Consider the following 69,613-nt stretch of genomic DNA (forward strand, 5'->3'; position numbering starts at 1 on the left):
TACCGCAGCAACAAGAGCCTCATCTTGTAGGCTTTGGAAATCTTCAAGGGTGAGTTTTGTTCATCCCCTCGTTGCTTCCGTCTTCTAGATTGCATCTTGGCTTGGATTGCGTTCTCGCGGTAGGAAAATTTTTGTTTTCTATGCAACGAATCCCTACAGTACCTAAATCCAAGAATTGATCCTTGTAGGACTATGCTTCCGGAGGTTCTAAATGGGTACTCGATAGTGGTGCCACTAGTCATTTGACCGGAAGCAAGGATATTGTTGTCGACCTCGTGCCTTCAAATTCTACCGTCTCTTCTGGCGACAACACACGCGCAAAGGTATTGGATCTCGGTAAGGTGGTGGTAACACCCGACATCTCACTTGTGAATGTCCTCCTTGTTCAGACCCTTGGTTACAATTTACTTTCCGCTCATCAAATTGGTAGCATGGGTATTTGTACCTTTTTCGATGAACATATGGTGGTCCTCTTGTGGAGCAAGACTCTCCGTGTAGCTTTTATTGGATATGTAGAGATCAGTTTGTATGTAGTCGATTTCTCCGGAAAGACTACCTCTTCCGCTCTTTTCCTATTCGATAAAGGTGATGTGGGTTGGCTTTGGCATCATCGGCCCATGTCAACATGAGAACTTTGCAAAGTCTTCACAGGGGTGGCAACATTCTAGGACTAATAGACAATGTTTCTTTTTGTAAGGATCGTGTGTGTAGGGCATGTGTTGAAGGAAAAATTCATGGAGCTCCTCATAAGGTAAAGACTATTATCTCTACAACAAGGTGCTTGGAGATCCTACATGTTGATCTCTTCGGTCATATTATGAGTGTGTTTGAGGGAAGAAGTATTGCCTCGTGATAGTCGATGACTACTCAAGATATTGTTGGGTTTTCTTCTTCAGGCTCAAAAATGAGACTCGATGGACCATGTTGGAGTTCGCCAACCAAGTTCAACGCAAGTTCGACGCAAAGATCATTGCAATAAGGAGTGACAATGGTACGAAGTTCAAGAACTACAAGTTGGATGAGTTTTCTCGACGATGAAGGCATTCAACATCAATACTCCACACCCTGCACTCCTGATTAAAATGGAGTCGCCGAAAGGAAGAATCGAACCTTGATTGAAGCCGCAAGAACCATGATAATGGAATACAAGTCGCCCTATAATTTTTGGACCGAAGCTATCTCAACCGCTTGTCACGCCACCAACCGTTTGTACTTTCGCAAGGGTCGAGATCGAATTCGGAGCAAAAATTACCCTGATGCTTGCGGCCCAAACTGTATTTTGATGTCTCAGTGGTGGAACTGTGAAGGCCCGGAACAACAGCTCCATGGCATGGCCCATGCCCGTTAACCTGCACGGACACGAAGCAGGCCCACGGCCCGCCGTAAATTCCCCTCCAAATCCATCGATTGCGCCCCACCGCCGGTTTTTCCTTCTCTCTCTCCTCCGGCCGCGATGCCACCGCCGGCCTCGAACCCGCTGGAGCCCGTCTTCCAGACCGTCGCCGCTTTCTCCCGCCGCCTCCTCATCGCCCCCGACACCGCTCCCGACGACCACCGCCTCCGCCCCCTCCTCTCCCTCTCCCTCGCTCCTCCTCCGCCCCCGCCCCCGCCGTCGGAGGTTCTCAAGGCAAGTTCTCCTCTCCCCGTCTCTTCTACGTTTCCCCGAATGGAGAGGCCGGTCGTAAGGTGTTCGAGCGAATGCGCAGGAGAAGGATGCGAAGGTCGCGCCCCTGACGCACAAGGAGGAGGTCGGCCGCGCCACGTGGATGCTGCTCCACACCATCGCGGCGCAGGTGCTCCATCTTTACTGGCTCCGTGTCTTTTGTCTTGTTCACATAGCAACGGAGCATTATTTGTGAACTCGTGATTCTTGAATTTCCATGGATCCCTATGCATTTCCGTACATTAGTGGCTACGCTTGTGGATAAGGCAACGAGTTTTTCCAAGCACCGATGCTCTAAATCCATTTGCTGCCAGCTTATTGTGTTCTCTTTACTCGTGTTTTCAGTTTCCTGATGAACCAACCAGGCAACAGAAACGGGATGCGAAAGAGTTGGTAAGCAGGACACCACCTATTAGCTTTCTTTTGAGTTGGGGAACTTGTCCATGCTTATAGTATTTGATAAAATCTCCTGTAACGGATTTGTTCAAATCAATGCTTGTATTAGTCCCTCCGTCTCAGTTTACTAGTCTTCCCCGTATCCCTAGGTCGCCAATTTGATCTATATAATTTAAATTATATAATACAAAAATTATATCATTAGAAAATATAACATCTAAACTTTCTAATGATATACTAATTTTTATAACATATAACTAATACTAACGTGATCAAATTTGCGACGCGCACCTAATAAACTGTGAGAGAGGGAGTAGTCAGTATTCTTTAAGTGACTCAAATAAATACCTGTGCAATTAGTCTCGTTGTTATTATAGTCTATAGATGTCCTTTTTGTTAATTTCCCATAAGTTCCGAGCTTATAATTTTTTATTAAGTGTGCCTTGTGCTTGATTACCATGACTCTGTTAACTATCATGCTATATGAACATCGACTAAACAAAAATGAGCATCTACTAAACCTATCTATTGGGAATACTGGTACATGTTAGTTTGCCATACAAAAATGTATTCAACCGAATAAACATAAATATGCTTTTCTCTTCCTGCAGATCCCCTTTTGCTTGTTTTTTGTCCATGCAAAAATAACATTTCTGCCTGTTTGCATATTCAGATGGCTTTAATTTCCAGACTGTACCCTTGCAAAGAATGCGCTGATCACTTCAAGGAAGTTTTGAAGTAAGCAATGCCCTCTAGCGGTCTTGCATAAATTGTGTTGCCCATTTTAGCAATTTCATTCCTGAGATACGTTTGCATGTTGGAGGCTTAGTTCTTGTAAAAAAAAAATGGTATTTGATGAAGTATTGCTGAATCTATCTTTTGACCTTTTGCTGCTTTATGACTTGCTACGAGAATATAACTTAAGGACTAGGAATACCTTTGCAATATGAAACTGTGCATATGAATGCTAGATTACGAAGTTTTGCATCCATGCATTTGTCTGTCACAATTTGCAACACATTAACTTGTAGGGTATTTGAGGGGCATTTATGATAAAAAAATAATAATATGTGCTCTAGGGTCTTGTTCGCAGAAAAATATGACAATTGGTCAGGGGCGTAGATAAGACAATTCGCATGATGATCCAATGGCTGTTTATCTGTTTTAAGCTCATTTTATGAACAGCCAATGTGTGAAGCGTATGAATTGTTCGTCACTTGGTTTCTTAAAATTTTGCATTAGAGTATAACATTTTGTCATCGCTGTGTAACATTTGTTCCAACCGTGGTTGTCCCATTATTGTTAATTTTATTACTCTTTTGTGTCGGTCAACATAATAACAAGGGGCTGTTCTCTCTCACAACAATATGAAACTGACTTATGTTTTTTTTTTCAGAGCAAATCCTGTTCAAGCAGGATCTCAGGCTGAATTCTCTCAGTGGATGTGCTATGTGCACAATGTGGTTAATCGAAGGTGAGTCAATACGAGCAACTTCAAATTGTTGATTCAGTGGCCCCTTAGAAACTATCTTAAATTAAGTATATTATAGTGTTAATGTTTTTCTATTGCCACTGGAAAGACAAGGTCTCAGACCAAAAAGAGGGTCAGTAGAGCAGTATATCAGTGTATTTTTATAGGAATGCAGTAATATCGTGTGCTGCTCCTTTTTTTTTACCATAAACGTATATGTTCTCATTCATAACATCATGGTTTTACAGAACAGTATGCCTTCGGCTGATGAGACCATTCTTATGAGCATTCTCATGTGAGCCTTTTGTGGTTGTCTTTTGCAGCCTTGGAAAAACAATATTTCCTTGCCAGAGAGTAAATGCACGGTGGGGCAAGCTGGATTGCCCCGAACGCTCTTGTGACCTAGAAGGCGCCAACGACATCATGCCGAACCGATGACATTGCCCAGAATCCCTTATAAAATATCTGCACCAGTAACAATTTAAAACCACAATTGAATGGGCAATACTAGGAGGATAAGGAAAAGATAATTCAGGACAATACCGATGTATTATTGTTTTACCTTCTCCATCCTGCCCCTGGGAAATGTAATACTAATATATGTCATCTGAACTTGCCCTTGATTTGTATAGTTTCACCGACTTATACATTGACGGATTTCATATGATCTATCTTGGTGAAGTTCTGCCAGTTATATGTGGATTTACTACTCTGAAACTTGAAGCCTGGTGCATCCAGCTCCTCCTATCTGACAAACATTACATGTTTCTGTTCAAGTTCAACCTGTATAACTGAAAATCCTGGAAATAGGACACGCTATGTTCAAAAATTTGTGGAAAAAGAGGCGGCAAATGTATGGATCCGCACTAGTATATTCATTCAAGGCCAGCAACACCTGCTAGAGCGAGGCAATCAATGAGAAATGCAGGTCTGACGGAGGAATGCATGGAGGCCACCTTCCTTGTTTTGCCCGGCCATTTTCCTGCACCCTTCTCCTCGGTGTTGACGAGACATAAATTCTGCCGTGTTATCACACCATTTGTTTAATCCCATACTGACATACACATGAAAGTTACATCATGGATTGCATGGACCCGTCTTTATCTACAGTATCTTACAGGAATGAGGCTGCCTGAAGAACCAGAACCAGAACGAAGGAAAGAAAACCAGAACGAACGCTGGTGCTGAAAAATCTGAACTTCTGAAGGGAGAGACGAAGATGAAGGGCCGCACCGTGCTGGTTTTGCTCGTTGTCGTGTTCGTCGGGTGGAACCTGTTGCTCGGAGCCTCGGTGAAGTCCTCAGGTACGCACGCAGGAAAGGTTGCTCTGCTTGTGTTTCTATCTCTTACCCATCTTCGTCTTCTAGTAGTATTGCTTTGTACCTTTGTTCAGGTGATTCCTGTTCTTTTTCGTTCTCTTGCGTTTGGTTCAAAGACGAAAGTGTATTGCTTTAGCAGCAGCTATCTGATGTCGGTTCTCGGTCCAATGATGGATCTTTTTTTTTTTTTTTTTTTTGAACTGTGGGGCAAAAGCTTTGATCCAATGATGGATCTTTGGAAAGATCGTGGATGAGACGATGTGGTGATACTGACGTGATAATGTGAAACTGATGATTTTTCATCTATTTATCTTGGGTTCTCTTCTCTGGAAGACTGGAACTGCACCAATTGAAGTATATGCTTGGTCTAAAGTAAAGCAAGGTTTCCGTAGTTGTCTGCATAGATCCAATTATGTGTGTGACTTTGTGTTGGGTTGGTTCTGGTTTCTTCAGTTCTCAGTACTCCGTCTATTTACTTTGTGTAGTATTTACTTTCAATAGGGAATGATAAGGCTATACTTCCATTACGGCCTATGGCTTGACATCTTTACTGCAACAAATGCAGACGCGGCCTATGGAACCGTTGAGCTAAACGGCAGGAGGCTAAAGGTGTGCACTCTCAGACAGAACCTGAAAAATACACTGCATTTCACATATCAGAATAAACATACAAGCCCCATACTTATGATGTATACTGTATACTGTAGCTTAAATCATATGGAAGAACACCTAAAGTTGTGTTCTGGATTTTTTTTTTCTAGGAAACTAGACATACCATTACAAGCAGAAGCCTTCAAGACGTAAGGACTGATGACTACCGACCTGTTGACCCAACTCCAAGCTCCAAGGCAAGTATCAGGCCAGGTCCAATTGAACATGGCGCTCCTGCTTTTCCTTATGTGCCAGGGTACCCGCCTCCTGCCCAGGGTCCTGCTTCTCCTGGCGCTTAGCTGCAAACCCAAATGCTCCTAATGCGATACGTGGAATTAGAGAACACAAAGTCTTCTGTGATGTTCTATTATTCAGGTTCTGCAGTGTGTCAATCATATGTTTGATTACCCTCAGTGCTTGAATGGTGCTGTGTGTTCTTTGATGTGTGCTGTGTGTTCTTTGATGTGTGTCTGTGTGTGTGGAATCGTAGTGTTTGTTCTCTTTTTTTCGGTGGTCATTTAGGCAACTTCTTAAATAGTGAGTGCATGCTTCTAGTTTGGATTGGTAATAGAATTTCTCTGTGCCACCTAGGTAAGCTGCATAGTTGTTGTCATGTGTAAGCAATATTTCGATGTGTTTGGCTCTGTATATCTTTGATGTCTCGACTAGTTCTTGACATAACTTATTACAGAGGCAGATTGTAATTGGTACCATCTTAATATCAATCAATTACCCTTTATCGGAAGTGATATTGTTATGTTATTGCATAAATACTGCTGCAGTTACAACTAATTACAGAATTCTTGTGTGGCCTTAGTGCCTGATTGAAGCAGTTATCCAGTTTACAAGAATCCATTGGTATTGGAATGTCAGTTTCCAATTGCATGTGTAACTCACTAACGTAAGGCTTTTTAGAAAGCAATGTTTGGCACACGAGTTTTTTCCCGGATTCCAATTGAGCTATTTGCTGATTTCATCCACTTGTTCCATCACTCACCTGTAATAAAGATGGTGAAATTGACAACCTATACAAGTGATGGTATTCTAAATCTGGTCTTTAAGTAATAAAAATTGATGCTTAGAGTCTATATGGGTATTATTATGTAGAATCTTGGAATAAGGTTTTCTAGGTAAGGTTAGGAGCTCTTCAGTTGTGGTCGGTGTAATGAGAAGGACGTCTAGTTAGTCATACAAGTCATTTCTAGAGACACTTCTCAAATACCATTTTTGGTCGAGTCTACAAACATGCGCTGATTACATTTTGCACAATCACCTACCACTAATTGGCATGCCCTCGTATGTATTATATGACATCCTGTTGAGCACATGTTGATTATTTTATTCCTGATTTGCCTTAGAAACTACGAATGCCGAGTTAGTCAGCAAAAAAAAAAAAGCATACTACAACTTATCTCTATTGTCTTGGCAACTTCCTGGGCGCATGTGTTGAATGTATAGCGTATTTGACTAGGTGATAGTAAAGTACCATGAAGCTGCGGTATAGTTGACGTGGGTATGCAACTGCAAACAAATAAACTACAGAACTTAGTTTGTCAAATCAATTTCACATCTGGCTAAACAGTTTCAAAACCAAATATCACTTAGCCGAGAGCACAGCTAGCTTCTTTTTTAGTAAAATATAATTTATTGTATGATACTTGATATGTTGCTGATGCTGAAATGTAGTGTTAGCTTACCTATGTTTGATGTAATCCTCAACTTTGTAGAGCTGGTTGTTGGGATTTCCAGGATTGCTTCCAACTTAAGTTCAGACGAGCAGAACAAACTAATGGTAGACTGATGATTCCCTTCATACCAGTCTCTTCCTTTCAACCTTTAGTCACTTGTCCTACTGACACATAGAGACATCACAGAATATCATATGATCTCTTATATGATACATGTCACTGTTTTGTCTCTGGAAACTGATATTTGTGAAAAGTAAATTTGACGACATACTTCTTGAAACGAACTTGGTCGCCAAAGGCATGTTCTGTTAGACTAAGAACGCGGTACTCCGAATCGAAAGTATGTAGAACTAAACATGCACATTACCTACCAGGTCACATCCCGGTCTTCATTGTATAAAAAATACAGTGTTGATTCATACGCAGAGAAAAGAATCAAAATATCATCAGCAACTTGGATAAGCTAGAGTGACATGAGACCTAATTACCAAGCATCACTGACAACAACCTTGATTACCATCATGAGTCGTCATGACATGCATGTTCCTTCTGTTTCAAGGTAGAACCCCATCAACATTCTAGTGTCTGCATACCCAATGCATCCACCACTAAGGATCTTTTTACGAGAAATCAGTCTTGCATGCATGATGCATCCTGTTTTTTGTGTACTAGGCAGTGAGATTCAGTTACCTCTCCACTGACAGCCTTCATCTCATACTGCTCTGGGGCTGAGTGTCAAAATTATGATCATTAGGTGGCACTTACTTTCAGTGATGGACCTATTACTACTAACAGCCTAGCTAACAAGCATCGTTAGTGGACAATCATTGTGGTTGAGTACCGGTGTTAAGACTCAGCAATCACAGTATCGCTCCTGGCTGACACCTTAGCTGCTAATGGCGACGCATTGTTAAACTTGGAGAGAAAAACTGATGGTGTTGTTTCTTTCAACAGTATTCTACAGTAGCAGGGGTTGTTCAGAAGCTGTTGGGTTTGCACTTTGCACTTTGCAATGACATTTTTCCAAACCGTAGCTTCAGCATGGTACGATTCTTTTTGTAAGTCAGAAACGGACATTTCAGTATAGCGTACATCTTAAGTTCATGTGGGAAATAGTCACCAATTCATGCCCAGTCATCTGACATAACATTTTCTGAATCATCTTTCTAAATAAGTGACATTGTGCTGCAGCTGAAGTCAAATCAGCTTTCATTTTCTAAGCCGTTATGTTTTTATTTCTTATTTTCGTATTATATCTTATATGCCCATCCATATCCTTGCTGGTTGAGAATTCCAATGTCGGTAAGAAATTCTTGTTGCATATGATGTATATGCTACGCTGAAACTAATACAACCAAATATATTTTGATAAGCTTGTGACTGATGACTATGGTGCTAATTTTCTTTCTTGGTCCAACAATAAGCATCTGTACCTCAGAAACCTCAAGGCTCTTGCGTTTTCTTGAAAAAAACGCACACTGTCAGGTGGAATTTCAATGCAGGTAAGAATTGCATTATTCCATTCGTTCATGAGAGCTTTAAAAGTGGAAAGTGGAGTACGCTTTGACAAATTCTGAAGTTTCAAACGATAATAGATTCTGAAACAAGTCAATACACTACTTTTCTTCAGCTGTATCTGAAGCAATTGCTTCTTAGCATTCTTCGGGTGTTTAATTCCCCCATACAAGCAAGTTATCTTGAAGACTAGATAACTGAGACTTCCTTGCCATGAACTGAATCAGTTCAGCAGAATAAACTGCAGCACTGAATTCCAAGCCTGTGAAACCTCACTCCGATGGAATACGACAACTTCAAGCAAAGTGCTGGGTACTATACAGAACAAGAATGATGACTTGTTAATTGCTAAAAGTTACAGATAAAGACAATCGGCTCAATTCAAAACAATCTTGGGACCATTTAAATTCTGCAAGGAAGCGTAAGCGAATTAAGCAGCCAAGTTCTCGGTACAGGCTTAGCTGTTGCGTTGCACGCCGTGATGCTCCTTATCTGAAAGTCTGGATCGAGCAATCGTCCTAGCCACGCTGCGTTGATGCAAAGGCATAGGTATCATAGACAATTATGCCAGCCACGCCCAGGTTTAGCAAGTTGAGCTGTTATTCTTTTGGCAGTAGTCAGTGTTAAGTCATGTGCTCTTGAGAGATACTCATGCCTTCTTTACTTTTCTTGGATGCTTCCTCTGCTTTGCTAGTGTAAGCCTGTGAGCTCTAGTTTGAGGTAGTACATCAGGCTTAAATGTTCCTTCTCAATTTCTCTTTAAGGGAACTTATACAGTGCAAATTGTACCATTTTTGTTGTACTCGGTAAGCAGCAACTGGCCAGTACATCAAACGTAACTTACTGGCTACTATTACCTGCTAGGACTACGTACTAGTAGTACATCAGACGAGCAAAGGCCAAACGCTAATCAATGCCGTAATGCATGGTCCCGGAGCTACATTTGGCTTATTTGGCAGACATTCACTGTTCTTATATGCTGAATCTGTTGCAATAGCTAACAGCCAGTGAACAGTAACACTGCTGTGATTTCACAGCAGAAGTCTAGCCCCCCCTCTTCACCAATCAATCAATAGTCACCGCAGCAGAAACTGCAATCTTCTACTGAGACCTTCTCCACGAGCTAGCCACTACAAAAGGTCCAGCTCTACTAAGATTCGGCCACTTCAACTATACCGTCTGTCAGATACCGGTGACCTTTGTACACACATGTGCACATGCTTCAGCACATGGCCAATTGCGAATGTGATATGTATTCGCAGGATAACAAGTTAACTAATCGAGCAATACTGATAACGGAGAGAACATATGTCTTTGCCAAAGTGGATACACTGTTCCAATCTGTAAAATAAAGAAGACACGTTGTGACCCCATGAGGGCCATGACTGATTAAAAAGCGCATGTATAGAAAAAATGGAGTAGATCCTCCTTAGAAGCAAAGGAGGGAGAGGACAAGGAAAGGTATTGCAGAACAGAGGGAGGGAACTGTTGTGGCGTGGGGGCCTAACGAAGCTTAATTTGCAAATAATAGCCCCTTTTAAGGGCCCTCAAGCTGCTGCCCGCTGGGTTTTGGAGCCTATTTTGTTTAGGATCGGCTGAAGAGCTGGTCTCAGAGGAGGCAGGAAGGCCGGCCGGATTTCTTCAGCGAATCAAGCTTCTCGTCTCTGTGTGGCTGCCGCATTGCGTTTCCGACCCAGGTACTACTGAAACCTCCGCGGCTAATCAAAATTCAGAGCTTGGTTTTTTGCTTTACTGTAATTTAAGTACTCTGTAGTTTTGATTTATCTCGTTTTCGATCGGTTTTGTTTGGAATCTTGAGATTCTCTATCTCCCTCTTTATCTCTTATATTGCATGCCGTCCGCCGTTGCTGCATCGATCTGTTGTTCGTTTCCTTATCTATGATCAAACCATCTCCGTAGCTTCTGAGCTGAAACCATGCATTGCATTTCATTTGTTCAACTGTACGTTTAGGTCAATGTTCAGTCTACAGAACTTATTGGTCATTATTAACAGCAAGATCATTTGGAAAAGTGAAAGGTGATAAAGGCTAGCTTTCGGCAAACATAACACACTTTTAACAAAGTTGCTACCTCCAAAGTCAGAGGTGTGTAGTGATGAATACGTAGTCTACTAGTGGTAATTGTTGAACTGTTAACTTTGGACCTAATAGCTAGAACGATGTCGGCGTCTTAGCAGCTTAATGATGTCACATACGCAAATGAAATCGGGGTGTGAAAGTAGCAGCTAGCTACAAAAAGGCTAAAGCTACTGCAGGAATCTTCTGAATCCAATTGTTCCCACATCCTTGTCAGCGGCAACGTGTTACGGAGTAGTTCATGTCATCATCTTGGGCCTGGCCCTGTAAAAATCGCCATCCACAATTATCTGTCCGGTCCCTCCATTTTTTAAAACATGACCTTTAAGAAAAAGAAATACTCCGTAGCAAAATAATTGCCATTTTCATTAATAGAGAAGAAGTTTTTAGAATAGTATGCCTAGGGCACTACAGTCCTTCCAAATTTTGATGGAGAAGGAGAACCTACTCTCGTGATATACATTACTAAAAAAACCGCGCCGGATAAACTCCAAGCTCTCACCTCATTCTTGATCTTTTTTATTGGCCATGGGCAAGAAGTGGTATCAGAAGACGCTAGCATTGTGCTTCTTCCAAATTTTCTAAAAAACAAGCATGATCATGGAAGCAAAATTAAGCTTTCCTTTCGTTTCCTTTTTCGAGAGCGATCTTCGTCCGTCCACCAATCGACAACGGAAGCTTGAATAACGGCTTGAGCAACATACGCCACATCGTCCTCACAAGCTAGACCGAGGATTCCATTTCCATTCTAGGAGCTCCATTTCTCCTTCGAACAAAAGCTCCTGTTGGAAGTACTACGAGCACACGTCGGGTCATTCAGAAACCTTATCCTTCTCATCAGTATATAGCGCTAAAATGCGGCGTGGACACTAGTAGACTACGGCCCGAACTGCGTGTGTATACTGTATGCGTAATGCATCTGCACACGATTCACAGGTGCGTGCTGGGACAGAGCCATGCGCCGTCGACAAGCACAATCATGGGCACATGATGCTTCCCCTGTCTCGCACAAGTTCAGTCAAACTGAACTTCCAATCGGGACGTACAGTGCTGCTCGGTGAAATGACCATCCTGATCATGTGATCATTGGGGGCGGATTTCTTATTCCTGTCCGAGATCTAGGAGAATGCGTGATGCTCATGCTGTTACTATCAATCCATGCATGCGAGGCTTGGCTGGATTATTTTGCTTCTCTGAATTAAAAACAGTCACGGCTGTTTGTTTCTGCAGGCCATCATTGTTCTTGTATCAAGATCCACATGGTTGTGCATTCGCGTAAAAGAAACTGGTACAGTACTTCCACGTAGTTTATCATCACCCACTAGTATCTTTTTTCATGAAGCAATATTTTTTCAAGGTTGTTATGGTAGGAGCCCGCAAAATTAACGTACGAAAGACAAGCGATCACATGATGACATTGGGTGATTTGAATCTTTTTATGTAGTTCGGTGATCAACGTCTATATCTGTAGGCATGTTTAACATGCGCTCCTCCTAGGTATTGTTATAGTACCATCAACGACAAGCATGTCACGATAATACAGACACTTCAGACCTATAACGGCACGCTGGTTCGCACCATACCATCCCGAAAACTCGATTTTGTGTCTAGTCTATTTTTGGCTACTCTCGGTGCCTTTATACATTAGGGACATGTTACAAGCGTTCGACTTCAACACATAACGTTTTGTTGACTGACGGCACGCCCGAGCAGTCCAAGGATCAGGCTACGCGAGCTTTACCTGCACACGAGAATATAATCCTAGCCAAACCTCTCTCCCCCCCCCCCCCCCCGAGGGAGACAAGGTGTCCCCGCCCTAGCCGGCCACCGCCAACCCCTCATCTCCTCGCCCCCTTCGCCAGTGCTGGCGGAGGTATTTGGGGGAAGCTCGGGTGACGTTGGCGGCGACGGCCTGCCTTTACCCGCGTCACGAAGGTCCGGTCTGGGCACCCCTTCCTTGGTGGTGGTGCTCCTCGGGAGGCCCTGGTCCGGCACGACCGGCAGGGCTTTTCCACGGTAGCGGCCGTGGGCATCCCGGGAGCCAGATGTGCAGTTGTTGCCCCATCATTTTCCTTTGTTTCGAATCGATGTGTGGTTGCTATATTCATATAGCAAGACGAAAACCTATTTCGAGAAACCTTCCGTTAATTACAAGTCTAAATTTAGTGCTCCTTGAACACATATCTCAACAATTATTTGTGTTCCGAGCGACGCTTTGTTTTTGCAAGATCAACTCAGCATGCAGATACGGATATGGTACACGTGGTTAAGAGGGATGTACGTGCAAGGACCGGCACGCCTAACGGCACAAAGGCAGCGACAGAGAGGCAGCATGGCAGAGCCGGGTATGTAAAACGGGGAGGACGCTTCCGGCGGCAGTTGGAATGGAGTGGAGGCCGGTGGTCCAGAGATACTCCCAAAACCAGTGAGAAGTGAACGACCATGCCGTCGCTCCGTTTCCCATGTCATCTTCCATTTGCTTCTTCTTCCCTGGAGCTGGAGCTGGACGGTACGCGCGCGGCGGAGGCATGTGCGCCGGCCGGTTCAGCTGGTCCACTGTGTATCGCGTCGTACTTCACTGTAGGGCTGGCTGGGATAACAGAAGAGAGCAGTACAACGCTCCCGCAGTCATACGCTAGTGCTATCCTCCCATGCATCCTCTCCGATCGCGGCGCAGGCCAAAACGCCGCAGCGCCCGGCCGTTGCGCTCCGTTCATGGCGCGCGGTAGAGCAGTGTACGCTCATTGATGAATTTCGTTGGGCTGCGCAGCTGTTTTCCCCTTTGAGCTGACATGTCACTTGCGAGTGTGACAACTGATCTTTATTATTACTACCCGCTGCACTAGCTAGCTCCGTGTGGTGGCGATTGCTAGCTTGCAATAGCTGCTTCTGGTCTGGTCCATATGCGTCCATCCACTCCCTCATCCGTGGAGGAGGTCCTACCGGTAAGCGGCAATGGCAGGCAGCAATTCATCTCCCTCCCTCCCTCGAAAGAAGAGGATTCATTTCTCGGAGCCGCCTTTACAGAGGAGCCGGCCGCCTCCTTTTTGTTCGGCCAGCACAGAGTAGGGCAACCACGGGGGTCCAGAGGAAGAATGGACGAGGAGGCGAGGAGGACATACCATTGGCGGTTGCGATAAGACCACGGCTACCCGCGCTAGCTTTGCGCAAAGTGCGCGCGTGACAACCCCGGCCGGCCGGGATGAGGTTTTGGCTGGATCGCTCCGCTTTACAGCCTCGCTCGACACGGTTCCATCGGTCTATCCTATCCAATGCTCTCTTGTGCGCTCTGGGGAATCCATGACGTTTTGCCGTTGGTACTACAGCGCTGTATTACAGCTCCACTTCCGCCAAAGGCGTGCGCACTTGTACAAGTACAAGTACTGTCTAACTGTTTACCTCTCAGCCGTCGTCGCTCTCGTAACTAACCTATACACGTACCGAGTGTAGCTAAGCATGGTTGACCAAACTAGCACGCCTCTGACCTGCCAGTCCAACTGAACTCCAACTGCCACCCCCTCTCTGCTTGCTTGGCATCTCCAACCGGCTGACCCAAACAGACGCGCTGGGCCGTCCGTTTTAGTCCGTTTGGGTGGTCTACCGGACACGCGGACAGCGGCCCGCGTCCGCGTGTCCGTTTGGGTCGCGCGCTGCGCCCAACGCGCGGACGCAGCGCATAATCAGAGAAACACGAAAACAAAAGGAAAATGGCAAATTTATACGATATTTGATTAAACATATGCCCTATTTTGGGCAAATTTGTACATAGCCTTATTTTGGGCAAATAACTAACAAAAGAAGCCCCTATATGGGCTTTAAAATTTAAACTAAAAACCCTCTATTAGGGTTGGGTCGGCGGCGCGGTGGCCGCCGGTGCGCCGCCTAGCCCCTGTGGGCGTCGTCGTCGTCGTGGACGACGTCCCTGGGCGGCGAGGCACTATTGTGGCTCGACCGCGCCGGGGACTCCGGCCACGGAGACCACAGGGCCTCCTCCCAGGCTGAGTGGGGGTCCGGAGCGACCCGAGGATGCGGCGGCGCACGGAGCAGCGCCTCCTCCCGAGGCACTTCTTTGCCTCTCTGCCCGGCGCGGCGCTGGCCTCCCGGGCGCCGCCGCTCCTCCGCGCGGCGCTGGCCTCTGCCGCCATTGCTCCTCGCGGCGCTCCTCGTCGGCGCGGCGCCGCTGGCCTCCTCCCGCCGCGCCGCTTCCTCCTCCTCCTCCGTCGCGCCCGGCGGGCTCGGGGCGTAGAGCTCCCAAAGCTCGGCTTCCTCCTCCGCCAGCCCGCGCCGCTTCCTCCATCTCGGAGGTTCGAATGGCCGCATGGAGGTGCGGCCATTTCACGTCCTCCTCCGCCGCCGAGATGAGCGGCGCGGCGCAGAGGTCCGGGTCCTCCTCCGAGGACTCGGGCTTGGGCTCGAGCAGCAGCGGCGGCGGTTGCGGCAATGCCGCGCCGCCGCGGGCGGCCTCTCCGATGTGGAGGCCGCCTCGGTTTCCGCAGTATGGCCGCAGCGCCGGCGGACGACGGCGGCTGCTGCTCGCCTCGTCGTCGTTGGCTCCGGGAGCGAAAACTCGCTTCGGGGCCATGGCGGCGGTTTCGCTTCGGGAGTGGAGTGGGGACTGGAGTGGAGGGCCAGATCCCCTCCAGTCCCCATTTAATACTCTCCCGGGTCACCGACAGGTGGGCCCAAAGGAGACGAGGCGACGGACGTCCGGACGCGAGCGGACGGCGCGTGCCATCCGCGGCCACGCAAACCTAGCCCAGATTTGGGCCGGGTTTGCGTCGTTCCGGACACCGCGGCCGTCCGCTTTTGCGGTGCGTCCCCGCGTTGAGCCGGGATTTTGTCCGGCTCGACCCATCCGGACGCGCGGGCGCAGGATGGGTCGCCCCGTTGGAGATGCCCTAAGCCCACACGGGTGGTCCGGTCTGAACCCAACCACTTCCCTTTCCCGCTCTGGCTAAGTGACAAGCAATTGGAGGTCTAATTAATTTCGACCATCCATCGAACAAACACTCGTTTAGGAGTCTAGCAACATCGGATCAGCAACGTAAGACCCCGTTCGACGTGACACTGACACATCGCATACTATCTGCGCTGCGAGCGTAGGTGGATTAGTAGGTGCCAACTACTAATGAGACGCACGTATTACTGTACTCCCAGCTTAAACCTTTCCGGTGACCGTGCATGGGATTGTTTATGGATGCGTCCCCGTGCACACCACCTTGACTATCAATTATCATACGGCACCGGCGGATGAACAAAACTAAGCTCATAAGCTAGGTGCCGACTTTAGTTGTTCATTCAGGCAACCACACGTAAGTATAGATTAGTAGCTGTGTGTACAGATCAATTAAAGATCGTTATCGCCACGGATAGCTTAGCGTACGGCGCACAATACTCCTTTTTTTTTTGGTCAAATACAAAACGTGTCATTTTTTCTCGTTTTGACTTTACATACCACAGTCCACAATACATATGCTGTACAAATAGGGAAAAAAAAGCAGTCATGATCAGGAGTGCGGCCTTTTGAGCTAGGGCCATTGGTCGCCCTTTTATTTTATTTTTTGAAAAAAAAATAATTCAAAAAATAAAAATCGATTACAAAGTCTCAAATAGTTCTGATTTTTTTTTGTATGTACTCAAACATGTGTTCTATAGTTGTGCAAATAACCAATGCAAAATGCTTTGTGCTTTATGCAAAAAAAAAAACAAGCCCGTGTATTATCTAAGGAAAGTCAAGAGTGCACATTTTCAAAGTTTTAAAATGACTTACATTTTGTCATTTTTTTGTGAAGACCAAAATACAGTATAATCTTTGCTCCAAAAAAATACAGTATAATCCAGGTTGATATTTAGCATGGTTTTCTGTAAAGGTGGCACGAGGAACACGCTCGAGCTTTTCTTAATTAGTACCACCTCTGATCACATTTAATCGATGCGGGGCTGCTAGTGAGTACTGCTACCTCTATCACAAACATATGTCGATTAAATATGATTAGAGGGAGTACAAGTACAACCATCCTCCACTTAAGCCCTCATCGAGCAAAAGAGGGGGGTATGGCATTTGAAGACCATAGACTCGCCATCGCCTAGTGTCCTCGCCCAAGGAGAAATGTCATACTCATCAATGACGGGATGTCGACCTTGTGTCAAAACACAAACGCCCGTCCTTATAAACCGACGTCGTCACACACATATATAGCGGCTGGTCAAAACCATGGAAATCGGCAGACTGCAAACCACATGACCTCCTCTTTCACCAGCTCTCCATCGGAGTCGGAGCTAACTCCGTTGAAATTGGGACAGAATGGAAGCAAAACTAATTTTGACGCAAGGGGTTTGCCACCGTCTCTAAACCTACCGAAAGGAGAAATCTGTCCCTTCCCCGAGTCAGGAGTTGCATCTTTGAAGGGCCTCCAAAACCATAGCGGACCGAGGAGAGAGCACTCGACAAGAGGATGGACATGCAAGAGGGAGATGGAGATGAAGAAAAGGGTGCTAAGTAAGACAATCCCATTAGATTAATTGACGCTCTAAGGGACCACTTGAGCTCTAACTTCTTACTCGTGTTGAATTTCCGAAAACATTTTAGAGGAAATTGAAATTAAATGAATCCCGGTGAATCCGATTTGCTTTCCAGCAAAATGGAAAATAATCATTAAAATACTCGAATTCATGTGTTGTGCGCTACTGAAATGTATGCGATATTTTGAATGATGTCGGCGTCCTACTGAAGTCACTGAAATTAGTAAAACGTTGAAGTGATCTCCATATTTCTTACTCGGTCCTAGAAATTAGTAAAACGTTGAAGTGATCTCCATATTTCTTACTCGGTCCTGCCTGGTCATAGTGTCACCTGTACACGAACGCATCACGTGAGGAACGGGAGATCAAGGTAGTACAGATCCGAAGCTACTTACTATGCTGTACCGTAATTAACGAGAGGAAAAGTAGCACGTACTGGATACGTCTCTGGAGTGAGTGTGTACAGGAGCTGGTTAAAGCAGTGTGAGATCAAGATATCTCAAATCGAAGTAACGATACGGCCTTAACGCGTTGTGATAAGGAAGGAAAATCAACACCTCTCTGCACTTGTGTGTACCGCCTTCTCCTGCGCGCGTACGTACGTACGGTTCGCCGTCTGCCCGGTTGCCACCACGTCTCCGTTGGACGGCGACGTGCCTGTCTCGGCGGGTAATACATACGTACGTACAGCGTGTCGGCGTCGTCGGCGTATGGTTGGTTGGACCGGCCGGCCGGCGGGTTGCTTGAGCAAGACTGCTGTATCTATCTACAAAGAAGGCCACCGAGGTCGATGCAGTATGACGATGCATTGCGCCGTGCATGTTTGGTGAGCTAGGAAAGGTGCTTAACTTAGCTCAATACTATCAATTGATAGTGGTGTTTCCTAAATGCATTTTGGCCATGGTGGCGTAGTTGTGTAGATGTACCCACTATCCAAAAAAATAAAACATTTTTTCAAAATGTCTAAAAATTACGAAAAGAAAACCTGTTTGTAAAACTAGACATTTATTTTTGCACGGAAAGATTCACATACAAAAGGTGTTTTTCGTGGCTTGTGTAAAAAGGGCAATTTCTGGTGCTCCAAAAATAGCGAGTTCTTTTAAAATAATACGAATTATTTTATAAATTTTAGGAATGTCGCGCGTTTTGAAAAAAATTCAGATATGTGACTCGATCGGTTTTCAGTCGACCGATCGGTCTACCGAAAACCATTTAGGCTGTCGACCAGGCGGTTTCCATACGTCTGCCAGAAATTGATCAGCTCCGGGCCGATCGGCCGGCAGCAGACCGACCGGCCAGCAGCAGGCCAATCGGCCAGCTAGCAGCCGACCACCTCGTCTACGCAGCTTGCAGCCCACCACTTCTAAGTACCAGCTGTTGTCCAGCTGATTAGCACACATACTCACACTAATTAAAATACGTAGCGTCCATTCACCGTACTAGCTGTTCACCGTACCAGCTGAGCTAGTTAGCTAGATGCAACCTATATTCACTGTACTAGCTAAGTTAGGGCATCTCCAACCCGTGGCGCAAACGTCCACTGAGGGACCGTTTGCATCCGCCGGACCGAAAAATGCGTTGGATTCCTATTCCCGCGGGACGACGGAAAGTGACCGGGCTATCCGCGGCGACGGAAAACTGGCTCAAATATGCGTCTGGGATGCGTCGCGGATGCTGCGTGGACGCGCAAAGTGTCTGCTCGCGTCTTGCGGACGTTGGCGACCCTGGCTTGATGGGTATTCTCCGGCGCGCCAGCGACTGGCGCCGCTGCGTCGTTTCGGCAGTCTGCGCAACGTTAATGGCGATGCCTCGCCTACCGAGTGGCCGCCGCCCACCTCCGCCAACGCAGTAATGGCGACGCCACGCGTCCCGCGGCCATTGCCTGCCTCCGGCCTATGTAAGAGGGCGCGCGCTTTTCTTCCTCATCCACTCCTCCACACAAACCCTAGCCGCCACAAGCTCCACCGTAGCGCCGCCTAGCTCTTCGTGCGACGCAGCCAGGCCCACGAGGAAGTCCATGGCGGGTCCTGGTGGCCGGTGAGGCGGTCGAGGCCGCGGGCCTGGGGGCCCCCGGGGCCGCGGCAGGGGCCGCCGTGGTGGAGCAGCTACGGCCCCACGGTCGTCGTCGCCTGCGTCTTCCTCGTCTTCGCAGGAGGAGCGCTGCTTCGAGTTCCTCCTCCGCATCGACGACGATCCACTCTGCATCAAGCGGCTCCCGAACAAGTTCGTCGATGGCGTCGAGCCGGCCTAGTTGCAGCTACGGGAGGCCAGCTGCAACGTCTATCGGTGGCCTATCGAGGTCTTATTCGACGGGCAGGGCAAGATATACATGCACACGGGGTGGGACAAGTTCGCCCGCGGGGCGACGGAATTGGACGCTTGCGGATAATTTAAGCGTCTGAAATGCGTCGCCCCGTTAAAAATACCCTTACATAGAGGTAGCTAGGCTGGTTTTGTTGAAAAGAGGAGATAGAATGGGATGAGCGGCACTGTGGTACATGAGAGCTGGCTCAAATTGACTTCTACATGTGTCTATTTACGTGAAAGCTAATTAAGATGGAGAGGTGGCTGTCCATGCGCATGGCTTCAATCTTCTCCCAGCCTCGTTGGACCACCCTAGGCCGATCGGACGGCTAATGACCGACCGCAGCTGCTGGCTGGCCGGGAGACCTGGGGCACCACCTATCGGTCGACAGAAGGCCGATCGGCCTGTGGATGACCGATCGGTCACAGAATCGAAAATGATTTAAATCGCGCGATATTCCTGAAAAATATAAAATATTTCGTATTATTTTTAAAAAAATCGCCTCCAAAATAGCTATTCACAATATATTTATTTTGTCCTTTCTACACATGCAACGGAAAAATGTCTTATTTCTCGTAAAGTTTATGTGCGAACATAGAATGTTCGGATGTGAGCCGTGCATGATTTTTTTTCTTATTTTTTGATATCTTAAAATGCATTCAAAATAAAATTTTCATAATAGGCGCATCTAGATTCCAGACCTATGAGCTAAAATACCACGGCCGTATTCTCCTTGATAAAGAAAACCTAGAGAAATACAAGTGTACGCAACGCCAAATCAAGAGCATATAACTGAAGGTCTGCCAATTTCAGATGAGGTATAGAAAATAGTAAACACGTGATTGGCACTTGACATCATGTGCCGGTTCTGTTTAGCTACAAAGCAAGCGGCCATTGTGGTAGCACAATTCGTATTAACAAGGTCCCAAAACAGCCAAAGGAAATACAGATCCGTATGGTTGCACCAACCCATGTTTTGTACTGGATCCCTACCTCTTCGGTGGATGCATGCGCATTGGAGGATCTTTGTTGAGGATAGGATCGTCTGCGCAGATTTGCAATATTATTGTCTGTGTCACATAAATTCTTACATATATTCATAAACACGGATAATTGGTTGATCTACGGCTTACTTTTTTAAACGAAAATATCTACTTATTTGTTGATACTCATTTACCGCAGTACGAGGAATACCAAAAAAAGTCAAAAATATGTCCTTAAAAATTCTTAAATAGATCCTTGGACCACATAGCGAGTAGAGACGACTACAAATAGTAGAGCGAGGGGGCACCGCCGTCCCCTCTTCTCCATCAGTCGAGCTAGGCAAAACTTTCCAAAGTAAATCGGTGTGCTAAGACTTCCCAAAATACAAATGCACAGTAGAAACATTCATCGTCAATGATAAGAATGGTAGATTGGAAGATCAAGACTTCAAACAACACGAGCGAACACAATAACGAAACGGATCCCAGAAGATTCGCTGGACACACAACTCTATGCACCCTCCGTCAGCGCTAGGGCCACCATTAGGTCAAGGACATGGTGGGGGACTGTATTCTGACTTATGGGTGTCGCCGCCGCCTCACCACTTCGAATACGACGCTGAACAAAGTAAAACAAGAAAACGAAACCCTCCCATCGTCGTGAGGCCGGGGTCCGACACATCTCCAAAACCCGAGAGGCCATCAGAGGCGAGGCGCACCGACAACAGCGCCAACAGAGGGGACAAAACCTTAGCCGCATGAGATCGATTTTTCTCCTTTGTCTCTCCTCTTGCAACGCTTCGTATTGAGTCTAGGTGATCTATGGCGAATTTTTGACAAAAGAGACCACTTAGCCCAGTGAATTGTCAAAAAGGACCACCTCTGAAAATTATTGTCAAAAAGGACCACCTGCGTCGTGGCGGCACGCGTGCCAGGTGACACGTATCGCCTGCCGCCACAGCCAACGGCGGCATGTTCACAGTATCCTGATCCATGAATAGTAGTCCGTTTTGAATTTTTTAAAACATCTAAAAAAATCGAAAAAATACCTACATGTAGCTAACTCTATGCACTACAATCGTGCAAAAAATCACTATAAAATACGTTGTATTTTGGGCTCAGTAAAAAAGACAAATTCAACAAACTTTGTAGCTAACGTGTACTGTTCATCGATCAGTACACTGTTCGTTGATCACCGTGGACATGCCGCCAGGGGCAACAGCGGCAGACCCTGCCGCCTCCGGCTGTGGCGGCAGGCGACACGTGTCGCCTGGCACGCGTGCCGCCACGACGTAGGTGGTCCTTTTTGACAATAATTTTCGGAGGTGGTTTTTTTTGACAATTCACTGGCCTAAGTGGTCTCTTTTGTCAAAACATCATCTACGGCTTGTAGGCAGTTTTTTTTACATGACCTCCTTGGATGTTGATGCTTTTTAGCACAATTTTTAATTTCTCTTGGAAAGGGCTATAAAATTATTATTACACCTTTTTTCCGAGGAAACTTATTGTTACTTGCTATTGAAGCCAACATGTTTTCACTAGGCCACGTAGTGGCGCTTCCTGGTCCTGACGGAAAACAACACACTCACGGAAAGCGTTGGGAAGGTTAGATGCTAAGCAACCGTGCAATTAGGAAAAGCAAAGTCGAATCCAGCGTCGATGTGAGAAGGACTCGTTAGCGCGACTGCTATATTTAGCATGAGATGATGCGTATATAACAGAGTGATTGGAGCAACTTAGCTGCCGCTGATGCGAAGTGTAGCTCTTCCTTGGTGCTGTTTAAATAGGTACTGTTTACCTAAAACCGAAGAAAGGTGGGAAAATGACAGTGATTATTATATCAGGTGGATTTGTAGAGGTAAGTGTGTGCAGTGTAGTAGTAGTTCCATTCATAATTTTCATATACAGTTAGGAGTACGTCTATAACTTCAATAAATTAAAAAGAATAAGTAATTGATGGTTCAGACATAGGATGTGGTATCACGTAAGTTATTACCCCCGTTTTGAAATATAAGTCTTTTTGAATAGCCCAAGGATTATATTTTGGAACGGAGGTAGTATCATGTAATTGAAAAAATGCTACTCCCTTCGACCATAAATACTTGTCGTAGGTTTAATGTTAGATAGATTTTAGCTAAAATGTTGCCTAAATCTAGGACAAAAAAAAATATTTAGATCCGGTAGGAGTATTTTTTTTCATCTGAAACATCAACTTACACGTGTCTAATTTTTTTTATTTTAAAAAGCAAACTGAAATCTAATTGATAAACGGGCGAACACTCAGTGTTTTCCATTCCTTTTCTTGCTATATGCAATACAATTTTCTTCAGTATATGTATCTATACCCAAAATAATCCTGCACCATGATAATACACTTTGCTGTTTCGATGCCATAAAGAAACCAACCAACTCCCCACTAGTGTAATATTCTTTCTGGGGAGATCTTCCTCATGGGTCACATAAGCAATCATATTGCAAAAGACTATGCATTTCAATAATATCCATCGCCCATATTTAAGGGATGTCCATTGGTGCACCCATTTATTAATTTTCATCTGCAGATTCAGCACAAAAAGTCCACCAAGAAAACTTATATGGCACTTTTCGTTTAGCAAAAGAACACTCTCCCATGTTAACTTGCCTTTCCATGTGACATCCATCACTTTTAACATTTACAAAAAGAGAAGAAATAATGCTTTGCACTAACATGACTATGGGTCGGCCATCAGTCTTAAATGCTTCTAGCCAACCCTTGTTTAGGACGTCACCCCTTTCGGGAAAATCGTCCAGATTATCTACCAACCCTTTCTAAGGAGCTGTTTGGGTGGGTCACCCATGCCTTATTATTTTCAAGGAATTAGTAGAGTTTGTAGTTGTGATTAGTGGCTAGAATAATATATAAACGCTCAATTATTGTTACGTTTAATTGAAGAAACCTTGATGCTAAATCTTTTCTCAGGAATTGAGATCGCAAGTGGCCATCATACAGGTTCCCCACCGAACCGGCCGGCCACCACATGGTGCATGCGGTTCGAGCCTAGAGGTAGACTCGTGTTATCTCAGCCGTCAATTCGTGATCCCTAACGGAGCCTCCAACGCCCGGACATTGATCTCACCCGTCAAATCATGACTACAACACCCCGCAAGTGTCTTGAGCAAGCTAGCTAATTAATCTCCCGCCACTTGATTAGCTTATGATTCTGGTTAAACCTCACATGGTGGATTTGCTGCACTGCCTGATCAGCTTATTCCACTTTTCATACTCCCTCCGAATCAGTTTAATAGGCGCATATGTAGTTTAAGAAAATACTATGATCATTACTTTAGTCAATAAATATGAAATGTATGTCACAAAAGTATACCGTTGGAAACCATTTCGAAATATGGATCTAATGGTATAGCTTTTGTAGATATATAATTTAAATTTTGTTGACTAGATTAACGATCAAAATTTGTTTTAAAATATGTGCACGTCTGTTAAACTGTAATGGAAAGATTATAAGAAACACTGCTTCTTTCTTAGAACATCAATATTTGGTATTGTTACATATCAAGACTTTTCCCATTTCAGATATGTGGAACAAACTCTGACCACTCATAAATTTGATAGTCTTATAGTTATAGATAAATTCCTATATGGGGAATGAAATGTCACCAGAATTTGTATGCGCATCCATGAAGTCACCTCACATAAATAGAAGGAAATTAAAGTTGAACACCGTACAGTTAGCATCTTGTGCAACACATAATTCATCCTTTATTAGAAGTGAGCTATGTACACATGCAAAGAAAAAGGGAGCAAAAAAAAGCAAATCAGATAGGAATTCCCCATTCCTTGAGGATACATCAACAAACGCCCGATTAAACAATGCAGCCAGGACACGAAATGTCCCACCCTTCTTTCAGTAATTAAACTAGGGAAAGTACTAGGAGATGGACAATGGCAGTTTAGCTAACCTACCCTAGCAAAACAAAGCACACTTCGGCTCCCGGTCTCCCACTTCCAACTAGACGTACTGCTCACAATTCATCCCCAAAACGTCTCATCCATTTATTTTTCTATTCCATACTCTCCTTTCTTATTTCTTCCTTTTCGTTCATCCTCCTTTTATATTTGAAAGGATTTCTTCCTTTTTAAGAGAAACCAGCATTCCGTACAACATTTTTTTTCCGTACAACATTTCTTGTGTCATTTGAAAGGAAGAAAATAAATAAACTATTGCCAATTTCACTGAGCATTCCCTCCGTCTCATAAAAATTATATGAGATTTGTCAAAATTTAAATATATCTAGATACTATGTAGTGTCTAGATATATCTGAATCTAGACAAAACTCAGATAACTTTCGAAGGGAGCACAATTTCTTTTGTTATGTTCTTATTGCAGATTTCGATTATTTCTGGTTACTGCAGCCCACACCCACCTGGCCATGACAATGTTCTTGGATTTCTTTTTTCACAAGTGAATTGGGTTAAACATGTGGCTAGGGAACATAAGGAATCTACATTCGTCAGCTGGTTTCAACCATCTGCAGAAACGTCATTTTCCCGCACAAGTAACAAATTGACAAGATGAAGCACCTTTTTCCTAATTATCATTTTTATTTTCCTCCAGTAACATATCAAACCTTAGCCATCAATTGCAGACAAAGCTGTTGCACAACATGTAAAAACACTATTATTCAAACACCCATTTCAACCCCATTATCATTTACAAGTTACCGCACTTGGAAGCATAATTAAAGAAAGAAAATGTTGCATAAGCAGTAGTACACACCAGCAGATTCTCCTCCTTTTGGTTAGCTTGATGGGCACAATAGAGGAGCAGAGAGTTGCAGAAGCAAAGATCCCCATAACCAAAGCCAGATATACAAAACGAGTAAAAAACAGCACCAAAGAGGCAAAAGAAAAGAAAAACAGGAAAAGAAAGCACAGAAAATCCCCACTTCACTATCTCTCCCAACCCCTCTTCCCATGCTGTAACTACACTGCATCGCCAGTTCCCACCTCATCTTCTTCCTCCTCCTCCATCTCCTCGCAGGGAAGGAAGCAGCCGCGCCACGTCGATCCGGCCGGTGCGCCGCCCGCGCGCGCGCGCCGCCAGCGCCAGGGCCAGCGGCCGCGGCGAATCTGGCGCCAGGGGGGCCTGCATTGCCGGAGGACCGCACCGGGTAGCCAGATCTCCTCCGCCCTCGCGCCGCCGCGGCACGGCATGGTGGCTGCCGCAGCGGCGGCCAACGCGCCAGATCCGGCCCGCACCTCGCGCCCGCCGCTCACGCCGGCGCTCGACAAGCCCAACTCCGGCGCCGCCCCGCGCCGCCCCGCGCGCTCCACCAAGCCCGTCTCCTCGCGCTACCTCGCCTCCGCCGCCTCCCCGGCCTCCTCCACCTCCTCCACGTCCTCCTCCTCCTCCTCCTCCGCCTCCGCCTCCTCGCGCCGCTCCGTCTCCGCGCAGCGCGGGCGGTCCTCCACGCCCCCGCCGCCGCAGCACGCCACGTCGCCCACGCCACCCGCGGCGGCGGCGGCGGTGACGGCCACCACGATGCGGAGCCTCTCGGTGTCCTTCCAGGGGGAGTCCTTCTTCTACCAGACGTCGCGCGCGCCGCGGGCCGCGTCGCCGTCCTCCCCCGGCGGCGGCGGCGGCCGGCGCGGGCCCACGCCGGAGCGGCGCAAGAGCGTGTCCTCCGTGCCCGAGGCCGAGAACGCGCGGCCCCAGCACCGGTGGCCCGCCGCCAGGCCCAAGGCGTCGGACCCGCTCGCGCGCAGCCTCGACTGCAACCTCGACCGCAAGGACTCCATCCTCGCCGCGGTCCAGCTCCTCCGCCGATCCATGGCGTTCGACTCCACCTCCTCCCTCTCCCCCTCCGACCCGGCCGTTGCCGGCGCTCCCGACCTCTCCGCCTCGTCCGACACCGACAGCGTCTCCTCCGGCAGCAACTCGGGGGCCGGCGATCCGCCACGCCGCGGCATCAGCGTTCCGGCGCGGTTCTGGCAGGAGACCAACAGCCGCCTGCGACGGCTTCCGGATGCAGGGCTGCCGCTACCGTCGTCTTCAGGAAGGAGGTCGTTCTCGGACAGCCCAATGTCACCGAGGCTGCCTGGCCGGTCACCGTCTCCGAGCCGAGGAAGCAGGGGGATGGCGAGCCCATCCAAAGGGCGAGGTGGAGAGGCATCACCAAACGGGCACATTGTTCAGACGGCGGCAAATGCTCCATCTATCATTAGCTTTGCTGCGGAGGTCAGGAGGGCCAAGAAAGGGGAGAACAGGATTGAGGAGGCACACAGGTTGCGGATGCTGGACAACCAGCATTTGCAGTGGCGGTGCATCAATGCTCGGACGGATGCAACGCTCCTGGTACAGAGCTTCACTGCCGAGGTAAATCATCACCTATCAACTTTGAATTTATTATACCTCCTAAATGTTTCATGTTCAGATGTTGATGCTTGCAATTAAACATAAACTCACTTCTTAAGTTTCACAATTAAGTTCAGTAACACATGAAATGCAAAGTTTCCAAAAAACAATTTGTTATCGTGGGGTTTAAGAATGCTGTATTAACTAGAGTATTAAGTTATGCTGGTTACCAATCACCAATGCAGTTAGGATTTGCTAGCTGCCTTTTTAGGGTAGTCATCGGTTGCTCATAATCTTCATTTATTAGCAGCTGGTCTGGAGAAGTAAACATATCCATAATATTTTTTCGGTCAAATGTAGCCTCCTTCAGTAACTAGGTCCTGATACCATCTCTTATTGTTATAGAGGAGAATCTTTGTACTCACTGAATTTACATGTATAATGTATCAATTGTTAGTTGCCAAATTTGCCACACTGTTAAATCAAACTTTTGCTCTTGCACTTTTATGGACATAGTTCAGGGCACAGACAGAGTGGCATGCTATTGTGGGTGTACAGTTACAAATTTAGACTGCTTATTCATTAATATCTAGGTTCTGTTCGAGAAGTGTAAATCATAGCTCAACATGTGTTGTCATAAATAAGCCAAGCTTTTAAACTGTGATAAAATCATACAAAAGAGATATTCATGCTGAAAGAATATTAAACTCGGATGAAGTAAAGTTGATGTGGGAAGAAAATAGAAGGTACCATATCAGGTTACAAATCATGATCTGCAATTTTGCTATTCATACCTGGCTCATGTTTTTTTTTCTTGGCAAAAACATTTGACATATAGCTGGAAAAATTTGGGAAAAAATAGCTCATATAGATAACTTGCTCCCTTGAATCATCTCTAGTAATACCCCCTGCCCCTCCCTCCCTCTTGATAGCTGTCCTTTCTAGTTAGTAATGTAGATTACTCTGTAGTGATTGCTACATAAATATAGTGATGACAAGACTTCAGCTAAATCCTACATGTGTCTACATGCATGTACTGCTAGTAGTGAAAACTACAGGTTGTATTATGAGAAATCAAACACATGAATATAGATGCTTAATTACAGAAATGCTTAATCACTTTGTACGTGCGAAGCTATCTTGTAGCGAGGCATACTATAACTTGAAACGTATTATTTTGAAGCAAGTTATACGCTTGTGCGTAAGAGATTCAGAAACAGACTCAACATGTAATTGTTATAGCTAATGTATCTTTTGATTTCTTCAGAAAACCCTACACAGTGCATGGAAGGAAATATCAAAATTGCGTGACAATGTCAGTTCAAAAAGGTGCAAACTCCAGCTTCAAAAACAAAAACTGAAGCTGTTTGCTATTCTTAGGGGAGAGGTAAGTGATACGAATCATATGGCTTATTTTTTTTCTTCTTATATACTGTATAGCTTTAACTGTTTTGTTGCATGTAGTTGGATTTTCTTGTATTTTATTTACTTTGTCCAGCTTATTTATGTAACTGCTGCCACTTGACATGTGCAGATATCATATCTAGAGGAGTGGTCTCATGTTGAAAAACATCATTCAAGCTCTTTGTTAGCAGCGATTGAAGCATTGAAGGCTAGTACTCTCCGTCTTCCGGTTGTTGGTGGTGCAAAGGTGTGGATTTTGTCATCAAATCATAGCTGACTCGTTTTGTTATGCACAACTTAGCAGTTGCTTATCTCTGAACAGGTTGATGCCCAATGTGTGAAGGAAGCTGTTAACTCAGCAGTGGATGTAATGCATACAATGACATCCTCAATGTCTAATTTGTTGTCAAAGGTGCATTCCAGTTTCCTGCAAAGCTTCAATAATTATTCCATTATTTCTTTTCCTTGGTTTAGTTTGTTATATTATGTCAAGTTTTGAGAATGAAATCATCAATTTTGAATATAAGCAACTTTGCGAATAAATGAATAGATCCATAAGCTCTACTCCTGATGGATGGCTTTGCGGTCATGCAAAATCTTGCATTTATTCTCGAATTTGTTGCATTATATGTGATAATTTTGCTCACTATGCCTGGACATATGCACCTCTTACTGATCACAGCTTTGTTGGGAATTGTGGGGGATTATGACCAGCTTTTGCCTATTTTACCGTTTCTTTAACCAGCCTTTTCCTACTTCCATGCCTGTTATTCCACTGCAGATTACAAAATAAATTCAGCTCATCACATTTTAGCAACCGCAAACTGAACCTAAGTCTCTGTTAGGTGTCTATGAGCTCTATATCCTGATGTGAATTGTGCTGTACTTTAAAAATCCTGTAGTTTCGTTGTAAATAAAATGGCAAAAGTGTGGTTCACTTATCATAAGTTTTGTTGATCCAGGTGGAGGGGACAAGCTCTGTGGTGTATGAGCTTGCGAAACTCGCAACGCAGGAGCAAATGTTGTTGGACCAATCAAGAGACCTCTTGTCCACGGTGGCAGCAATACATGTAGGCAGAAGTTCTTTCTGGTTCACTTCCAAGCATTGTTTATTGTTGTTTAAGACATCCGTGTTAATCTTACGTAAACATTGCATCACAGGTCAAACAGTGTAGCTTGAAAACTCACATGCTACAACGAAAGCAAAGGCAGAGCCAAACCCAGTGGTAGATCAGATTTTCACTAACATGACACTGATGACACGGCCTCGTCTTTCCCTCACTGGAGACCGCTACAGGTAATAAAGCTGGTAACCAATTCGTTGGGTGTGAAGAGTGTTCTAATCTGCTTGATCCTGCTGAGTGTAGCTGATTCATGTAATTTTTTTGAGTGCATATCTCCATAGAATGGCCCCTCTTTCTTACCTGCAGCCGTTGCGGTGGATGTATACAGAGAACCCTAGTGTTGACCAAAGATAAGCTTCCATGTAGATATGAAAAAAGCTTGTTTGCGTGTGCTGAGTGAGTGCTGGAGTGTTTGACGAGTGTTTGTATTGTGGAATGGAAACAACTGTCAGTTTGATATAGGCGTTTTCATGGGAAATTGACATGGAGGTTGTTTTTTTTTAATATATATAGCCTGCTCGTGTCACTGCAACATAGTGATGTCTGTTTATGTTTGTCTCCGAAGGAAGCGTGTGAAGTGCTTTGCTTGTTGTAGTAACAAAACTGTGATCCGTACAATGGTTACCCAGTCATCTAGGCTGCCGACCGCGGTGGCTGCTGTCGTCTCGATTGAGTTTCCGTATCACGCTGATCCAGTGATGGAGAAGGAAGTGTAGCGTCAAATGAAATGCGTGGCATGTAAAATGTGGTGCACGATGTGGAGGATCTGAGATGTGTAGGACACGTACCGTAATGGGAGGCCAGGGCGGCTCCCTCGTCTGCAAGGGTTGGCGCCATGTCAATTCATAGGCTACCTTAACCAGAGTACCTGTGGGGGAAACCTATGGTGCACGCACGTACGTACGTGCCTACCTACCGTCCTGTTCGGCTGCCTCCTACGGGTGTAGCGACAAGGGTACAGGGCAATTTAAGAGCGGCGGCCCGTTGCGCTGCGGATGAAAACAGCGCCAGGATACGTGCGGATCCGAGGCGTTGGCTCTGGTTGTTGTTGCAACATAGAATCAAAACAAATAAGTCGTTGTTGCTCCAAAACAGTCCAACTCACCAGATCAAACCCCAGGTTTGCCACCTGTGTGTCTTGAAATATTCTTTTAGTGGGAGGTGATAGTTCCCGTGATAGCGATGTGTCTATGGTGATTTTGTCAATTTCAAGATGCGATCCGCCGGCTATCTTTCGGAGGTGCTCATAAAGGTAGGATATGTGTTCATAGAGGTGAGTATATGCGCGTCTATGTGAGCGTCTACAATTGCACTGTGTTTCTAAAAAAAAAAAGTCCAACTCGAACCCCAGTCCCCATGGTGTGTCAAGAAAAAAGGAAAAAAACAAGAACCCTGGACAACATTAGACGAGCTCAATCGGTGCCTCCCCGACCTTCCGCCTCTCGTGTCCCTCCTGCTATCGCCGTCGTTCCAAGGGTGGTGCCCAATGCTACTGCCTACGGGGGAAAGTGGAAGTAGCAAGGCAACCACGTTGTCTAAGGAATCGGTGTTCATACGGCTGCGTGCTTTGTGGCAAGTGGCAATCCTTTGTTCCAAGGAGCGAGAAGGACTAAATCCTCCCTACTAGGAGGGATATATGTGTATATGCCTGACATAGAACCATTGGGTTCAGCTGAACTCAACAAAATATAGCAATCCTTCGCGGTGCTGTTCGCGCCGCTCAACGCCAAAAATGATGCCCGCCCCTCCCTCACTGGCTTAGAGGAAGATGTTGCCGTTGTCTGTTCCCTGGTCACCGTGCTGCAGCGTCTAGAGATCCCGGTCGGTGCTCTCATTGTCTTCAATCTGGTCACCGGGCGCGTGAGTGCTGCAACACTTGGCAGCCGTTGAGCTCCTTGCCAGACCTTGTGGTGTCCTCCCAGCCTCAGCTCGTTGCGCATCCTTGCCATGGAAAGAAGATCGTCAACCCACCTCCGTCGCTCCGACGTCCTACTACACCACCTCCCCCATGCACAACAGATGTGAAGTTTATGCTCTGTGAAGAGGCCATGTTCCTTCGCTCCGAACTTAAAAGCTGCCTAACGCGGATCGAGAATTTCTTGGTGAGAGCGGGGGATGCTCTTGATAGGTCCCCGGTTGTGTCTAAGGTTTCTACTCTGACCGAGCTCAATGTCAGTTCTATAGATGTTGTTGAAGAAGGACTGTATGGTCGTTTCTCCCCTTGCTCGAGTGATGTTGATCATGCCTGAGCTGCAGGAATTGGAGCCGCGGGAATTGTGTGGGGAGTCTGTTCCTCCTCTATCGATGTTGGTTCAGGAGGTGGACTTGCTTGGGTCCTCGTCGGTGGCTTCCACGCCACAATCTTTGGAGCCTGGTCTGACACTTGGCTTTGTTGATTCTGAGGTACTTTTTGCAAAGGAGCTTAGCGGCCTACTCATCAGTTTGGAGGTAACTATCCCTAGATGTGGCAAGGAGATTGCTTGCCTCCTTTCTGGGAAGGATACTGGGGATACAATCAAGAAGGTGAGGGAGTATCTCAGGAGCAAAAGCAAGAAGAGTGGTGCCACAAGGAAGGTTTGCGCGACAGCTTGATGGGTTCTTAGCTCTTCGGTTTGTCGAGTCTGGGACCCATGACTTTCCTTTGCGATGTGGTGAACAATGTGTTGAGACTTTCCGGTTGTAGCGCGGTGGGAGAGTTGGTGAGCCTACGAGAACATATCTTGTGATACCACACCTTATTTGATAACATGATACCACTCTTAAAAATTTAAAACTCTTTAAAATTTAAATTGTAAATGTCAAAAAATTCGGAACTAAAATTTTGGGTGTTCACAAGATGTGCGTTTACATACCTTGTAACTTTCATAACCAAATTCGAAATATCCTTAGAGAAATAAAAAAGAGAAATCTAGCATGAATAGTGTCACATAAAGACAAAAACTCAAAATGCCACTATTCACACAATATTTGTCTTTTTTTTGTTTCTCTTTGTGTATTTTAAATTTGGATCTGAAAATTGTATACAATGTAAAAACACAACTTGTGAACAGCCACAAATTTACAAATTTAAATTTTGTGAAGTGGTATCATGGTATCATGTGAGGTGTGGTATCACTAGATATTTTCCCGTAAGTCTACATAGGTGAATGGAGAGTTGCATGTTTTGGTAGTAGTCCGCATGTGGTGGTTGTTGGTAGCGGTTTCGCCCGGTATTTCGCTGGGTTTCCGTTATTTATCTAGCATGAGTGGGTGCGGCATGTTGTGTTAGGCTTGGCTGTTAGGGGTGCTGGTGTTTGGGTGGGCTTGGTCATGTTGTTGTAGGTTTTTACTCGGTTTTCTCCTAAAAATTAAATATTTTCTTCTTAATTAATAGACGAGGCAAGACTTTTACCTTCGTTTCAAAAAAAAATTTATGTCGTACTGCAAATCAGAGGAAATATTACACTACAATACCAAGAACTGAACCCCACCCAAAATTTATGCAGCTTAGCTGGGCATCAGTATCAACGCCTTTTCAAGGGAAACTTTCAGTTTCTGGGATATGATAGAACCATGCACCATGCATGTTTCATGTTTATCTGGGTAACTCGATTAAAAACTATGTTATTTTTATTATTCAACACACCCGAAAAGATGGCAGAAGTAACCATATTAAAATGCATGGATCTCTTATTGCATAGCTATTTAGAAGAAATAGATTCGAAGTCAGTGCCACTAACATCAAGACTAAACATACTTCCAAAGGAATACAATATCATCAGCATGAATAAACTATGTACTAACCTCTTTTTAGTTATTTATATAAAATGTGAATTGGTTCCCTCGTATGCTTATTTTTCACAAGTTGTGGTTCAACCTATATTTACTGCAAGTATAGTGTTATATGTAGCACTTTCTGGTGCCCCTCTTAGCTTGTCATGATAGTATCATAACTACTCAAATAAGGCAAAAATGTGCCTTTACTTTGAACAAAGAAAACATGTGAAGGTCTTGATATGTCATGGAAAGGCATATCATTTTCGTAGAGAAATAGACAAAACGGTCAATACAATGCCCATGGGCTTACAACCCACTCATTATTAACTAAGCAATCTCACAACACTTAGTACCTCAACTCCACCCATCAACTACTATCATCGTCTACTGTTGGAGGCCTAACGGCCACCTCCCCAAACCTCTCCCCTGGGACTCTCGGAGAAACATGTGAAAATTAACCATGCCACAATATCTTCCAGGAGAAACGACCCTTATTCTTATGTCAACTTTGAGTCCTTTCGGTCCGTTTCTTTGTCCTCAATAAATGTGATGTTCCCTCACCTAGTTTCTTAACTCGTCGCCACTCAGTCAGCCACATTTCCTTTTTCCCTCCACTTGGAATTTGAGAGAAAAGTTTGTCGAAGTGCTCTTTATCACTTCTGTGGTACTTGATTTCTAGTGACTCCAGTTTCTTGTTAAGAAGTATTGACCTACATCGTCTAGGATGTTTGGAAGATATATTGATTGGCCCAATCTTCTCTTGCTTCTTTCTTGGTTGATCTAAGAACTTTTTGGACATGGCATGATGCACGTTAGATCAGCTATACCAAAGAAATAGAAGTAATAATACAGTCATATTTATCTCTGTTTAGTAAGAACCTACCATGCAAAAGTACAATCCAAGCTTCTTGAGATTGGGGGTGTTCCAGATGCGCGGCAACGCTTGCGAGTCAATTCCAATGTCACACCCGTTGAGAATCAAGGTTCTCAAGTTAGGGAATACCGGACATTCTTGATGTTTCTCATCCAGCAATGCCTAAGACATACGAACAAGAGTACAATGGAAGCATCGTCATAACAAAGTGGCTAATGTAGTGATATATGCAATTTGTTCAATCTCCAAATAACTACGTATTGGCACATGTTATCTCTCTTTGTGAGCGATTTGAACAATATCATAATTTCGATTCTTGCAGTTTCCTAAACATGACATGCGATATCTCCATGGGTGTTCTATACTTTTTTACCTTTGTATGAGAAAAATAGTAAGAAATGACCCCATAATTTCATATTTCTAAAAAACCTTGGAAACACAGTCAGATTTACTCCCCACCCTCGGTAGATAAATGTACCTTTAGCTTTTGGCTAAGTCATATTTTCAAAATTTGATGATTTTTTTAACAGAAAATAGAAACATATGTGACATTAAATCACGAACCAAATATGAGAAAAAAACCTTGTCTCATGCGTCGCTCCTGCGGCGCCCGAGGCGACTTGCCCCGCCACCCCCAAGCCCCCTTCCTCTATGCCCCGCCGTCGTCGCCGGTGGCTTCCCACAGCAGTGGCGAGGCACCCTCCTGCTCTCCCCCTGTTTGCCCTCTCTCGTGTGAGCGTCTCTGCCTAGGACGGGGCGGCCTTCTCGCTGGCGATTTGTCGTCTTCGCAGTTTGGAGGTCCTTGGCTCTCCGCGCCGTCCACTACCAGCAAGGGCCGTCGTGGTGGAGTTCGTGTCCGTGGCCAGGCGTTTCGGTGTGTCATATCTAGTGGCCCGTCTGAGGGTCGCCGATGTTGCGGGTACCTTGTGAGCAGCAGGTCAGGGTGGGTCCACTTACCGTTCTTGCTCCTGGTGTTCCTGGATTGTGTGGATCTACATCAGGTTTCCTCTATTATTTTGGAGGTCATTCTACCTTGAACCGGAGTACCTGTGGGGGAAACCTACGCACCAGCAGGACGGTGCACGTACGTACGTGCCTACCTACTGTCCTGTTCGTCTGCCTCCTACGGGTGTAGCGACAAGGGTACAGGTCAATTTATGCGCGGCAGCCCGTTGCGTTGCGCATGAAAACAGCGCCAGGATAGGTGCGGATCCGAGGCGTTGGCTCTGGTTGTTGTTGCACCATTGAACCAAAACAAATAAGTAGTTGTTCCAAAACAGTCCAACTCACCAGATCAAACACTTGTGTGTCTCATGAAGGTGAAATATTCTTTCAGTAGGAGGTGATGTTTCCATCGACAGCGAGACGTCCATGGTGACTCTGTTAGTTTCAAGTTCCTATTCGCTAGCTTAGTCTTCCGGATGTGTTCATGATGTGCGTGTATAAGTTCATAGAGGTGAGTCTCTATGTGAGCGTATGCGTTTCTAAAAAAAAACAGTCTAACTCGATCCCAGTCCCTAGGACTTGTCAAGAAAAAAAAAAGAAAAATATAAGAACCCCTGGGTAGCATAGTCCAACTCGAACCCCAGTCCCTAGGGCGTGTCAAGAAAAAAAGAAAAAATATAAAAACCCCTGGACAGCATCAGGCGAGCTCAATTGGTGCCTCCACGACCTTCCGCCTCTCGCTTCCCTCATGCGATCGCCACCGTTCCAAGGGCGGCGCCCAATGCTACTGCCTGCATGGCGAAGTGGAAGTAGCAAGGCAACCACATTGGCAACCGGTGTTCATGCGGCTGCGAGCTCTGTGGCAAGTGGCAATCCTTTGTTCCTCGGAGTGAGAAGGACTAATCCTCCCTGCTAGGAGGGATATATGTCTAGATGCCTGTGGAGGACCTGACATACATGGACGGAGACAAGGGGGGACGAGGGGGGCTTAGCCACCCCTATGGTTTGAATTTTATGAAGAACAATACTCACTAGAACTGTAATTTCTTGCTGATTTAGCTTACTCTGCCCCCTCATGAAGTTTGCAACACCATTTTGCCCCCCTCAAAGTTGAAAGCTGGCTCCGTCCCTGCTGACATACTACCATTGGGTTCAGCTGAACCCAACAAAATATAGCAATCCTTTGCTAAATTATTATGTCGTATTGCAAATCAGAGGAAACATTACACTACATTACCAAGAGCTGAACCCCACCCAAAATTTATGCAGCTTAGCTCGGCATCAGTGTCAACGCCTTTTTAAGGGAAACTTTTAGTTTCTGGGATATAAGGGCACCCGCAATGCTTGTATCTAACAGTCGTATCTAATTTTCCCACGTCATCTAGATACAACATCTCAAATCGACCCCTCCGTCCATCGTATCTATGAGCAGGCCCAGCAATTCAATGACCAAAAGGATATTTTGTGGCTCACCGGTGCAGGAAAATGGGTCCCCAAATTGGGCCATCGGGGATCGGTGGAAGGAGAGTAACGCACGGGATAAGTAGAGCCATAAATTTGCATCGGTTACAGGGATAAGAGTCGTATCAAGTTTAAGATACGAACACCATCTCTCACTTCCTTAATTATGCTAACACGTCAGCCATTTGCTTAGTTGGCAGAAGTAAGATACGGTCCAGGCTGGAGCGTTGTGGCTGCCCTAACAGAACCATGCACCATGCATGTTTCATGTTTATCTGTATAACTCGATTAAAAACTGTTATTTTTATTATTCAACACACCCCAAAAGACGGCAGAAGTAACCATATTAAAATGCATGGATCTCTTATTGCATAGATATTTAGAAGAAATAGATTCAAAGTCAGTGACACTAACATCAAAGACATACTTCCAAAGGAATACAACATCAGCAGTATGAATAAACTATGTACTAACCTCTTACTAGTTATTTATATAAAATGCGAGTTGGTTCCCTCATATGCTTATTTTTCACAAGTTGTGGTTCAACCTATATTTACTGCAAGTATAGTGTTATATGTAGCACTTTCTCGTGCCCCTCTTAGCTTGTCATAATAGTATCATAACTGATCAAATGAGGCAAAAATGTGTCTTTACTTTGAACAAAGAAAACATGTAAAAGTTGTGATATGTCATGGAAAGGCGTATCATTTTCATAGAACAAATTGATAAAACGGTCAATGCAATGCCCATGGGCTTACAACCCACTAATGATTAACTAAGCAATCTCACAACACTTTGTACCTCAACTCCACCCACTCGACTATATCAACTACTCCATCCGTTCGGATAAAATTGACGTGAGCTAGGCAGAGGGAAACAGGAACTCTGCGTCAATTAAACAGGACCAGAGGGAGTACCCACCATCGTCTACCGTTGGAGGCCTAACGGCCACCTCCCCCAACCTCTCCCCTCGGACTCTCGGAGAAACATGTGAAAATTAACCATGCCACAATATCTTCCGGGAGAAACCCTTATTCTTATGTCAACTTTGAGTCCGTTCAGTCCGTTTCTTTGTCCAGAATAAATGTGTTGTTGCCTGACCTAGTTTCTTAACTCGTGGCCACTCAGTCAGCCACATTTCCTTTTTCCCTCCACTTGGAATTTGAGAGAAAAGTTTCTTGAAGTGCTCTTTATCACTCCTGTGGTACTTGATTTCTAGTGACTCCAGTTTCTTGTTAAGAAGTATTGACCTACATCGTCTACGATGTTTGGAAGATATATTGATTCCCCCAATCTTCTCTTGCTTCTTCCTTGGTTGATCTAAGAACTTTTTGTACAGGGCATGATGCACGTTAGATCAGCTGTACCAAAGAAATAGAAGTAATAATACAGTCATATTTATCTCTATTTAGTAAGAACCTACCTTGCAAAAGTACAATCCAAGCTTCTTGAGATTGGGGGTGTTCCAGATGCGCGGCAACGCTTGCGAGTCAATTCCAATGTCACACCCGTCGAGAATCAAGGTTCTCAAGTTAGGGAATACCGGAAATTCTTGATGTTTCTCATCCAGCAATGCCTGCGACATACGAACAAGAGTACAATGGAATCAACGTCATAACATATATGCAATTTGTTCAATCTCGAAATAACTACATATCGGCACATGTTATCTGTCTTTGTGGCAACGCACGGGCATTCAACTAGTAATTTCGATTCTTGGAGTTTTCTAAACATGATATGCGATATCTCCATGGGTGTTCTATACTTTTTTACCTTTGTATGAGCAAAACAGTAACAAATGATCCCATAATTTCATATTTCAAAAACAAAAATGTACCTTTAGCTTTTGTCTAACTCAAACTTTCAAAATTTGATGATTTTTTTACAAAAAATAGAAACATATGTGACATTAAATCACGGACCAAATATGAGAAAAAACCTTGTCGCTCCTGCGGTGCCCGAGGCCGCCACCCCCAAGCCCCCTTCCTCTGAGCCCCGCCGCCGTCCCCGGTGGCTTTCGGCCGGCCCGCAGCAGCGGCGAGGCACCCTCCCGCCGCCTCTCCCGGTGTTTCCCTCTCTCGTGTGAGCGTCTCCGCCCAGCACGGGGAGGCCTTCTCGCTGGAGATTCATCGTCTTTGCAGTTTGGAGGTCCTTGGCCGCAGCTCTCCGCGCCCTCCACTCCTAGCAAGGGTCGTTGTGGCGGAGTTCGTGTCCGTGGCCAGGCGTTTCGGTGTGGCATATCTAGTGGCACAAGGCAGCAGCTGAGGGTCGCCGATGTTCCGGGCACCTTGTGAGCAGCAGGTCATGGAGGGTCCACATACCGTTCTTGCTCCTAGTGTTCCTGGATTGCGCGGATCTACATCAGGTTTCCTCGTATTCTTTCGGAGGTCATTCTACCATGATGGAATCCGGGATGGTGGTGGAGTTGCGTCACCGTGGCAGCTGAAGCGGCTGGTTCCATGTATGCGACCTACCTCCAGTGGGAGGCGTGTAAGGTTGGTTCCACTTTGACAACGGAGAGGTGGCTCTAGAAGGCGACCACACATGCGGCTTTCCGGCAAGCCACGTGGCGGTTGTTTTTGTTGTGTTTCTTGGCCATGTGGGCATTAAGGATGGTGGCAATGGGAGTCGCTTTTGCAATCATGGTGTCCCATGCCCTGACGATGGGGCTGGAGCTACTTTCCTCGACACGAGTAGGTGAATTGTGTGGCCGAGCGAAAGCTCAGGCCGACTATTCGGCTCTTGTGTCGGCGACGCCCTTGGGATGCTATGGCTCCACCTCACCTCCCCTCGTCCATGCTCCTAGTGAAAACCCTGGACTTCCGGACCCGATGATCGCGGCGTTGTTGTGTCGTGATCTTCTTGGAGGCACCGCCTTGGAGTTGCGGTGTTCGGGTCTTCAACATATGTGCTTTTGTGGCAAAGTTGGTGCCTTTTTGCAGTTGGAGAGTTTTAGTGGTGGCTTAGTGATCCATGCTCATTGTCATGGAGGTTGTTCCGGTCCATGGAGGCACCGCATACCACGGTGCTATGTTCGCCGACCGTGGTCGGCGGGACACTGTCCAATGCCATGCCATTGTCAGTATTGCGGTGCTCCGTGTTTTGTACTAGTATAGAATAGGCTACCGCTCTCGCGTGTGGAACCCATGACTGATACGCTAGTGGTATTCAATACTAGTCGCATGGCCTACCGGCACGTGACTAGTAGTCCACTTACCAGTTGCGTGCACTATCAGCACGCTACCACTTAAACTATTGGCTGCAAGCATATTTGGGGCACGCTGCTACAAATAGCTTCCGCGTGCGCTGCCACTAGACCTGCTCCTATACCTTTGTCCTGGGTATGTATGACAGCGCCACTACCACCGATTTCGGACACGAGGTCCTGACCGTAGCCATGGCAAGTGGCCTTCGCACGACACTAGGGTGTTAGGCACCCTCCTTTCGTCCTCGACCTTTGTTGGAGGCTCTGATCTTTTTCTAATGTGTTCATCTTCGATGTCTGCTTTTTTCATCTGTGGTGGTGCTTGTCTCATGTTCCGAGTTTTACCGATATAATGAAAACTACATTTCATCTTAATGATAGCTTTTTTCATCTTTTTCTCTAGTTTAGCTTACTGTTTTGATCTGCTTTGTAAAAGATTGTCTCAACACATTGTAACTTTCGGCTATGTTGGGTTTATTAATTTAAGGTCGGGCTTTATAGCTTTTAATCTAAAAATTATAAATTACTATATAATGAAAACTAAATTTCAAGATAGATAGTGCATACTAATTTTGTGTAATAAATATTGCTATTTTCTCTAAAATGTTGGTCAAATTTAATAAATTTAAATTTTGATTTACTCGAAAGCTAAATGTATGCTTTTTTGTGGGCGAAGTGAGTAGGTTACATACCGTCGTCGGAAACCCCGACAAATATGGCTCAGTTCTTTTGGCGGCTTCTCCGAGAAGCTGCCCTCTCCCCAGCTTCCTGGGGAAGCCGCCCCCAAAATTTTGAAAGGCTTCCGAAATGGTCTAGGCTAGATTAGTCCGGAAGCCTCCCTAAATTTTTGGTGCGGCTTCTCCAGGAAGCTGGGGGGAGGACAGCTTCTCGGAGAAGCCGCCAAAAGAACTGAGCCAATGGCATTGGTGAGGCAGGCCATGAAGCTGTAGACGGATCTGAAGGAACCAAGCTTCCGTTTGTCCATCACATTGTTCTCCAGTTCCTCGTACAGCTGTCCCTGGCCGTCCATGTCTTTTATACAGATGGACGCCATTACCAGCGACGCCAGCACCTCGTTCTCCGGACCAGTAGTAACAGGATACGCATGGTGCATGCCGTAGATAAGCTCGAGGCGCAAAGACGCGAGCCGAGGAACCGCAAGGACGGGAAGAAAGAAATTGTAGATGTAATAAGAGTCGGTGACCATTAAAGCGAGGCTCTTGAGCGTGGGTGAGGCGATGGTTTTAATGGCGCACCTGCAGTTGTGGATGTGCAGGTCCTCAAGTACCGGTAATTGGTCGCCGAGGTTGTCACCGAAGCCAGGCATCAGTAAGACCCCGAACAGACGGAGCTTGGTCACTCGGCAGGTGTCGGAGCCCAGCTGGAGCGATGTCGTTGGCCACTGGATTTTCCAGCCGTTATCGTGGATCTCGACCACCGCCGGGCGCCGCCGGAGCCCGCGGCGGACCCACCTGGAGACTGTAGTGGATCTGCATTGGTCGACCAGGTGCAGGCGGAACGCGTCCAGCGGCGCCGACGAGGATAGCAAGGTGTCGGCCATGTCTTCGAAGCTCTCCCATTCGCTTTCGTTAACCTTCCAGGCGTCGTTCGCCACGACGTCGGAGCGCAGGAACTCGAGCTGGTCGATGTTGAGGCAGGGCACGGCGCGCCATAGGTGCCTCCACCGCCGCGAGAGGGCGCTCGTCCGCGCGGCCTGGCGGGACCCGAGGAGGGAGAGGATTTCGTGCAGGAGGCAGTCCGGCAGGTCGCCCAGCCGGTCCACGCCGCCGAGGACGCGGGCGCGCTTGATGGAGGAGCAGGCCGCCGCCACCGTCGCCGTCGCCTGCGTGCGGATCGCGTCGCGCTTGCGGGAGACGGGCGCCGTCTCCATGGTCTCCTTGTGGTTCGGGACTTCGGGTCGGGACCAGGTGATCCCTATTCTCCGCTCAATGCGGGAGCGAGCGGGTGCTCCGCTCATAGCGTAGTAGAGATGGGCCGGCCCATTAGCTAAGGCAGGGTCTTTCTTTGTTTTTTCTTCTTCAGTTTTTTCTGTTCTTTCGGTTTTTCTCTGGTTTTGCTGGTTTCTTTCCTCTCGTTTCTGGTTTTGCCGATCGGTTTTTTTATGAACTTTTGCAATTTCGAACTTTTTTGAATTTGAACGTTTTTTTAATTTGAACTTTTTTGGAATTTGAACAATTTTTAAGTTTGAACATTTTTATTTTGGAACATTTTTTGAGTTTGAACTTTTTCCAGGTTTGACCTTTTTTGAACAATTTCGAACTTTTTTGAATTTGAACGTTTTTTTTTATTTGAACTTTTTTGGAATTTGAACAATTTTTATGTTTGAACATTTTTATTTTGGAACATTTTTTGAGTTTGAACTTTTTTCATGTTTGACCTTTTTTGAAATTTTAGAAATTATTTTACTGAACATTTTTCAGTTTGGAACTTTTCAGATTTGAATGTTTTGATTTTTTGAAATTTGAAATTTGTTCGATTTTGAAAATTGTTCGGTATTTAAAATCTTTTAATTTTGAAAATTGTTCGTTTTTAAAATCGTTCGATTTTGAATTTGTTCGGTTTAGAATTTGCATAGATTTTAAATTTTGTTTAGAAACGCTAAGCAAATTTTCTACGTAAACTGTCACGAAAGGAATAGAAAGAGAAAAGACCCGACAGAATAAATGGGCCTGGCCCATGTTAGGTTTCTTTAAGCGGAGCTCCACTCGCTCCCGCTTAAAGCGGTCAATAGGGCCTCCCTCGGGACCAGGAGAGGCTTTTTGTAGGGGGCGTGCTGAGCGTCCCCCGGGGGATCAGATCGTCCGATCCCCCGGGTCGGCAGCCGCACGATGCCAGCGATCGAACCGTCCAAACCACATCCAGCCTGGTCAACCGTTCCCACACAGGAAAAAAAATCAAAACAAGGCCCACTAGGTAATCGCGTCATCCTCGCGAAACTCCAGCTGTCCGCCGCCCGCGCTGGCATCACTGTCGCCGATGGTCCATCCGTAGTGGCCCCGGATAATCCTCACCGGAGAGGCCCGAAAATGGCGCCGCTGGCGAACCTCGAACTATCGTCGCCGTAGAACCCCTGTCGTGGTGTCGCCGGTGCAGCACACCTCCTCACCGCTCCGCCTCCCCATCCATGTACGGCGGCCTCGCTCCTCCATTTGTCACGGCCATCGTCGGAGAGGTCAACGTGATGTCACTGATGCAGCCCCGATATGCCTTGGTAGCAACACCGGCGGCCGCTGGCAGTAACGCGGCCATGCCATGGTAGAAACGGCGGCCGCCCTTGTAGCAACGTCGGTCTTCGATTGTAGCAACGCCGGTCTTCAATTGTAGCAAGGACGCCCGCCCTTTGTAGCAACGCCGGCTGCCGACGGTCGCCCCTGGAAGCAAGGACGACCGCCCTTTGTAGCACCACCGGCCGCCGCCGACAGGAAAGGACGCGCGCCCTTTGTAGCAACGCCGGCCGCCAACGGCCGCTGCAAGCAGTTCGCCCCTGGCAGCAAGGACGCCCGCCGCCCCGCCCTTTGTAGCAACGACGGCCGCCGCTGGCAGCAAGGTTGGCCAGCGCCGGAAGCGAACCCGTGCCACTAAGGTAGCACCTCGTCCCCGCGCAGGTAGCAGCCCCGCCGTTCCATCGCAGCAAAAAGTAGCTTCTGCTACCCCTCTCTGCAGCTTCGCCGGCCGCCGGCCCTGACCTTTGCAGCAGTGGCAGTTGCCTCCTTATACGAGCGCCGTCATCCTCGTAGTACCGGCAAGGTGAGCCGTGGCCGCAATCTGCAGGAGAACGAATCGAAGTGAGGAGCAGCGGGAGTCGCGTCGCGGTACCGGGAGGAGCAGGCCTGAGGAGGAGATGGGGCAAGGAAGAGATTGGGTGGGCACCGGTGGCTAGAGGCGGCCGGGAAGAAGTAAGCAGGGAGCAGCGGGCGAGCGGCGGGAAAGGAAAAGATAAAGAAAAGAGAAATCTAGAGGTGGAAGACGATGAGGAGAGGATAAGGCAAGGGCGCGGTCGCTCACGCCACGCACGTGGACGCGTGTCACACGGAGGAGCCGGGGGACGAAAGCGCACGATCCCCCGGAGGAAGGCAAGCGTTTTCCTTTTTGTAGTCGGTGTGCATAGCAGGCCGTGTGGGCTGGACTCAAACTCGGTAGCATTCTAAAAAGGAATCTATGGCCCACGCCATCCTTTAGTTACTGGGCTTTATTTGTTGAGTTCCATCTTTAGTACAATATCACTAGCCCAGTAGCATTCTAAAAGAACAAGCCCAGCTTGCAGGCTCTGCTTTTGTTTGGATTTTGCATTTTTTTTTTGTATGTTGATTGTGAATAACTTGTGCATTTTTCAACTCGGTCTGTTTTCCATTTATATTTTCCGTTGGGGTCTTGAATGGTTGGGCAATAATGCATGTTTGAAGACAATTTTCCGTTCAAACAACACCAGATTCTGGTATCTGCCATTTGGCAATGCGGATTCAGAAGATTGACACTAGTAAACTCTTCACGCGTCGTTCTGAATTTAGCTCGTGATTTGCGCAACCAAAGACTGAGTGTTACCCACATCTTAGCCGAGGAGACTGCAGCACCTAGCTAGGAGGCACGTATCACCTATACTAAGCCCCTTTTCACTTCAGAGTTGACACACTTGTTGGGTCTAAAAACTTCTTTTTGACTAATAAACGCATCGACACACATTGAACTTGCACCCTGCGTGTTTCTTCACCCGCGTCCATACTCAAAGATTTGATCAGCTTGACGTCAACATTCAATCTGAAAAGCACCCGGCAATCTAGTACGCATTCTTCCCAAACAGCATATCATTGACTTGATCATGCGGTAAGACTAGAATATCCGTTTCAAACAAAAAGACCAGAAGATCGATGCTCCTGAAACTTGGCCTCCCAGTTCGTAGGATGATTTTTCTACCACTCCTGCTTTGCAGTTTGAAACCACACCTGAATAAACTGATCAAAACTTCAAAGTAGCTTCGATTGGTTCCGTCAGCACTTGAGCTGAGGCTGTATGGCTTGGATCGGGGCAGCTTTCTTTTGTGTTGGGGAAGTAACATAACAGAGCAGCGTGGAGTGTCTTCACACCCGATGGTCGGTCGAACGTGGCGATGTCACCCACAGCCAATCCATAGATACCACACACAGGCAAGCTGAACCGCACAGCAGTCAGTTCCTTCGTGGACGGCACAACGTGTTTGTGTTGTTTCTGTTGCTGCAACGAACTGATGACCGAGCGACACCTGGAAAGCGCGAGGGGCGGTTGCATGGTCGGCTAGCCCATGTCAAGCTGACATGCCCTAGTAATGGAAAATGCCATGACATGACAGACGTTGGTCGAGTCATGTTCCTGTAGTCTGCAGACAAATCCATACCCGAATGCGTGATACAGTAGTACAGTTCGACGAACAGAACACCTCATCGATCGACCGATCCAGCAGAAAGAACAGTGAAGAAGCAAGCAGCAGCTCGTAGCCAGCAGCTTGCACATGGCAGTGCACGCGCCGTGCTGCGAGCCTGCGAGAGACGATCGAGGGGAGGTCGGCTAGCTTAATTGGATCGATCGATCGCCGTACGAGTGTCGTGGCATATATGGGATGGGATGGGTCACGGCCAGGGGACATAGAACAAGGAACACACTAGACAACTGACACTCGAATTATTTCTGCTACTGTTGAACAGGCGAACTGACGGTACTGGATTCAGGTCGTCCGCGCGGCGGCTTGACACTTTGCATCCCATTGCGAGTTTCAGTTTGGTCCCCAGCTTTGAGCAGGCTAGCCGCTCCGGCACAGCTGCGCAGGTGTCCCGTGCCCCGGCCGTCGTGTGTCGCGCGCGCGACCGTGCATGCATGCTAAGCTCGGTAGCCCCCCCTGATCAGCGAAGCGATCGGCGGCATGGCATGGCGAATTGAAGTTGATGCACGAGGCGTTGTACTCGGGACCATGCATGCAGTTAGGTAGAGCGGCGCATTTTATCCTCCCAGTTCAGTCACTGTGCGCGCGTCAGGACACTTCTATTGTTGGCGGCGGCGGCACCTCTGGATTCATTTGCCGATCCAAGGCCCATGCATGCAGGTGCATACCGCCCTGTCTCAAGCTCGCTCATTCATACCGTCGACATGGGTCTACGATCATGTATATTTTGTCAAATTGGTCATTACCCTCCGGAATCCGGTTCTTTCCGTTAGTACTAACGATTTTGTGGAGTTAGTGGAAATAATCTCTGTCAAATTTTAAATCCCCACAAATATAAGAGGGATTGGGGTACGTAATAGCTCCCGTGTGACATATTTACAGAGAATTGGAAGAAGAGCGATGATCGTTAGCGGCACGATTAGGTTAGTTCAAGTTTAAGTTAAGATAAATTGTTTGTACTTATTAGCAGATGACAGACCGGGACAAACCGACCGCTTCCGATCGAGCGTGTGCGTCACTACCTGTAGCTTCTCCGGCGGCGGCGGAGCTCACCGTTCCTTCTCGGCAGCAGCGAAACATTCTCAGAGGCGGCGCTTTCATTCTACGGCAAAGATGGTGAGTGGTATTTGAAACCCTAATTTCCTTCCCATCCTTCTCAGATAAGATCTAAATGTTCTCATTTGAACCCTAGATTGCCGAGGTCGGGTGTGCTGAAAGAGAGGAACAAGATGGAGCCGCGAAAGGGAACTTGCAATTGGTATTTCCTGCATCTCTGCACCTTAATTTTAGTTTGATTTTTCACCTTGTTCGCTTCCGCTAGCTCACACTGGCCGCCAAAAACAGGGGAGATGATGTTTCGCGACACACCTTCGAATTGTGTATCAAATTATTTCCCTCTAGGACAGTGTTAGTTGATAGCAGTATGCGGGTCACTGAGAGAGACACGATTGTTAAATAGGAGGTAGAATTTGCAAACATTGATCCCTAAGGCCTGCAAACCATGGAAGAGAACACGGCGAGGAATGTGGTGGACAAAATTAGGGAGTGTGTGGTTTGAAGGCCAAAGCAAGAAGTATCTTTGTTAGAATGTGGTGGACAGAACTGAGATAGGGGAAGAAATGGTTGATGAAATCGATCAGTGAGACAGCTGGATTATCAAATTGATCATTACCCTCCGGGATCCGGTTCATTCCGTTAGTACTAACGATTTTCTGGAGTTAGTGGAAATAATCTACACCAAATTCTAAATCTCCATTTATTTTTCAAATTATGTTTGGTCCTAGAGCATTAGGCTAGTTTAGCTCTACTTATCTTAACTTTTCCCAAAATCCTACTTCCTCCATGTCTTAGATTTATCTAAATTTAGATCTATCCAGATCTCGATTCTCTCTGATCCCTTTTAATTTACTCAGGTTTAATACATGTACTAAATCCGAGTGAACTTAAAGGGATGGAGTACGGTAGTATATTTTTCTCTTTTCTCAATACCTAATACACTAATCCAACCTAGAGGATTGAGGTTTTGTGGGGGATTTTAGAGGATTGGGTGAAGGTAGGGGTTTCACCCAATTTATGTGAAGACCATACCTACTAATACGGTAATACCCATAAAAACTCTAGTACTTCGTCCATGCCGAAATATAGTGTGGATTTTTGCAAAATAAACCGTATAAAATTTGACCATATTTATACAAAGAATATCGACGCCTAGAATATCAAATCAACACCAATAGAAACATTATATCTTAATATTGTATATATTTAACATGATAGATATAGATAATTCAGAAACTTAATTCGGCTACCAGGTGCATATGCTCCCTATATTAAAAAAACATATTTTGAAGCTTGGAAGATTTTGACAGAAAGTCATACATGTACATCTCCGCAACATATATATGTGTCTTCGTTCAAGTTTCGCGAAAAAAAGGATAATTTTTATAGTATTATAACAACAAGGTCTTATGTATGCTGGTGGCTGCGGGTCTAGTTCCCGCATAGACCCGTCGTCGGTTCAGCTGACGGCGCGAGAAGGGGGCAGCGACCTTGCGAGGCGTGGATGGTGTGGTACCGGCGTCCAAGACCGCTTGGCGTGGCAGGCCCGATCTGAGATCTGGGCCGCGTGTGTCTCGGATGGTGCGTACTCCGATTCCTCCTTTGTTTTCGCTGGCTAGCAGATGGCGGCGTGGGGGCTTGTTCGTCTGTTTCGCGCTTTGAAGGTGGTGGTCCTAGGGTTTCTCTTGCGCAAAGATGGAGACTTTCCTGAGGTCTGTTCTTCTTGATCTGGCCAGACTGTTGAGTTCCGGAAGGCGCCGCCGGTAAATGGGACAGTGCATTTTGCCTGGAGTTTTGCTGGATCGGGTGGTATTCGATCGTGCGCACCCAATGTTTCATTCCAGCCGTTTGGTTATGGAGGGAGCGACGCGAAGCTCTATTCTGTGTTGACATCAAGTGACATTTTGGTCCATGGTGAAGTCGTTAGAAGAAGAGAATATCATGAAGGCCGGATCGGAGGACTAGCTAATGGAGGTTCAAGTCTCCGCGCTGTTGAGGGACTGGCTTGGTGTTCCGGGCTTCGCAGCAGTGGTATAAAAGCGGGGGCGGCAACACATGTGAAGTTCAGAGTCCTACCTTTCAGGGTGAAAATCCAAGGTCTGGCCTTAACTGGTTGTGCCTGGCAATGACCTTGTTGGAGGCATTATTTTGAGAGGGGGACTATCTTCAGGGTGAAAACCTAAGATCTTTGGTCGGACGACGACGGTGTTGGTGCACTGTTTCCTTCTTGGAGGCGTCGCTTTTGAAGAGTCTGTATTTCAGGTGTTGTATTGGTGGTGGATGTATTGTTGTTACTAGGCCTACAATACTGTAGCGGGACTTTTGTTTCTTAGTTTTCTTTTCTCTTTTTTGGTTGTGTGCATCCGTACTACCACTAGGGTGGGGCGTTGTTGCAGAGGCTGGGTGTAATTGGTATCTCTCGATATTAATATATTCCCTTTATCGAAAAAAAATGTATGTTTTGTAAAAACAGGTATACATAGGTCGGTTCAGTTTATTGCAAAGTGCTAGTAACGACGTGAAGATCACTCGTCCCCCATGTGGGATTTGGTGGTGCCGATTTTTGGCCCATATGGGGGCTCCAGCGGTAAACACAAAATGGGGGTTGGTCGGCCCACAGCCGTGACTTCCATACAAATGATGTACATTTTAAATAAAATTATTACTATTCCATTACAAATAAAAGATTAGTTATATTCATATCTAGGCCTATAGTACATGTACTCGAAGTCGTCGAACTCGTCGTCGTTATCATCGGAGGAGCCGTCGTCGTTGCTCACCGAGCGCGGCTCGAACCTACGAGGCGGCGGCGGTGGTTGCATCCGCAGAGGCTGTGGCGGCGCATGCGGTGGGAATAGATGGCCGCATCGGCTACAACCTTGGCCGTCGTCGCCACGGCATACACAGTAGGGCCTGCTCCTCCTTCTCCCACCAGGACCGGCCAGCCTCCACCGGCGATGGCATTGGTGGCTCCAAGGAGGTGCGGATGGCCATGATGGGGTTCGCAGCATAGAAAACAAAAAATTTCCTACCGCAAGACGAATAAATCCAAGATCTAATCTATGGAACACCCAAGATCTAATCTACAAGATCGGAGCAACGAGATTTATGTGAGACTAACCCTCGAAGATTTCCAAAGCCTACGAGATTAGATCTCGTTGTTGGTGTAGACGATCATCCACAGTGCTGCAATCCGGCAGCACTTCCGTACTCGGTCGCGCGTACAGTGTCGATGAAGCCCCTTCCTCTCCCCGTTCCAGCGGGCAGCGGAGGTGTAGTAGATCTCCATGGAATCCCAGCAGCACGACGGCGTGGTGGTGGTGATGGAAAAGAATTGCTGCAGGGCTTCGCCTAAGCCTGCGCAGCATATGGAGGAGGAAGAGAGGGGGGCGGCCAGGGTTTTCTGGATGGTGTGGTGGCCGGCCACCCCCTCCCCTCTTTATATAGGGGGAGGGGTCGGCCTAGGGTTCCCCCTGGGCCCCACCTATCCCTTTTGGCCGGCCATGGGGGGAGACTTTTCTTCCCCCTCAAGCCTTCCCCTTATCTCTTCGTTTAAACACTTTATTTTAGAGATAGATCTTATCTCTAGATTTAAACCATTTAAATTAAGAGATAGATCTTATCTCCAAGGGGTAGGCCGGCCTGGGCCCACATGTCATAGTGGGCAGGCCCCACCATGCCATGTGGCGCCTGCGTGGCCTCTCCCGGGGTGGTGGGCCCACTGGTGACCCTCTAGAACCTTTTAGAAGCTCCGGTCAAAACACCGGACTTTTTCCCGAACCCCGGAAAATGACTTCCCTTATATGAATCTTATTCTCCGGATCATTCCGGACCTCCTCGTGATGTCTTGGATCCCATCCGAGACTCCGAACAAAAACTTCGGACTCCATCTCATATTCCAAATCTACTTATGCGACATCGAACCTTAAGCGCGTCACCCTACGGTTCGTGAACTATGTAGACATGGTCGAGACTCCTCTCCGAGCAATAACCAATAGCGGGATCTGGAGATCCATAATGGCTCCCACATATTCAACGATGACTTAGTGATCGATTGAACCATTTACATACGATGCCGATTCCCTTTGTCACGCGATATTTTACTTGTCCGAGGTTCGATCATCGGTATCTCCATACCTTGTTCAACCTCGTTACTGACAAGTACTCTTTACTCGTACCGTGGTATGTCATCTCTTATGATCCAATCATATGCTTGAAAGCTAATCAGACGACATTCCACCGAGAGGGCCCAGAGTATATCTATCCGTCATCAGGATGGACAAATCCCACTATTGATCCATATGCCTCAACTCATACTTTCCAAATACTTAATCCCATATTTATAACCACCCATTTACGCAATGGCGTTTGATGTAATCAAAGTACCCTTCCGGTGTAAGTGATTTACATGATCTCATGGTCGAAGGACTTAGGCAACTATGTATCGAAAGCTTATAGCAAATTGAACTTAATGACTTGATCTTATGCTATGCTTATTTGGGTGTGTGTCCATTATATCATTCACCTAATGACATAACCTTGTTATTAATAACATCCAATGTTCATGATCACGAAACCATGATCATCCATTAATCAACAAGCTAGTTATACAAGAGGCTTACTAGGGACTCCTTGTTGTTTACATAACACACATGTATCAATGTTTCGGTTAATACAATTATAGCATGGGATATAAACATTTATCATGAACACTAAGATATAACAATAACTAATTTATTATTGCCTCTTGGGCATATCTCCAACAGGCCAGGCGTTGGCCCGGGAACTCCTTCGGGTCACCGGGGCGCCTAAAGTCGTTGGCGACCATGGCGTACTCCGGCGGCGCCTTCCACTCCGGTCTCTCCTCCGACCCCTCCAATTGTTGGGGGGGGGGGGGGGGGCGCCCGGATGATGAAGTCGCCGCGCTCGTTGCCGCCTTCTTTGGCGGCTGGAAGTGAGGGTATCACAGGAAGGGGTATTCGCCCGCGAAGATGTGGTTCATCACACCCTCGAGGGTCCAGCTGCCCCACCTTAGACGTTGGCCGGCCTCGTTGTTGTCCACGGGAGGTGGCCCGTCCCACTCGTACCTGGCGAGCTTCATCTCATGGCGATTGGCGAACATGGCGTCCCAAGTGGCGGCGTTGTCGGGATCCCAGCGGGGATCCATGCGTTGCTCGGGGGTGAGCTCGACGTAGTAGTGGTGGGTGATGGCCGCACGCCGAGCTTCACCTTGGGGGCCGGGGGAGTCCGGTACGCCTCCGGTGCTTAGGCGCCAGCCCGAGGGGGCATAGGAACCCTGACGGGCAGGGGTAGTTGGAGGCGCTGAGCGCCTCCACCTCCTCGTGGGTGTGGGCAAGATCACCGGACGCCATGGATGAGATGTGTGAGAGAGAAATCTGTAGAACTAGGGTATGAGATGTGGCCCTTCCACCAATTCCCGCCTACATATAGCAGCGACAATGGCATGCAACGGTGGAAAGGGCGGGAAGATGTAGGCGGGAAGCGGTGGGAATCAGGGGAAGTAGCGGGAAGATGTAGGCACATCTCGCTGCCAGGGCTAGTTCGTGGCGATTTTTCAGCCATCCAACGCTTCCACTAGCCTCTCTTTCTACTGGGTTCGGTCTGGAGGGATGAAAAGTTGGGTCGCGCCTGCGCGAAAAAAATTGGGATCGCGACTGGACACGATTTTAACCGCAGGTGCCCCCCAAAAATCTATAGGAGGCATTTGCGGGGGGCGATTAGAGATGCTCTCGTAAGGGCATCTTCAATGCGGCGACCCAAACAGACGCGTTGGGCCGTCCGTTTTGGGTTGTTTGGGTGGCCGCGCTGACACCCGGACAACGGCCCGCATCCGCGTGTCCGTTTGGGTCGCACGCTACTCCCAACCCGCGGACGCAGCGCAAATCTGAAGAAAATTGAAAACAAAGCAAAAATGTAAACCTAAACGAAATTTCATAAAGCATATGCCCTATTTTGGCCAAATTTGTACATAAGCCCTATTTTTGGCAAATTTAACTACCAAAAGAAGCCCTCTATATGGGCTTTAAAAACAAAAACAAAAAACCCTCTATTAGGGTTTGAGGAGGACGCGGTGGCCGCCGGTGCGCCGCCTAGTCCATGTGGGCCTCGTCGCCGTCAGCGTCGACGACGTCCGCGGGCGGCGTGGCACTATTGTGGCTCGACCGCCCCGGGGACTCCGGCCACGACGACCACAGGGCCTCCTCCTAGGCGGAGTGCGGGTCTGGAGCCGCCCGCTGCTCCGCCGCAGCAGCCCGAAGCGTTGCTCCCTCTCCTGCCAGGCGAGGCGCCTGGCCTTCTGGCGCCTCTCCTCCTCCGCGAGGCGCCTAGCCTCCTGCCACATCTCCTCCTCACGGTGGAGCGTGGCCTCCTCGCTCCGCCGCGCCGCTGCCTCCTCCCGGTGGACCTGCTCGAGCAAGGCCTAGGCCTCGGCGTCCTCGACCGTCTGCCGGGCCTCCTCCTCGATCGCGGAGGTGTGAATGGCCACCGCGAGTTGCGGCCACTTCGTCTCCTGCACCGTGGACAGCACCAGAGCGGCGCACATGTCGGGGTCTTCTCCCTCCTCCGGCTTCGGCAGCAGCAGCGGCGCGGGTTGCGCCAATGCCGTGCCAACGTGGGCGGCCTCTCCGATGTGGAGACCGCCGTGGTTTCCTCCGGCCCGCAGTGCCGGCCGAGGACGGCGGCTGCTGCTGGCCTCGCCGTCGTTGAGGCCGGGAGCAAACCTTCTCTTCGAGGCCATGGTGGCGGTTGCGCGTGCGTGCGGAACCGTCGACTGGAGTGGAGTGGGGAGTGGACTGGACAGGGACAGATCCCTCCCAGTCCACATTTAATATGGCGCCCGCTCCCACCGACAACTGGGCCCAAGGGAGCCGAGCAGGCGAGCAGGCGGACGCGACCGGATGCCGCGTGCCATCCACGGCCACGCATACCTAGCCCAGATTTGGGCCGGGTTTGCGTCGTTCCGGACGTCGCGGCCATCCGTATTTGCGGTGCGTGGCCACGTTGGGCCGTGGATTTGTCCGGTTGGACCCATCCGGACGTGCGGGCGCGGGATGGGTCGCCGTGTTGGAGATTCCATGTGTGCATTTGGTTGCCTGCATCCCCCTTGGCTCGCATCGGGTCAGCAATTTTCGGCCCGTTTGGATGCCTGCAGCCCACTGCGTTCTTGCATGAACCGGGTTTTAAAGCACCCCCGGGACAGGCCCTGGAGGAACGCACGGAATGGCAGTTTCTCCAGGGCCAGGCCCGTTGCGGCCAGAAGCCTGCACGTGTGGAGAAGGGAGGCGGAAACGCCGCGTCCCTTCAGGAACACAAGCCATAATTAGGCTCACCGCTCCCTCTCCTTCCTCTCACTCGCGACCTCCCCCAAACTGTCACATCACCCGGCGGTTCCCCTCCCGCCGACCAATCTGCCGCAGCGCCGCACGGAGGAGCACCGGTACGGGAGGAGGAGACACCGGCGAGCAGCACCGCGAAATCGGCCGCAATCTGCTCTGCAGTCTTCATCGGCATCTTGACTTCGCCCGCGACCTCGAGCTCGTCCTCGGCCAGAACAATGGCGGTAACAACCTCTCCTTCTCACCTTCGTACTCGTTTTGGCATAACATGCCATTCTCGGGCATTTCCGATGACATGCACATTAGATCTGCTAGGGTTTCCGTTAGGATAGCGGTCGGATGACGTTTGCAAGGTGTTCGTCCCAATTTCTTGATGTTGTTGTCCAGTTCTTGCTTTTCACGGTCTCGATTTGGTTAGATCTGTGACTCTAGTATCGGATTACGGTAGATCCTTCCTAGATCGGGCTTCGGATTGCTGAAACTGGCAGATCTTACTGTGCATGCAAAGAGGGGAAGGGTTTTTTTATGCTGGGGTTTAGCATGTTGAGATTGCTGTGCGGAATAAGTCGCGGTAGTTTTTTTTAGATTGTGTAGTTTCTGATTGAACTAGGCCGATGATTGTAACCGGTAATCATAGTGTGAGGAGATGATTGATCAGAACCTATGGCATGTGTCGTGGTGTCGTCACGGCATATGCCATAGGGTGGCTAATCGAAGTGGTTCCTGAGGGATCTCACGGCGGTATCCGGAAGCGGGTATGGGCACGAGCGACACGGCGACGTACCCAGGTTCGAGGCCCTCCGGTGGAGGTAAAACCTCTACTCCTGCTATGAGTGTATATGATGATCACACAGTACAGTGGTGCTCCTAGAGCTGTGTCCGGCTGGCCCTGAGAGGCTAAGGAAGACGATGGTCTCTCTCACAGGGCAGCTCTGTAGGTAGGTGAAAGCAATAAAATGATCGATCCCCTGCACGAGAGGGGGTAGTGCGGCTTATATAGGCACCGGCACTTTACATATAAGACCCTATAGTTTACTGGCCGGCTGGGCCGGCTTCGGCTTCCGCTCCTTCCCGAGGCGGTGACGTCAGGAGTGGTTGAGGCATCGTGGCCTGTCCCATCCGGCTGCCACGGTCAGCGGTATGGAGGAGGTGTCCCTGTCGCCGTCAGCCACCGTAGCCGCACGGATCGTCGTAAGCCACGACGGCCTGTCCATCGCGCGACACTATTGCTCCACGGTGCCCCGCGCTTTACGGAAGATGGAGTCGGCGTGGACTTTAGGAACCCGGATCACCAACCCGGTTCCTTCCTGGTGCAAGACTCGCCAGCCTCGAGTCGGTCCGAGGTACAAACCCCGCTTGGATATGGCTTGTAGAAGCCGGCCCAGCTACGGCATTGGTGGCCGTAGCCAGGCCGACTAGGACCTAGAGCCAGCCGGCTTAGGACCAGCCGGCCACGGCGCCCGGCCGGCTGCTCCTCGGCCGGCCTTTGCCGCGAGCCGGCCAGCGGCCAGCCGGTTGCTCCGCGTCCATTGCCCTATCCGGGTCTTCCCCCCGACATTAGCCCCCGAAGCTGGCAAGGTCCTGCGCCCAGAAGGACCTAGGCAGGTTTTCCTGGCTTCTCGGGTATATTTGACGGCACTTGGAGGGGCCGACTGAGAATTTCCATTCAGCCGGCTGCGCCCTCATCCGGCTCGTTCCTGCCGGCTGCTTCTAGCCGGCCGCTTTTTACACTTGTGCAGTTTTTTGCTTTCTCGCAAGATCTGATGGCGCCTCCGCCTTGCTGACGAATTTTGGCTCGGGTGGAACTTTCGGTCCGGCTCCGGCTTGCGGCGCGCCGGAGTCTCCGCCGCCTCGGGCCCTGCGCCCGACTTGACTGGTCTGACGCTTGGCCTGGCGGTCGGTTCGTTTGGTCACATCAATGTTCCTCCGGATCCGGTGCGGTAGTGGGCGACGTGGTGTGGCCGTTTTCGGTAACCGTCGTGGACGTGGGAGGAGTTACGGCGCAGTGACGGCGCAGTAAATCCGGCGACGTGGGAGGAGTTACGGCCCACGACCGCCACTTGGAGGCCAACCGCCCGCGTCGGGTGGCTATAAATGCCGCGGGGGGGCGCCTCGAGGCGGCCACTTGCCATTTCTTCTTCCTCGCACTCTTGCTCCCATCGCTATCCTCTGCGCGCTCGAGCTCGCTGCTGCTCCGGCGAACATCTTCCGCTGGCGAACTCCGGCGGGCGAATCTCCACCGATCCGCCGCCGCCACCCCGCCAATCCGGCGCCACGGGGCCGCGCATCTCGACGGAGCGTCCTCAGCCGCCGCTGTCGCCGCCGCGATCGCAAGGTTCTTCCTCGCCGTTCAGCCTCTCCTGGTCATCTTCTTCCTCGACCTCGTCAATGGCGTCCCCCAGTGGATCGTGGAGGGGCTCCTACATGCGGGAGGACGACATCGAGCGCCTGGTACGCCTCCGGCGAGTCCCGCAGTTGGTCATCACGCGGGTGCCCGGCGAGGAGACGGAGCCCGAGCCGAGGAACGGCGAGCGCGTCGTCTTCGGCGCGCACCTCGACCGCGGGCTGGGTCTGCCGGCTTCGCCGTTCTTCCGGCAATTCCTCGACCACTTCGGCCTTCAGCCGCACCACCTGCCGGCCAACGCGTGCGTCCTCCTGAGCTGCTTCGTAGCGTTCATGGAGGCTTACGCCGGCTTGTGGCCCGACATCGACACGGAGCCGGCTCTTCTTCTTGAAGGCGCAGGACCAACGACGGCCGCCTGCGAGCCTGCGGCGCCGCCTCGATCTACACCCGGCCTGGTACGCCTTTCCCCAAGATCCCCACCGTCGACTCGGTGAAGAACTGGCAAATGTCATTCTTCTACGTGCGCAACGAGGGGGAGCTCGTCGACCGGATCAACCTGCCGGAGTTCAATCCGGCTCCTCCAGTCGGCCGGATCAACTGGAGCCACAACGCCCGCTCGACGGACCAGAACGCCGAGGTGAACCTGCTCTGGGATCTCCTGGCGATAGCCACCGCTGGCGGGCTGACTGCCGAAGATCTTCTCTGCACCATCGCCGAGCGCCGGGTGCTGCCGCTCCAGATGCGCACCCACAAGATCGGGCACATGTCCGGCCGGTTCGATCCGAACCGGACGTCCAAGGTGCCGCTCACCAAGGCCCAGGTGGCCAGCCGGGTGAACCACATCACCAAGGCGAACCTGGCGGAGGACTGGAGCTACGGGCTGGTGCCCTGCGACAGGAACCATCCACCGGCGCGGGTAAGCTTCGTGTCTTTGCCATTTTCCGGCTTGCGGCTGCGAGGCCGACTTCCTTTTTCTTCTGCCGACTTCCGGCTATGCTCATGTTTTTCTGTCTTTCTAGGTTTTTGAGCGCCAGAACGCCGAGGACGGCGACCTGGCGACGAAGAGGTGGACGCCGGATCTCGTCGATCCGGCTGACCAAGCCGGCGACCATGCCGGCGACGACGACCTGCCGCAGGCGCCCGATCTAGGCGGCCAGGGGGAGCACAATCCGCCCCCTTCACCAGAGCACCAGGAGGAGGAGGAGCCGGCGACGTCCGGCACGGGGCCAATCCCCGCCGTGCCTCTGCGTACGAGGCCGCCAAGCACCACGGCGACTTCGGCGCCCAAGGGCACGAAGCGAGCCGGCTCCACCGCCGCCTGGGAGGCGAAGGCGAAGAAGCAGCGCCGGCAGCAGCCGAAGAAGGTCCCGGAGCAGGCCGGGTGAGTTCTCTCTCTCTTTTTCTTGTTTGATTCCTTTTCTTTCCTTACTTTTATGCTTATTATCTTTCTGTTTATCCGGCTAGGGCCCCTATCAAGTTTGCCCAGGGCGGCGGCTCCCGGCAAGCTCCGCGCGTTGTGTCGCCGCTTCCGCGCAGAGGAGGGAGCAGACGCCGCAGCCTTCCTCGCGCGCACCTACGCCGCCGCCGCTGCGACGGGGGCTTCTTCCTTTGCCGTGCCGCTGGCCTCCGCGCCAGATCGCGGCACGCGGGTCGAGCCAACGCGGCAGCCGACGCTGGACGACATGTTCCCGCGCCGGCCGCCTCGTCGGGACCCAGCCGCTGGGGCCGGGCGGGGCATGCCGCCTTCAGCCGGAGCCGGAGCCGGCAGGCCTGCTCCTAGGACTGGCGCTGGCAGGGCCGCGCCGCCTGCGGCCGGAGCCGGCAGCAGGCCCACCGTGGTGGAGTTGGACGAGAGTCCGGAGGGCGCCTGTGCGCCGGAGACAATCGGGCCGGCTGGGCCATCCGCTGCGCCCGAGCGACGCCGCCGCCGCAGCTCGACGAGGGACGAGCCGACCAGGCAGGAGCCGGCGAGGGACGAGCCGGCGCGCACGGAGGGCGCCGACTCGCGCGCGCTGGTGAGGACGGAGGGCGCAGCGGGCCCGTCTGAGGGCCTTCATGTGGCCAAGGGTGCCCGGCTGGTGGCTGTGCCGTCCGCCTCCGACTCCAGCTTCGGCTCGGCAGGAACCATGGAGAGGGCATGGCATCAGGCGAACTCCTGCGAGGTACTCAGCCGGGAGGGGCAGCCTGGCACGGCGCCCATGAAGATGCTTTTCTCCGGCTATCGGGCCAGCCTCAAGACCAAGGCCGCCGAGACCCTTGCCCAGCTGGCGACGCTGGAGGATGCTGAGAAGGTGTGTTTTCTTTTCTTCTGCGATTTTCTTGTCCTGGTAGCCCTCCGAGACGTGGGTCGGCTGCCTGAAGCCGGCTCAGGTTTCGTCTAAACAACTGATTCTTTCAGACGGTTGAGGAGCGGCGCACCCTCTTGTACAACCAGGTGGTGACCAGCTACCACCGGGCCAAGATCGAGCGGGCCGCCTTGGCTCGTGAGCTGGAGGTCGTCAAGGGTGAGCTCTACGCTTCTTTCGACTTGATGTCTTATTTTCTTTTTAATCTTGGTTGGCTGATATTTCTTTCCGGCCGCCCCGCAGCTGAAGCCGCCAAAGTCCCGCAGCTGGAGTCGGATCTCCGAGCCGCTCGCGCGCAGTGCGCCGAGAGCGAGGAAGCGGGCCGATCTGCCGCAGGCAAGCTCAAGCTGGCTGAGCAGGAGCTGACGCGGCTGCGCCTGCTGGAGCAGAACCATCTCACCGAGCTCAACTCCCTCAGGACGGCGGAGAAGGCGAAGGTGGACGATCTGAGCCGGCGGCTGACGGAGGTGGAGAAGCAGCGGCTTGCGCTGCAGGAGGAGGTCACCGCCAAGTCCACAGAGCTGACGGCCACTGCCAAACATTGGACCGACGATTTTAGCGCGCTTGATCGCGGCTTGGCGGGTGAGTACATCTTTATGTTCCTTTCCCTTTGCCGGCTTTCGGCTGTCGACTGCCGGCTTTTGTTGGCAGCCGACAGCAGAAACTTCTGATTTCTTCGTTATCCTCATCTTTGGGCTGGGGACAGTCGGTTCTTGCCGGCTGCCGCCAGGCTTTTCCTTTTGGCTTAGGACTTCGAAAATTTGCATTTTTCAGCTTATTTCGGCTTTGATGGTTTCTGACTTGCTTCTTCTTTTTGCAGCGGCCTTCCCGGAGACGCAGGAGGCGGCTTTGGCAGCCGTTGGCGTCGCGCGCGACTCCAGGAGGCGGGAGACCGGCGAGGGCAGCTCGGAGTACTTCTCCATGGAGGACCACCTGGCGTCCATGGCTGCCCGCATCGAGCCCGTCACCAAGCTCGGCTGGGAGCTCCGGAAGGCGGCTGAAGAGCTGGTGCCCCTGCTGTGGCCTGAAGAGGCGGCGCCGCAAGATATCTCCGGCCTCATCTCCGCGATGGAGCGGGCGCCGGACCGCTTCTTCGACTGGAAGGAGTCGGCCACGCGCGCCGGTGCCGACATGGCGCTGTCCTTCGTCCTCTCCTGGTACAACGAGGTGGACCTGGGGCAGCTTGAGTTCCGGCGAGCCGGCGTGGAGGACAAGCTCCCGGCTGAGCTCAAGGCCGCCCGCCTTGCTCGAGCCAGCACCATCGCCGGCTTCGTCGACAAGGCCCTCTTCGTCGCGGACCCGAACCCTCCTCCATCCGATGAAGAATACATGGATGATGAGGAGGCGGAAGACGTGCCTGAGGACGACCCGGCAGCCGGCTCCGCTGATGCCCCTCCGGCTTAGATTTCCTGCTTTTCAGTTGTTCTTTTGCCAAGACAGTTTATTAAATCCCCGGGATGCCGGGTGCAGATGTAAGACAATATTATCGCCTTTTAATTATGTCACACTTTAATGTGTTTGTTAATCAATTGTGTACCGAGTTGCTTTCTTTCGACTCGTTCGCTTTTTCCCATCCACCCCACTCTTTGGCTGTGCCCTTGCCGGTCATACGTCCGACTTGCGATCCGTCGCCGGATCAAGAGCGGGCCGCTGGGTGAGGCCGACAGTATTTCAGTCGAACGAGCTGAATTCGGCAATCCGGCACTTTTATGAAAAGTTGCAAGTCAACTCGCTTTTACTCTTTCCCTTAGTCGGTTTTCGCGTGCCGGCTCCCTAGGCCTTACTCCCGCCAGCCGGACAGCCGGGTTGCGGTCTGTAGCTGGATCGGAAGCCGGCTGTCGGAAACCGGATCACGTTACTGAGCCGGCCGCGTGAGAGGGTTCAAGCCAATTGGCGAAACAAGGTAAAGTACGCGAAAAACTTGTTGGAAACAGCGCTCTTGGCGCAAGCTTTTTCATAACTCCCAAAGGGGATACAAGGTATACTTACATTCCTGCTCTCATGTGTAAAATGGGCGGAGTAACCTGACATTCCAGGGACGTTTAGTCTCCTCGTCAGCCTTGTCCGGCTTGTTTTTCTTAGCCTCTTGGGCATCTATGAGATAGTAGGAATCATTGCCTACTGCCTTGCTCACGATGAAGGGACCCTCCCATGGGGATGATAGTTTATGCTGTCCGGCTGTCCTCTGGATCAGCCGGAGCACTAGGTCTCCCTCTCGGAATGCTAAGGGCTGGACCTTCCGGCTGTGATAGCGTCGGAGGCTTTGCTGGTAGATAGTAGATCTAGACTCAGCCAGCAGCCGGGCCTCTTCGACCAGGTCAACTCCATCTTCGCGAGCTTCTTTGGCTTCGGCTTCTGTGTAGAGCTTGATCCTTGGCGCGTCATGCTCGATATCAGTCGGCAAGACGGCTTCGGCCCCGTATACGAGGAAAAATGGTGTGAAGCCGACTGAGCGGTTTGTCGTTGTGCGCAGGCTCCACAGCACATTGGGCAGTTCTTCATTCCAGCAGCCGGCTGCTCGCTCGAGCGGCTCCACCAGCCGGGGCCGGATGCCGGCTAGGACCAAGCCGTTAGCCTTTTCCACTTGTCCGTTGGACTCTGGGTGTGCCACAGAAGATAGGGCCATCCGGATCCCCATTTCCCCGCAATAGCGGGAGAAGATGCCTTGGGAGAAGTTGGTGCCGTTGTCGGTGATGATGGTGTGGGGGTAGCCGAATCTCACAATGATTTCCTTGAGGAATGTGACGGCTGTGGACCCGTCCAGTTTCTTGATTGGCTTGGCTTCGATCCACTTGGTGAATTTGTCAATCATCACCAAGAGGTGTGTCATGCCGCCTCGCGCTGTTCTGAATGGGCCTACCATATCCAAGCCCCATACGGCAAATGGCCATGTGATGGGGATGGTTTTCAAGGCGGAAGCCGGCTGGTGTCTTTGCTTTGCGAAGCGCTGACAGCCGTTGCACTTCTTCACCAAATCTTCTGCGTCTCTGAGCGCGCAGTCGGCCAGTAAAAGCCGTGCCGGAAGGCTTTGGCCACTATGGCTCTGGATGAGGCGTGATGTCCGCACTCTCCTTGATGGATTTCCCGTAGGAGTTCAATCCCTTCAGCCGGCTCGACGCACCGCTGGAACACCCCACTTACGCTGCGTTTGTACAGCTGGTGGTTGATGATGGTGTAGGCCTTGGCCCTTCTCTCAATCTGCCTGGCCTGGACTCTATCATCAGGCAGCACACCGTCGGTGAGGTAGGAGAGGAATTCTTGTGCCCATGAAGGTACGCATCTTATCTCGAATACGCTGACCAACAGGGCCTCCTGCGTGGGAGCTTCCGGATTCGACTGCATGGTCGCCGGGTCCGGCTTGCTAGCCGGCGGGTTCGGCTTGCTAGCCCCCGAGTTTGGCGATGAAGCCCCCGGGTTGGACTGAGAAGTCCCCGGGTTCGGCATGCTAGCCGGCGGGTTTGGCTTGTTAGCCCCCGACTTGGGCGATGAAGCCCCCGGGTTGGACTGAGCAGCCCCCGGGTCAGCCGGCACGAATATTGAATCCGAGTCCGGTGACGGTATGATGGACGGCTTCTTGAGAACCGCCAAGGCGACACCCGGCGGGATGGCTTGCCGGGTTGAGCCAATCTTGGATAAGGCATCAGCCGCCTCGTTGTTTGCTCGTGGCACATGGTGGAATTCGCAGCCGTCGAAGAAGCCGGATAGCTGCTGGACATGGAAGCGGTATGAGGCCATGTTGGCGTCCTTCGCGTCCCAGTCGCCAGATGCTTGCTGTATGACCAAGTCGGAGTCGCCGAAGCAGAGTATGCGACGCACGCCAATCTCCTTGGCCAGCTTCAGCCCATGAATGAGCGCTTCATATTCCGCCACATTGTTGGATGCGGCGAAGTGGATCTGCAGGACGTAGTCCAGCCGGTCCCCCTTGGGAGAGGTGATGACGATGCCGGCTCCCAAGCCGTTGCGTATCTTCGAGCCGTCGAAGTGCATCTTCCAATGCGTGGAATCCGGCACAGGCGGCAAGTACTGCATCTCAGCCCAGTCGACGAAGAAGTCCGCGAGGATCTGCGACTTGATGGCTGTGCGTGGCTCGTAGAGGATGGTGTGGGCGGCTAGCTCCAGGGCCCACTTGGCAACCCGGCCGTTGGCATCCTTGCTGCCTATGATTTCCGCCAAGGGTGCTGTGGCAACCACCCTGATGGGGTGCTCTTGGAAGTAGTGCTTCAGCTTCTTGGCCGCCATGTAGACGCCGTAGGTGACCTTCTGGTAGTGGGGGTAGTTTTGCTTCGACTGGGAGAGCACTTCGCTGAGGTAATAGACTGGGCGCTGGACCAGCTTCTCTCTGTTTTCGGCTTCTTTGCGCTCCACCACCAGGACAACGCTAACCACCCGGTTGGTGGCTGCGATGTACAACAGCATCGGCTCCATTGAAGCCGGCGTTGCGAGGATTGGCGCGGTTGATAGCACGCGCTTCAAGTCACGGAAGGCCTCATCCGCCTGCGGTGACCAGACGAACTTGTCCGCCTTCTTCATTAGTTGATACAGGGGCAGTGCCTTCTCCCCCAGCCGGCTGACGAAGCGGCTCAAGGAGGCCAGGCAGCCAGCAAACTTCTGGACGTCCTTGAGGCACTGCGGCAGTTCCATCTTCTCCAGGGCACTGATCTTGTCCGGGTTGGCTTCGATCCCTCGCTGAGAGACGAGGTAGCCAAGGAGCTGGCCAGACGGCACGCCGAATGTGCACTTGGCCGGGTTGAGCTTCATCCGGAATCTTCTCAAATTGGTGAAGGTTTCTCTCAGGTCATCAAGGAGGGTAGTCGTCTCCTTGGTCTTGACAACGACATCATCCACATACGCGTGAACGTTTCTGCCGATTTGATCCTGCAAGCATCTCTGCATGCACCTTTGGTAGGTGGCGCCTGCATTTTTCAAGCCGAACGGCATAGTCGTGTAGCAGTAAGCCCCGTACGGGGTAATGAACGAAGTCTTTATTTGATCGGCCGGATTCAAAGGAATCTGGTGGTAGCCTGAATAGGCGTCTAAGAAAGACAACAGTTCACAGCCGGCAGTCGAGTCTATGACTTGATCTATGCGCGGCAGGGGGAAGGGGTCCTTCGGGCACGCCTTGTTCAGGCTGGTGTAGTCGATACACATGCGCCAGGAGCCGTTCTTCTTCAAAACCAGGACCGGGTTCGCCAACCAGTCCGGGTGCAGCACTTCCATGATGAAGCCGGCAGCTAGGAGCCGGGCGATTTCTTCACCGATGGCCTTCCTTCGTTCTTCGGCGAAGCGCCTGAGAGGCTGCTTCACCGGCTTGGCTTCAGGCCGGACGTGGAGGTGGTGCTCAGCCAACTCCCTCGGCACACCCGGCATGTCTCTTGGAGTCCATGCGAAGATGTCCCGATTCTCACGGAGGAAGCTGGTGAGCTCGCTTTCCTATTTCTTGTTCAAGCCGGCACCGATGGTGACGAACTTGTCCGGCTGCGCCGGGTCCAGCAGGATCTTCTTGGTGTTGTCGGCCGGCTGGAAGTGAGTCGTCCCAGCCGGGTTGCCCGCAGCCGGCATGTCTGTCTGCGCGGCTTTGGCGAGGGCGACGGCGTCGTGGATGAGCTGTTTCTCGGTGGCGATGACCAGCGTCTGGGCCATCTTGGAGCTCTGCGTGGCGCAGTCCATGGAGCGACGATAATCGCCGGCTACGGTAATGACCCCCTTGGGGCCAGGCAGCTTCATCTTCAGGTACCCATAGTGGGGCACCGCCATGAACTTGGTCAGGGCCGGCCTGCCCAGGAGCGCGTGGTAGGGACTCACGAGGTCCACCACCTCGAACTCGACTCTCTCGGTGCGGAAGTGGTCCGGCTTCCCGAACATCACCTCCAGCGTGATCCGGCCGATCGGCTGGCAGCAATGGCCTGGCACGATGCCATGGAAGACGGTGGGGGTGGGGCGCAACTCGGCCTCTTGGATGCCCAGCTTGCGGGCGGTGTCGCGGTAGAGGATGTTGATGCTGCTGCCGCCGTCGATGAGGACGCGCAAGAAACGCACGCTGCGCCGGGTTGTGCCAATGGTGGGGTCGAGGACCATGGCGTAGCTGCCCGGCTTCGGCAGGACAGCCGGTGTGTCGCGGCGATCAAAAGTGATGGCCTGCTCTGACCAGTTTAGGTACTGGGGGACCGGCGGTATGACCGCGTTGACCTCGAGGGAACGGCGCTCTTGGCTCGTCCTGTCCTCGGGCTCGGAGGTGAAGATGATGTAGGTGGCGTCTTCGGCCAGATATCGGCCGCCATGGTGCACTTGGTTAGCCTCGTGGTGCTCGAGGTTGGCGTTCTCTGCGCCGGCTGGGCCACCCGGCCCGCCGGCTGGTGGAGGCGGGGGTGGAGGCGGTAGAGGTTCACCGCTTGTCAGCCGCTTCATGAAGTGGCAGTCGCGGGTGGTGTGGTTGGAGGGGTTCTTGCCGCTGTGGTACTTGCACGGCGAGTCGAGCATTTGCTCAAAGGTGTACTTCGGCTTCCACTGCCGGTCTTGCTTCTGGCGGCGGCTGCCGCCTGCCGCGTTGTCTGCCACGGCGGCTACGTGGGCGGAGCCGTACCGGCGGTCCGGCTGGTCGCTGTGACGCTTGCCGCGGTAGTTGTCCCGCCGGCTGCCATGCGAACCGCCCTCGGCCGGCTTGTGCTCAGCCGGCCTGTTGTTGTCCCGCTGTGCTGGAGCCGGTGAAATATCAGCCGGCGCCTTGCCGGCTTCCTCTGCCAGCGCGTACTTGTCGGCGATGGCCATCAAGGCGGCCATCGACTTGGGGTCACTGCGGCGCAACTTGTGCCACAGCATGGTGTTGGGCCGACAGCCTCCCATGAAGAAGCTGATGGCCTGGATCTCGTGCACGCCCTCGCAGGAGTTGCGCATCTCGCACCAACGCGTCAGGTACGCGCGATCCGTCTCGTCGGGGCCCTGCTTGCACATCTCGAGCTGCTGGGGGCGACCCGGCCGGCGATAGGTGCCGGTGAAGTTGCTGATGAAGGCCGCTTCGAAGTCGAGCCAGCCGTTTATGCTGCCGGCTGGCAGGTTGTTGAGCCATGTGCGGGCGGAGCCGACCAGCATCAGGGGGGAGTAGCGCACGGCCCAGCGCTTGTTGCCTTTGGCGATGCCGACTGCGGTGGAGTAGTCCTGCAGCCAGTCCTCCGGCTTGGCGGTGCCGTCGTACTTGGGGGTGTCGCGGGGGAGCGTGAAGCCTTCGAGCGTGGGCTCGTTGGCGATGCGGGGCCCGAAGCACTTTGGGCCGGCTGGAGCTTCTTCCTCCGCAATGCGGGATTCGACCAGCCGGTCGAGGCGATCTCGGGCGTCGGCGGGCTCGATGCGCGGGCCCAGCCGGGAGTGTGCCGGCTGGCGCGCGCCGCTTGTTTCTGGAGCCGGCCGGTGATGACGGCGGGGTCCGGAGTCTTGCTCCTGGTTCCGGCTTGGAGGGGGCCGGCTGCGGCCGCTGCCGCTCGGCTGGTGGCTTGGCCGGCCCGAGCTGTGCGTGGCCCGGGAGTCATGGCGCCGGCTTGGTCCTGGGGAGGCGGACTCGGCCGTGTCCCTGGCGCCTTCCCTGTCGTTGCCTGCAGCTCCACGAGCGTGAGAAGCTCTGGGGGCATTGACATACCTGGGGTCGGCGATCTGCCTGTTGGCTGCGTTAAGCAGCTCAGTCACCCGCCTGGTCTGACGGCGTAACTCTTCGCCTTCAAGGCGGTTCAGCTCTTCCGCGGCGGCTTCTGCCGCGCGCATGTTCTTGTCGGGCGTGTTGTAGACGGGGAGCTCCATGGACGGAGCCGGCGAAGGAGCGCCGTCGCGGGCGATCTCAGCGCCAAGGTCGCGGCCCCTGCGGCGGATATGGCCGGCTCGGCTTGGCTCGTCGCCGCCTGGAGTGAGGCCGTGGGCGCGGTTGTACTCGCGCTGGGTGATCTCCATCTGGCGCTTAGCAGCAGCCAGTTCTTCGGTTTGCTTGAGGAGGAGCTGGCGGTGCGCCTCCAAGTCCGCCTCGACGGCGGTGGGATCTCCGCCAGGCGTGAGCGGGGTGCTCAGTTTTGCCCGGACTGCATCCAGCCGGGACGGTGGTGGTGGCGCTTTCGGGCCCGAGCCGGAGGCGTTGGGGTCGATGTTGCGCTCCAAGCCGGGGCCGCGGGTGCGCGGGTTCTTCTCGGGGAGCTCCTCGCCAGCCATCATGACTTGCACGACGGCGGGGCTGGCGGGAGCGCTGCTGCCGGCTCGCGGAGGAGGGCTAGCGCAGCGCAGCACCTGCCGCGGGTAGCGCGGCGGTGCGACGGTGGCGACGTAAACGTCGAAGCCGCCGAAGTAGATTACGCTGCCCCCGGCTGGGATGGGCGGGTCAGCGAAGCTGCCTGCGTTGTCGGCGACGACGGTTGAGGGAGCCGAATCTCCAGATCAAGCCTGAAGCGACTCGCTCGCTGGTGGTGATGGTGAGGCCCGTCCGGATGAAGACACCGGCCGAGGATGCTGAAGGCCCCACGGGGGGCGCCAAATGTCGTGGTGTCGTCACGGCATATGCCATAGGGTGGCTAATCGAAGTGGTTCCTGAGGGATCTCACGGCGGTATCCGGAAGCGGGTATGGGCACGAGCGACACGGCGACGTACCCAGGTTCGAGGCCCTCCGGTGGAGGTAAAACCTCTACTCCTGCTATGAGTGTATATGATGATCACACAGTACAGTGGTGCTCCTAGAGCTGTGTCCGGCTGGCCCTGAGAGGCTAAGGAAGACGATGGCCTCTCTCACAGGGCAGCTCTGTAGGTAGGTGAAAGCAATAAAATGATCGATCCCCTGCACGAGAGGGGGTAGTGCGGCTTATATAGGCACCGGCACTTTACATATAAGACCCTATAGTTCTTGGCCGGCTGGGCCGGCTCGGCTTCCGCTCCTTCCCGAGGCGGTGACGTCGGGAGTGGTTGAGGCATCGTGGCCTGTCCCATCCGGCTGCCACGGTCAGCGGTATGGAGGAGGTGTCCCTGTCGCCGTCACCCACCGTAGCGATACGGATCGTCGTCAGCCCCGACGGCCTGTCCATCGCGCGGCACTATTGCTCCACAGTGCCCCGCGCTTTACGGAAGATGGAGTCAGCGTGGACTTTAGGAACCCGGATCACCAACCCGGTTCCTTCCAGTGCAAGACTCGCCAGCCTCGAGTCGGTCTGAGGTACAAACCCCAGTCGGATATGGCTTGTAGAAGCCGGCCCAGCTACAGCATTGGTGGCCGTAGCCAGGCCGACTAGGACCTAGAGCCAGCCGGCTTCCGGACCAGCCGGCCACGGCGCCAGCCGGCTGCTCCTCAGCCGGCCTTTGCCGCGAGCCGGCCAGCGGCCAGCCGGCTGCTCCGCGTCCATTGCCCTATCCGGGGTCTTCCCCCCGACAGCATGACTGAACATCACCATGCCATTGGTTCAGATCAAACATCTCCTCCATATGTGCTCATTGTATGAGACCTATGCTACCTTGCTTTCCATGTTTGTACTTCTTCAGTTGTTCAATGTCCAATGGTTTAACTATGGCGCAATGGAAGGCAGGGTGCTGCCCTCAAACTTAGTCGTGTGTGCCATATTACTTGCACACTAGACTTAGTTTGAGGACAATCCCTTTGCCTGCCGTGTGATCCTACAAATATGAGGCCTCGTTTTGGTTTGTCTAGTGCATTGGCCAATGATTGAACAATGGCACACTGAAAGGAAATGTGCTGCCCTCAAACTTAGTCGCGTGTGCCATATTACTTGCACACTAGACTTAGTTTGCGGTCAGTCCATTTGCCTGCCGTGTGATCCTACATATATGAGACCTCGTTTTGGTTTGTCTAGTGCATTGGCCAATGATTGAACAATGGCACACTGGAAGGCAATGTGCTTCCCTCAAACTTAGTCGTGGGTGTGTGATATCTTGCACACTAGACTTAGTTTGAAGGCAGTCCCTTGAGCTGCCGTGTGATCCAATATAATCATCACCATCAACACTGGCTTCTACTGGAGGGTGCCTACAGTGAGAGAAGGCGATGACGCATACATCGACCAGGGGTGGACGGCCTTCACCGTCGCTCATCAGCTGCAGATAGGCCAGTTCCTCGTCTTCAAGAAGGTGTCCACCTTCCAGTACAATGTGGTCATCTTCGACTAGACCTGCACTGAGGTGATGACCATGTGCCGTTACAATGGCGACGCGACCAGGTGTGTCGTCTTTCAAAGTCATGTCTGAAACTCCTAGTCTGTGTGTACTTGCTGTTTCAGTCGTCTGTTGAACTATGATCGTCTATGGTGTATCGTGAACTATGACCGTCGTGTGTCATGAACTATGACCGTGTTTGAACTATTATCAGTGCTAAGTTTGTCTGAACTGTGAATTGTGTTCTTGCTTGTGCTGTTGATCGCTAGTAACCTCACCACCGAAGGTAAGAGGTAAGCAGAAGCAGTTTCTGGGTTGCAATCGAACAACAAGGGCGCCGTTCTGGGCTGCTACAAGGCCTGAAAATCAACCTAGGCAGAACCCAAATCTCTACGGGACAGAAAAAACTCTGCAGGCCTCCAAATAACGTGGCTTTTATGACCCATGATCCGTTTACGACGCACAGGGGACTCGCACTAGTGGAAAACAGGGCTTTCGTGGGAGCCTTTTGTCGCTGGCGCGCCTGCACCCGCGACAAATGGCCTGGCCACGTCGCCACGAAACCATGTGGAGCGGGCAGGGCCTTTTGTCGCGCCCTTTTGTCGCGGGCCGTATCACGACCCGCGACAAAAGGGGTCTGAGGGCTGGCGCTTCCTGCCGGCACCCCTTTTGTCGCGGGTCGTAATACGGCCCGCGACAAAAGGTCCATGCCTATATATAGACGCGCAGCCAGCCCCCTCCCACCTCCCTACATTTTTTTTCCTTGGTGGTGAAAGGTGGAGGTGTATGCTAGCTCATTTTTTCTACATGTGCACAAGAGGTGTTTGATGAAATGCTTGTGAGGGATGCCACTTGATTATATTTGATAAGATTTCTCCTCTTTGTGATCGTAAACGGTTAGCAACTATTTTCTCGTATATATATACATAGTCCGTACAATACTAATTTTAGCAAGGTGATTGCATCTGATACATAATTGTACTTACGATGTAGATGAGTCATCCATGGATGTACGGTAACCAATGTGCTCCCGCTTTCAGAGAGGGTGTGAATTCTTTCCTGCTTGTGGCCGAGGCCAACAAGTCGAAGCAAGGTTTATGTGCTGTCCATGTCTGAAATGTAAGAATGAGAAGGATTACTCTTGCTCAAGAGACATTAAGAGCCACCTGCTTCGGTTTGGATTCATGTCCAGCTATAATGTTTGGACCAAGCACGGAGAAGAAGGGG

The 69,613-nt window shown here is 50.2% G+C and overlaps 5 protein-coding genes across 6 annotated transcripts; 4 read left to right on the forward strand and 1 right to left on the reverse strand.

Annotated features, from left to right (window-relative positions):
• The first annotated feature begins 1,405 nt into the window (after nucleotides 1–1,405).
• On the forward strand, nucleotides 1,406–4,247 carry LOC127296605 (FAD-linked sulfhydryl oxidase ERV1). Its single transcript, XM_051326763.2, has 6 exons — nucleotides 1,406–1,627; nucleotides 1,707–1,793; nucleotides 2,009–2,056; nucleotides 2,733–2,797; nucleotides 3,456–3,533; nucleotides 3,854–4,247. Exons 1-6 carry the CDS (start codon nucleotides 1,454–1,456, stop codon nucleotides 3,966–3,968), a joined length of 567 nt encoding a protein of 188 aa, XP_051182723.1. The 5' UTR covers nucleotides 1,406–1,453; the 3' UTR covers nucleotides 3,969–4,247.
• Nucleotides 4,248–4,389: 142 nt separating this feature from the next.
• On the forward strand, nucleotides 4,390–6,215 carry LOC127296606 (uncharacterized). The gene is made up of 3 exons (XM_051326764.2): nucleotides 4,390–4,834; nucleotides 5,415–5,458; nucleotides 5,611–6,215. The coding sequence occupies exons 1-3, from the start codon at nucleotides 4,750–4,752 to the stop codon at nucleotides 5,797–5,799; spliced, it is 318 nt and encodes a 105-aa protein (XP_051182724.1). The 5' UTR covers nucleotides 4,390–4,749; the 3' UTR covers nucleotides 5,800–6,215.
• A 4,050-nt stretch (nucleotides 6,216–10,265) lies between these two features.
• On the forward strand, nucleotides 10,266–29,995 carry LOC127296607 (QWRF motif-containing protein 2). 2 transcript variants are annotated; one of them, XM_051326766.2, is made up of 7 exons: nucleotides 10,266–10,400; nucleotides 25,650–26,984; nucleotides 28,231–28,350; nucleotides 28,498–28,614; nucleotides 28,690–28,779; nucleotides 29,330–29,437; nucleotides 29,529–29,995. In XM_051326766.2, exons 2-7 carry the CDS (start codon nucleotides 25,821–25,823, stop codon nucleotides 29,595–29,597), a joined length of 1,668 nt encoding a protein of 555 aa, XP_051182726.1. In that variant the 5' UTR covers nucleotides 10,266–10,400; nucleotides 25,650–25,820; the 3' UTR covers nucleotides 29,598–29,995. The 2 variants fall into 2 exon arrangements, 1 of the variants encoding a protein (XP_051182726.1); XR_007848578.2 differs by lacking the exon at nucleotides 10,266–10,400 and having other exon boundaries at nucleotides 25,549–26,984; nucleotides 29,529–29,664; nucleotides 29,773–29,995.
• Nucleotides 29,996–40,549: 10,554 nt separating this feature from the next.
• LOC127347918 (MEIOTIC F-BOX protein MOF-like) lies at nucleotides 40,550–41,623 on the reverse strand. The gene has a single exon (XM_051374052.1). The coding sequence runs from the start codon at nucleotides 41,621–41,623 to the stop codon at nucleotides 40,550–40,552; it is 1,074 nt and encodes a 357-aa protein (XP_051230012.1).
• A 16,249-nt stretch (nucleotides 41,624–57,872) lies between these two features.
• Nucleotides 57,873–68,401, forward strand: LOC139830256 (uncharacterized). Its single transcript, XM_071818265.1, has 3 exons — nucleotides 57,873–58,209; nucleotides 58,317–58,599; nucleotides 68,268–68,401. Exons 1-3 carry the CDS (start codon nucleotides 58,045–58,047, stop codon nucleotides 68,399–68,401), a joined length of 582 nt encoding a protein of 193 aa, XP_071674366.1. The 5' UTR covers nucleotides 57,873–58,044.
• The last annotated feature ends 1,212 nt before the right edge of the window (nucleotides 68,402–69,613 follow it).

Source organism: Lolium perenne, chromosome 4 (assembly GCF_019359855.2).
Source record: "Lolium perenne isolate Kyuss_39 chromosome 4, Kyuss_2.0, whole genome shotgun sequence".
In the NCBI taxonomy this organism is placed as follows: domain Eukaryota; kingdom Viridiplantae; phylum Streptophyta; class Magnoliopsida; order Poales; family Poaceae; genus Lolium; species Lolium perenne.

Bases quoted from the DNA above. Each gene is read 5' to 3' on its own strand.
- LOC127296605 (XM_051326763.2), top strand. From the start codon at position 1,454: ATGCCACCGCCGGCCTCGAACCCGCTGGAGCCCGTCTTCCAGACCGTC. The intron at 1,794-2,008 runs GTGCTCCATCTT...TCGTGTTTTCAG, and splicing joins TCCACACCATCGCGGCGCAG to TTTCCTGATGAACCAACCAG. The intron at 3,534-3,853 runs GTGAGTCAATAC...TGTCTTTTGCAG, and splicing joins CACAATGTGGTTAATCGAAG to CCTTGGAAAAACAATATTTC.
- LOC127296606 (XM_051326764.2), top strand. From the start codon at position 4,750: ATGAAGGGCCGCACCGTGCTGGTTTTGCTCGTTGTCGTGTTCGTCGGG. The intron at 4,835-5,414 runs GTACGCACGCAG...CAACAAATGCAG, and splicing joins AGCCTCGGTGAAGTCCTCAG to ACGCGGCCTATGGAACCGTT. The intron at 5,459-5,610 runs GTGTGCACTCTC...TTTTTTTTCTAG, and splicing joins TAAACGGCAGGAGGCTAAAG to GAAACTAGACATACCATTAC.
- LOC127296607 (XM_051326766.2), top strand. From the start codon at position 25,821: ATGGTGGCTGCCGCAGCGGCGGCCAACGCGCCAGATCCGGCCCGCACC. The intron at 26,985-28,230 runs GTAAATCATCAC...TGATTTCTTCAG, and splicing joins TACAGAGCTTCACTGCCGAG to AAAACCCTACACAGTGCATG. The intron at 28,351-28,497 runs GTAAGTGATACG...TGACATGTGCAG, and splicing joins TTGCTATTCTTAGGGGAGAG to ATATCATATCTAGAGGAGTG.
- LOC127347918 (XM_051374052.1), bottom strand. From the start codon at position 41,623: ATGGAGACGGCGCCCGTCTCCCGCAAGCGCGACGCGATCCGCACGCAG.
- LOC139830256 (XM_071818265.1), top strand. From the start codon at position 58,045: ATGGAGAGGGCATGGCATCAGGCGAACTCCTGCGAGGTACTCAGCCGG. The intron at 58,210-58,316 runs GTGTGTTTTCTT...TGATTCTTTCAG, and splicing joins CGCTGGAGGATGCTGAGAAG to ACGGTTGAGGAGCGGCGCAC. The intron at 58,600-68,267 runs GCAAGCTCAAGC...GGGTGCCTACAG, and splicing joins AGCGGGCCGATCTGCCGCAG to TGAGAGAAGGCGATGACGCA.